Source organism: Gastrolobium bilobum, unplaced genomic scaffold (assembly GCF_033153095.1).
Source record: "Gastrolobium bilobum isolate Gb01-03AN ecotype WA unplaced genomic scaffold, APGP_CSIRO_Gbil_v1 utg7961, whole genome shotgun sequence".
Taxonomy (NCBI): domain Eukaryota; kingdom Viridiplantae; phylum Streptophyta; class Magnoliopsida; order Fabales; family Fabaceae; genus Gastrolobium; species Gastrolobium bilobum.
This window is the reverse complement of record NW_026899198.1, coordinates 463,422-535,510: the sequence shown is the minus strand read 5'-3', so window position 1 is coordinate 535,510 and position 72,089 is coordinate 463,422. Positions and strand designations below refer to the sequence as shown.

The 72,089-nt window shown below is 36.6% G+C and overlaps 3 protein-coding genes across 3 annotated transcripts; 2 read left to right on the top strand and 1 right to left on the bottom strand.

The window, feature by feature from the left end:
- The first annotated feature begins 13,934 nt into the window (after window positions 1-13,934).
- LOC133288175 (vacuolar-processing enzyme-like) lies at window positions 13,935-20,003 on the top strand. Its single transcript, XM_061485881.1, has 9 exons — window positions 13,935-14,000; window positions 14,046-14,297; window positions 15,048-15,204; window positions 16,081-16,166; window positions 17,264-17,463; window positions 18,234-18,282; window positions 18,394-18,630; window positions 19,480-19,686; window positions 19,869-20,003. Exons 1-9 carry the CDS (start codon window positions 13,935-13,937, stop codon window positions 20,001-20,003), a joined length of 1,389 nt encoding a protein of 462 aa, XP_061341865.1.
- Window positions 20,004-44,233: 24,230 nt separating this feature from the next.
- On the top strand, window positions 44,234-53,277 carry LOC133288172 (BAG family molecular chaperone regulator 2-like). The gene is made up of 3 exons (XM_061485873.1): window positions 44,234-44,480; window positions 44,708-44,874; window positions 51,462-53,277. Exons 1-3 carry the CDS (start codon window positions 44,234-44,236, stop codon window positions 51,486-51,488), a joined length of 441 nt encoding a protein of 146 aa, XP_061341857.1. The 3' UTR covers window positions 51,489-53,277.
- Window positions 50,784-55,535, bottom strand: LOC133288171 (uncharacterized). Its single transcript, XM_061485872.1, has 3 exons — window positions 54,631-55,535; window positions 53,297-53,521; window positions 50,784-51,208 (listed from the first exon to the last, which is right to left on the bottom strand). The coding sequence occupies exons 1-3, from the start codon at window positions 55,471-55,473 to the stop codon at window positions 51,185-51,187; spliced, it is 1,092 nt and encodes a 363-aa protein (XP_061341856.1). The 5' UTR covers window positions 55,474-55,535; the 3' UTR covers window positions 50,784-51,184.
- Between the last annotated feature and the right edge of the window lie 16,554 nt (window positions 55,536-72,089).

Below are 72,089 nucleotides of genomic sequence, written 5' to 3'. Positions count from 1 at the left end.
GCTCTTGGAGCTCTCTTTGCAGCTCCAAAGATCAAACTACCCAAGGCCACAAAAATGCACCCACAAGATTGATCTTTTCTCTCCAACGGTAGCTTCTTGGAGCATCAAATGGAAAGTAAAAGTAAATGGACATACCCCAAAGGCTCAAGTAGAATAAAGGGAGCTCTTGGAGCTCTCTTTGCAACTCTAAAGATCAGACTACCCAAGGCCACAAAAATGCACCCAAAAGATTGATCTTTTCTCTCCAAAGGTAGCTTCTTGGAGCATCAAATGGCAAGTAAAAGTAAATGGCCTCCTCCACAAGAACCCAAAACACATCCCCTAAACCCAACTCACAACAGCCAAAACACTCAGCAACAAGAGTCTCTCACTCCGATAAGGCCTAGCACTAAGTGTTTACAAGATTTAGGGAGAAGAACCAATGAGAAAGGTGATCACTTGGTGGTTTTCCAAGGAGAGGGAGGCAATGCAATGGTGAAGAGGCTGATCAGCAACCAAAGGAGTCTCACGTAGTATCACAAATATGGCCTAGGGTTATGTGCCAATCACTATTTATAGTCTCATTAAGTTTAATCCGTCGGTATTAGCGCTAATAGTTTCGCTAATTATTTTAATCTCAAACTTCATATTATGAACTTAGCCATTTGTCTAGGATTTGTCATATTTTTATTATAATTTTCGCAGCACTTTTCCGGTACGCATTTTCACGTAGCCGGTATCAGTCCTGACGTCAGTTCTCATTATTTTGACTCCAAACTTGATATACCATTCCTAAATATTATTCTAGAAATATTCATATACTTATTATAATTTTTTGGGATACTTCATCATCATAAAATTATGGTCCGAAAATTATGGTCAGAAAACCCTAAACTCAATCAATGGTAGGTACCAATCACATGCTGAGCCCTGCTCCAAGGTGCAAGCTCTCAACATGTACTCTAAAGTCTGGATGGTCCGCTCAGTCTGTCCATCAGTCTTAGGGTGATAGGTTGTACTCAATCTTAACTGAGTACCAAAAGCTCCCTGCAGCCTCCCAGAACCGCGATGTGAACTTCGGGTCCCTATCACTGATGATACTTTTGGGCACCCCGTAAAGCCTCGCGATCTCGCGAACATATAGTCTGGCCAACTGCTCTGTAGTGAAGCTCACCTTTACCGGAAGAAAATGGGCAAACTTAGTCAATCTGTCCATAATGACCCAAATAGAGTCACAACCAACCTGAGTCTTAGGCAGTACCACTACGAGGTCCATGGAAATGCTCTCCCATTTCCATTGCAGAATCTCAAGAGGTTGAAGGTTACCATACGGCTTCTGCTGCTCAATCTTCACCTTCTGACAAATCAAACACTTGGACACGTACACATCTATATCTTTCTTCCTGCTCGTACACCAGAAATTTCTCTTCAAGTCTTGGTACATCTTTGTAGCTCTAGGGTGGACAGTGAATTGGCCCTTATGAGCCTTTGTCATGACCTCCTCAGTCAATGGACCTCTAGGAATTACTATCCTCTTCTGGAACATCAACAAACCATCTTCATTCCAAGACACACCATCTTGGTTCTTCACATAATCAAGGCACTCTTTTTGCAGCTGTGCCTCTTTGATCTTTTCCATCAGCTCGTTTTCCACTCTAACAGTTTCCATCTCGAGAAGTGCACCCCCAAATAAAGAGGTCACTGTCAAATCCCGAAACTTCTTAATTACATCATAGTCACCCATCGTCAAACTAGATAGACTAACAGATTTTCAACTCAAAGCATCAACTACCACATTGGCCTTGTCCGGGTGGTACTTCAACTCAAAGTCGTAGTCTTTCAGGAACTTCATCCATCTTCTCTGTCTCATGTTCAGCTCTTTTTGGTTAAACAGATACTTCAAACTCTTGTGGTCACTGAACACGGTAAACATCATGCCATAAAGGTAATGCCTCCAAATCTTAAAGGCAAAGACTATCGCGACCAACTCCAAATCATAAGTCGGATAGTTCTCTTCATGAGACTTCAACTGCCTCGAAGCATAAGCAATCTCTCTGCTCGTCTGCATCAGCACACAACCCAGCCCTTTTCCAGAGGCGTCACAATAAAGCTCAATCTGCTTCGCAGGATCAGGAAGGACTAACACTGGTGCAGTGGTCAGTCTCTCCTTCAACTCCTGGAAGCATTCCTCACACTCGTGAGTCCACACAAATGGAGTCTGCTTCCGGATAAGGTGAGTCAATGGTAGAACCATCTTGGAGAATCCCTCAATGAACCTCTTATAGTACCCAACCAAACCCAAGAAACTTTTCACTTCAGTAACAATTTTGGGTCTCTCCCAATCCAAGACTGCCTCAATCTTATTGGGATCTACTGCAACTCCTTCTGCAAAAATCACATGCCCAAGGAATTTCACCGACTTGAGCGAAAACTCACACTTTGAAGGCTTAGCATAAAAATTTTTCTTCTTCAACACCTGCAACACAATCCTCAAGTGCTCCTCATGCTCCTCCTCACTCTTGGAGTAAATCAGGATATCGTCAATGAAGAAGATCACAAAAAGATCCAAGTACGACTGGAAAATACGATTCATGTAATCCATGAACACTGCGGGTGCATTGGTGAGTCCAAACGGGATCACCAAATACTTATAATGACCGTATCTCGAACGAAACGCGGTCTAGGGGACATCCTCTGGATTAACAAGAATCTGATGGTATCCGGACCGGAGATCAATCTTCGAGCACACGCAAGCACCTCTAAGTTGATCCAACTAATCATCAATACGAGGAAGAGGATACTTGTTCTTGATTGTCACCTTGTTCAACTGTCTGTAGTCGGTGCATAATCGCATGGTCCCATCTTTCTTTTTAACAAAGATAACTGATGCTCCCCATGGAGACACACTCAGTCGAATGAAATTCTTCGTGGAAAGCTCCTCAATATGCTTTTTTAACTCTGTTAATTCAGGTGGAGACATCCAGTATAAGGCTAATGAAATAGGCCCCACACCAGGCAACAAATCAATAGAGAACTCTATCTCCCGCTGTGGCGGAAACTCAACCTCAAGAAATTCTCTCACCACAGGAATGCCGATAATGTCCTCCTGTGTCCCACTCACCAAACCTCCTATCATGACATAACCATATGCCCTTGCTCTCAAGGCCCTCCTAGCCTGCAGCACTGGAATAAAAGGAGAAGAACTGGCTATGGAATCACACAGAGACATCACCACTTTCTTAGCACAACAATCAATTATCACACAATTCTTGGACAACCGTCCATGCCAAGGATGATCACCAAATTAGCCATCGGCAATCCTATCAGATCTACTAAGTAGTCACGGCCATCCCACTGAAACATGACATCTTGATGTACAGAGAAAGTATCACACTTTTCTCCGGTAGCGGTAGTAACCCGCAATGGTTGAGAAAGCACAGAAATAGGCAACTTAAGCCCCATAGCAATCGGGGTCGCGATGAAAGAATGCGTAGCCTCGGAATCAAACAATACATCAATAGCAGAACCACTAATGGAAATAGTACCCCTCACAAGGTTCGGAGCTCTGTCCGACTGCTGACGATCCAAGGTACACACACGACCAGTGACTGGTGGCACAACAGGTGCCGCTGTAGGTGTAGTAGGAATTATCTGCAATGGAATCGCCTGAACCGCTGCAGCTCTAGCAGCTGAAGAAGGACAATTTCTGGCATAGTGGCCCTTCTTGCCACACTGAAAACAAATGACCTGACCAGTGGCACACGGCCCAACATGGAATCTCCCACATCTAGTACACCTAGGAATAGGATGTTTAGTCGCACTCCCCTGAGCCGAAGTCTTCTTGAACTGATTTGGCGCTTGCCTAGCAGCCATCTGCTTCCCTTTTCCTTTTCCTCCAAACTTCTTATCTCTCCAAGAAGTGGAACTACCAGTTCCATTTACATCAGATATCTTGGCCTTTTTGGACTTGCTCACCACACAAACATCCTCAATATCACGGCACTTCTGAATTAAGGTGCCAAAGTCTCGGGATGCCGCTCCCGCTATCTGGTCTGCTATATTCTCATTAAGTCCTCTACGGAACTTAGAAGCCAAGAATGCCGGTGTAGGCATAGCAATCCTGAAGTGTGCAAATTTGGCCAGTTCATTGAACTTAGCCAAGAACTCGTCAACTGTCATCGAGCCCTACACCAACCGCTCGAACTCCCCCTGTTTCCTCTCCTGCGCATCATACGAAAAATACCTCCCCAGAAAACACTCCTCAAAGAATGGCCACGTGATCACATGACCCTGCATCTCATAAATCTGAGAGGTGTTCATCCACCACTCGTGAGCGTCTCCCTCCAGCATATACATGGCAAACATAAGCTTCTGGGGGTCTATGCACTGCATCACCCTGAATATCTTGTCCAGGGCCTAGAGCCATCTAGCAGCAACAATGGGGTCATAGGATCCGTCAAAAGAAGGTGGCTTATGCTTACGGAAAGCATTCAACCGACGGTCAATGGTCTCTCTATCCTCAACGGGCTCAAAATAGGTCTGCATCATCCCTGTGAGGTGACTAACACCCTCCATACGACTCTGAGTATTGTCCTCAAGAGCATGTGCCCCACCTCCTCCATGCCCATCCTGATGACTGGGTGGAGGCGTGGTGGGGGTGGTGGCAGTGGAGGTTTTAGTGATTCTGACTTAGTTCAATTATTACAGAGGTTTACATTAACCAATCATGGGGTCCTTAACCAACCCACGCTTCTGTTTGGACAGAAAATGCCCAACCACGAAATTTCCCAAAATATCCAAATATTTCATGGGGCCATATCCGGATATCAATATCCGAATATTTCGTGACAGAATGCAATTCTGCATTTTCGCGAAGATATCCATCCAATGTTCCATTTTTAAGGGTTCCATACGTGCAATCATGCGCTTTTAAGTGTATTATACCTTACCAACCCTTAAGTTATCAAGTTTCACTTGTTACATGCATCAAGAATTAACCTTTAACATAGAAAATTCATGAGCAAGGTTCAAGGACATACCCCAAAGGCTCAAACAGAATAAAGGGTGTTCTTGGAGCTCTCTTTGCAGCTCCAAAGATCAGACTACACAAGGCCACGAAAATGCACCCACAAGATTGATCCTTTCTCTCCAAAGGTAGCTTTTTGGAGCATCAAATGCCAAGTAAATGGCCTCCTCCACAAGAACCCAGAACACATCCCCTTAACCCAACTCACAACAGCCAAAACACTCAACAACAAGAGTCTCTCACTCCCACAAGGCCTAGTACTAAGTGTTTACAAGATTTAGGGAAAAGAACCAATGAGAAAGGTGATCACTTGGTGGTTTTCCAAGGAGAGGGAGGTAATGCAATGGTGAAGAGGCTGATCAGCAACCAAAGGAGTCTCACGTAGTATCAGAAATATGGCCTAGGGTTATGTGCCAATCGCTATTTATAGTCTCATTAAGTTTAATCCGTCGGTATTAGCGCTAATAGTTTCACTAATCATTTTAATCTCAAACTTCATATTCTGAACCTAGTCATTTTTTTAGGATTTGTCATATTTTTATTATAATTTTCGCAGCACTTTGCCGGTACGCATTTTAACGTAGCCGATATCAGTCCTGACGTCAGTTCTCATTATTTTGACTCCAAACTTGATGTACCAGTCCTAAATATTATTCTAGGAATATTGATACACTTATTATAATTTTCTGGGATACTTCATCGGTACACACTTATACCGTGAGACAGAACCGGTATCTGCACTTTTCGTCAGAAAAGCTACTTTCAACGTTATTAAGCCCTTATATTAATTATTTAAGCTCTCTCATAATTATTCAAGGTCAATTATGGAATTTATCTCTTAATTCATAATTAAATTAATTTAATTCCTAATTTAACGGTGCAGGTTCTTACATTGACACATCACGACACAATATGAATAACAAGTAAGAATATCAACGCATGTCTATTTTGTATTTGCGGGTTGGCACACAAAATGACACAAATTATTTTGTCAAATTTTGCCAACATGAATACTATATGAATTTGAAAATTGTTTTGAACACGAATTTCTCGTGTTTTGTTAGCGGATTATGTTGAAAATTGTCACCCCTAATTATGATATTTCAAATTATTTTTAAATAATACAATAGTGGCATTAAGGTTTGAATCTATAACATCTTGCAAATATTTAAGCCCCTCACTATTAGCCTACTCTTAGTGGCTTAACATTCAAATTATTCTCATACATTAACTGATCTTAAATGAAAATATTGAAAAATAACAATTACTGCTTCAATAGTTTTCTAAATTAACAAACCAAAAGAAACAATTAATTAATTCAATTTTTTTTTTGTAAAAGAGACAAATAAAAATGAACTATGATGTGGTGAATATAAGAAAAAATAATTTGGATTAAAATGAAAAATATAACTTAACCAATTGTCAGTCTATATCAATATTAATTACATGAATTAGGGCAAAAAAAAATTAAAATGCTATTGTTTTAAAAAATAATTACAAAAATATAGTTATTTTGAATCAATTTAGGGATCTATTGCACTCATTCACGCTCAATTTGAGCGTGACCATTCACGTCTAAGTTAGGCAAGACCCACGAGACATTCAAGCCTAACTTAGGCATGACTCATCTAGTGTTGACATGTGGTGCAAAAAAGTCAACAGTTTAACCTTAAAACCTCGGAAGGCCATAACTTTTGACTCGGGAGTCCGAATCAGGTAATTTTTTTATTTCGCATAACTTTTCGATATATACACAATGACACCTCATTTGACATATTTTATCTCTCACAAACAAAGTTCAAATTCGCAACAATGATACTATAAGAGAATTTAAACCCAGAAGCCTCCGAGTTCTTTCCGAATCAACACCAAATACAGTCTTCTACCTACTAGTAAAATATATACTTTCTACCAAGTGTTTGAAAAAAAATAATTATAATATTGTGAGAAAAAAGAGTGCTGCAATATAAAAGTGTGAGAAAGATTGGTGAGAATATAATGTGTGAGGGAGATTGTGAGAATTCTATATTTTTTTTATACATGAATTCTATGTTCTTTAAGTTGCATTAAAAAATGCAAAACTTTTGATATACTGCCTTAAAAATATATAAAAGTTTCTCTGCATATTCTGTTTCTCTTAATTTCTAACATTCTGTAACTTCATGACTACAACTGTGGCATCCAATTGCAGGCTTTTCATGAGACTCTTAGATTCTTCTGGTGGACTTTATGCTCTGAAATATGCTTTGATAAGAGTGTTTGAGGTGAATTATACTATTATAGATGTCAAAGAATGCATTATTACAAACATATATAGTTGTGTGATTTAGTAGTTTATAACACCTCGCAATTATAAATCAAATATTAAAATATTAAATGAGAATTAAATGGAAGGATTAGTGAAAATCCTGAAGATTAGGCCAAAATACAAAGAAATGGCAAAACGGTAATTAGCCAACACGCAACCTTAGGAAGACAAAAGTTGAGTTGAAGGTATCAGATGATAAAAATAACCCTAGAAATGGATTCAGAACGAAAAATTGAGTGGTTAGGCAAGTTTCAAAAAATTCAGTGAATAGTGTTTTTACCGGGTAAAAATACCGCGGTACAGTTGCACCGTAAAGCGTTCCACCGATTCTTGTCTTGAAATTTGATGGAAACGACCACCCGAACTTGTTCCACCGATTAGTTTCCCTTGAAACCCTCTCTATTGTGAGAAAACTGACCTGGACAGCCACGAATTTTGGGAGAAAGTTGGAGTTTTGTGGTTGTTTGCTCAAGCTATTCTTTGAGGATCAATTGGAGGAGTTTTGTGACTTGATTGTGGGGTAAGATTCAACACCTTTTGTTGGTTAATTTGGTATATCATAATTCATGAACCCTAGAATTGGATTTGATGATTTGTGTTGTTAGAGAGCTCAAATGAAAAATGTGTATTAGATGATAAATGTCTTAGAATGATGTGTTAGAGCTATAAATGCAATGAAAATTATTGATGAAAAATGTGATTTAACTTAGGAAAATTTGGAGAAATGTCATGACTTTGTGTCTTTGGATTGTTGTTAGAAGTGTGTTGGGAGTTGTTGTGTAGTTGTATGATGATATAATATGATTGTATGAGATGTAGAATAATGAAATTGGATTGAAAACCTCTTGGGAATTGCCTTGGTGCAATTCGGCCATTTAGGGAAAAGTGAGGGATTTATGTTGAAAAATTATTTGGGTGATGTGTTGTGTAATTAAATGGTAATTGGATGGGTTGTGTGGTGGTTGGAAGGTTGGAAAACCAATGGAAAAATAATTGGTAGTGTTGAGTGGTTAATTGGACCTAGAGAAAAATATTAGGCAAAACGACGTTCTAATGACGAAAAATAAAAGTGGCACTTGATATAGCCTTTTGGTAACCTAATGATGCCTAAGAAAATGAGAAAGAAAATTTAGAAAAATAAATTGTAAAATAAGCCTACCTTGGCCGAACCTACATGGTGTATGGGAGATTTTTGACGTTTTTGGTATTATGATAGAATTTCCGTGTATTGATGATTCGTACATGGTTGTTGTAGGTTGCCGTACGTTGATCTGAACCCCGAACCGTGAGTTCGGTGGATTGCCCTTGATCCTGGACCAAGTGGGATTGAGGTAAGTAAGTGGAACCATGCTTGTGTAATTGATAACTTGCATGAGTTGTATGAATTTTAAGTAATTGGGAATGTCCTCTGTGTAGGCATTTCTGTTGTATAAAGAGCTCGAAGAATATATTACTGGGAGCTAAGTGAAGAGGACTATACAGGTAACCTCTTGGTACTGGGGCTTGATCCCCTTGTGTGTTCCACCATGCCCGTTGAGGGTGATGGTAGGAAGTGTATGTAAGTAATGTAGAATAACATGATCATGCATTTATTATGTATGTTAGTGGGTACACTAGATGTACCGAATCTCTGGCCAGTAGACAGTTTTGCCTTCGGGCGTTTCGGACTTCCACTGGATAGGTCTTCGAGAGGGAGTTCCAGTTGACCTAGGGTCGTGGTGTGTGATCCGAATAGGAGCACACTAGGAAGTCTCGGGTGTATGCGGATGGGAGGGGTACCTTGTTTGGATGTTCTTGGAACACGCCTTGGATGAGACCCGTAGGCTTATACGCTGAGCCATTAGGCAGGACATTGTGTGGTATCGGTAGCTACCATTCCAGCTTCGTCGTATTTTGTATCCCTATATTCCCCAGTTTCTCTAAATCCCTTACTATATCCCATTTTTCAAGATGTTATTGTATATTATTTATATGCATCGAAGTGAGCCATTGGACGGAGTTTTCTCCAGAACCTCTGGGTTACTGAGATATATTCGTATATCTCACCCCGTCTTGGGGGCTTTATTTCAGGAGGTAGCAGTGGCATAGGAGCGGCGGGCAAGAGGCCCGTAGGATGAGTGTTGGAGGACATTTTTATATTTTGCATTTTGATGGCCATTGGGTCTAGGCTAGACTTAGGGCATGAACATTCCATATGTATGTAGGAGGAGATTCATAGTCATATTTGTTCATGTCATTTTTCCTAAGTCTAGTTGTATATGTCATTTAAGCTTTATGTTTCAAGTTGTAATTTAAAGTTATGAATTTATAAGTTGTAATATGTAATTGAGATGTTGTAATTGTACAATGAATACTTGATGTAATACGAGAGAAGGGCTTTAGGCCTATTTTAGGATTATGATTATGCGTATGTTTAGATAATGCATGTAAATGGACATTGGTGATTGAAATAAGTCAAGGATTAATAAAGTGAGCAATATGGTATGAATTGTGTAATAACTATAAACTTAGTTGGGTTGTAAGTGCTCCAAGGTGTTGTTGGTCCTTGTGTGTGCCACCCATTGGTTATTAGGTACAGTTGAGGTATTAGAAAGCATTTGCAAATTTGGGGATTTTGTAAAAACAAAAGAAACTCTGGCGAAATTTCTAGAAATTGGCATATTTTAGATGAACTTCGGGAGAGCATATCTCCCTCCACAGAAGCCCGATAGGGACGTGCCATACGCCATTTTGAAGGTTGAGATGTCCTTTCCTTGTGGTAAAATTTGGTAAAATTCTGGGTTGAGCGCCGTCCTGTACGAGACTGTAAACGCAGACTGCCCATTTGCTTACTGCACATGTGGTAGTTCTGGTCTGGTTTTGGGAAATTAATTCCCGCTTCGTTTCTTAGTCAAATTAAGTGTATGATATATCAAATTGAAGCTTGAGGTGTCTAGTTTGTTTTATAAAATTTGAGAGCAATTGGTTTAGTGTATTTCCTGAAGTAATTCGTTGAATGAGGGATGTTTGGTGCTATTTTGGGGTTGGTTGGCAGTTTTGCTTGTCCAACTTCGAACGACGATATCTGGAGCAAACGAGATCAAAATACCTCATGTGATGGCTCATTAGAAAGGTAATTAAGTCCCGTAAACGATACTAAAAGATGAGACAAACACGAAGAAAAATGAGAGGATATAAATAAATATACCGAACCACGTTCGGATAGGTAGAAAACGTAAGATTGAGAAATTGGCTAAGTGGGTTTATGGGAACCCCTTAGTGACTTGTTGTAACTAAAATAAGTTATAAAAGTAGTCTAAATAAGTATTCCGCAAAGAGTTTACAGTTACGGTCACAGCTTTTAATTATTACGCTTTTTTTTGTTTTAAATGCTCGCGTAATAAACGAAAAAAGTTTACTCTCATTTTTATAAATGAATTGTTGTGATTGTAACTGCGCTTAATATCATAATCAATGTTAACAATACCAGTGTACAACGGGCTGTTACATAGTTGCTGTTGTATGTATTCCTTAGATGAATTGACTAGTCCGATATGATTTTAATAGCAATGTAAAAACTATTTTAGTATTTTTTTCGAGTTTGTTTTTCCTAAATATATGCGATTTTTTGGAAAGGTAAGTAAAATGCATTTGCTTTGATGATTATTATTGGGCTTGTATTAATCCACATATCACATTTGCATAAGGACTCATTTTTGGGTCAGTCTATATTTAAAACACATGATAACAGGAAAAGTTTCTGATCTTAAGTTTAACTTGACATATTGACTACACAACATAAAAACATATAATTTTCTCCAAAGTGAAGTACTTTGATTTCTTTAAAATGGCCTCACAAAATGTGAAAACAAAATTTAAAGCGTAATTTCCTTTGATTTTAGATCATTAAATAAAGAATTCTATGACTTATTTTGGTTCGAAAAAAACTTGGAGGCTTCTGGTTTTAAACGCTCTTATAGTATCATTGTTGCATATTCAAACTGTGTTTGTGAGAGATAAAATATGTCAAATGACGTGTCATTGCGTAGATCTCGAAAAGTTATATGGAATCAAAAATAAATTACCTAATTCGGACACCCGAGTCAAAAGTTATGGCCTTTCGAAGTTTTACGGATAAACTATTGAATTTTTTGTGCCACGTATCAATGCCATATGAGTCATGTCTAACTTAAGCGTGAATGCCTCGTGGGTCATGCCTAACTTAGGTATTAATGGTTATGCCCAAGTTGAGCGTGAATGAGTGTAATAGATCCATAAATTGATTCAAAATAGCTATATTTTCGTAATTATTTATTAAAACAACAATATTTTAATTTTTCCACCATGAACTCAAAATTAATGTTAAATTATTTTTTTCATACTTTTTAATTCTTCTTAGTCGAAGGTACTACTACTATTCAGTGTTTAAAAACTCGACCTGGCGATTGACCCGACCGAGGTCAAGGGTCACGGGTTCAATCGGGGGGTCACAAGGTCACTTCGCTTACCCGATTTTATACGTTCAAAAATATAAATATATATCCTATATGAAAAATTCAAAAAAATCAAACCACCAATCATCATAAATTCAAAATATACTTAACATAATTCAACAAATTACATCCACAAGTCAATATTACACAAGCTAATTAAAGTATTAAACTATCAAAGTATAAAACATATATTTCAATAGAGTTAATGAAAAGTTATATCATCAAACTCAGGTCCTCCTTGTCCTTTTCACGCACTTACAACAGCATGTGAAAGGAGATCCCTTACCCAAGAAAAAATTTCGAAGGAAATGCGGCAACACGTCAAATCAACTGTAGGGAGAGAAGAACCAGCACAACAAAGGGGAGGGAGAGAGAAGACAGAAAAGGATATGAGGAACCACCACCACGTCATAGGAGATTACCAAATCAGGGAGACTGAGTCTAAGTTTGGGAGAGAAGAAGAAAAACGATTCAATTTTCAGATCTAGTTCTAGATATAGGCAACAACGAGTTTTTTTTTTATTTTCACACACCAAGCGACGTCTTTTCGTGTGTATATATTTTTTTTAAAAAATGCAATGAGTGACCCCCTCTGACCCAGTAGTCACGAGTTCAACTTAAGGGTTTCAGAGGTGAGATAAGTCAATATGTATGCAGGATCTAACTGCTGACCCCAACCTTTAGAGAGAGGATCAGTGATGTGGCAGGTCAATCCCAAGACAGAATGGGATTTTAAAATACTACTACTGTGCTGAAACGTCTTGGATTTGACTACTTGAAATAGTATTTTAATAGTATATTTAAAGAAATCTGTCTGACTGTGTTAATATTCATTGCATTGTTAAAATAATTTAAATTTCATTTAAAATCGAGCTTAAAAGTCAACCTGCGTTGATATTGATTACAGAAAAAGTGTTTATATAAAATTATATAATTTTAAATGAGAAAAAGAGATAGATTATAGAAGAGAGAGTGGACAAAAAAAATATAGGTATGATCTCACTTTTTTATGAGAGTGAAATGATTAAAGTTGTGTCATTTAAAAGTACAAATATTTTTTTCTATTAATTATATTATTTTGTTATTTCTAATTCTATTGGTTTTTTTTTTTTTTTTTTTGTAATGATTATATTGGGTTTTTAAGGTTAGTGAATTAACAATTAATATTAGGATCTGATTAATGAGTGTGCTTTATGTTAAAGAATATTTAATGTTTTTATTGAATATTTTAAATTATTAAAAAATAATAATAATAAATGGTCTTTATGTTTGTAATTAATGTAGCAAATCTTTTTTTTTCCATTAAAGTGAACTTCTTAATATTAAGTATTCAATTCGACGAAGGCGTAAGACCAAACCAACGGTACAAATATAAAATGAATAAAAAAAAGCATTTAATAGTTCTGGAGTTAAAAAATATTTAATTTTTTATTAGTTTAGTCAATGTGTAACGCTAGAAAATTATTAAACAATAATAAAATTAACTTTTTATTTTTTATTTTTGAGTTTCCAAATTAAACAATTCAACCTCCTTACTAAACTATTAAATGCTAGTGAACGCATTTTGAATTTTCAACTTATTCAACTCGTTTATGTTTTATTTAATAACTTTATTTTAAATTTTTTTCTCAAAAGGCAACAAAATCTATACCTTTTTATTATTTTTTATTCTTTTTCTATTTATAAAGATTACGAATCTCATTAATTAGAAAGATTTTAATTATACATTAATGTGATAATCACATTAAATGAATAGACATAAATATTTATGTACAGAGAATTTAATGTTCTTAATGGATTCAAGAGGGTTTTTTTACCATTTTATCCTTTATTAAATCTTCAAGTCAATCATTTTTGTCAGTTTTGACTATTTAATCGATTAAATCTTCAAGGTAATCGATTAAAGAGGGACAGATTGGTAGATAGTTTCGAATAAAGGACAAAATAATTATTAATTAATTAATAAAGGGTAAAAGAGTCAAAAAAAACCGATGCAAGAGTCCTATATGTGACTGGGACTGATTCAGCTGTTATATATACATGTTGAATTATAGTGAGATGCATCACTCTTAATATTAGCATAGTTCTGTTCCTATTTCTTACAAATTGTTCTTTTCTTTCACATACACAGACAAATTATAGATACAGGATGAATCATATAATCAGCTATTGGCTTTTTATGATAGCCTCAGCGTGGATGAGTTTGACAGTGACTGTGTTGGAGGGTGTGCGTCCTATACCTAATCAACAGTCACTAGAGGTCCATGGATATGGTAACGCTACAACAGGAAAGAAATGGGCCATATTAGTTGCTGGTTCAAATGAATACGAGAATTATAGGCACCAAGCTGATGTTTGCCATGCCTACCAGATACTAAAGGAAGGTGGCCTTAGAGATGAAAACATCATTGTTTTCATGTACGATGATATTGCCTTCAATCCACAAAATCCAAGGCCTGGCATTATAATCAACAAACCAAATGGGCCAAACGTTTATGATGCAGTTCCCAAGGTATGTATGTATCCATATCTAGCTGGGATTAATTTTAGCAGTTTTTTTTTTTTTTTTTTTAAATACTTATATTCATGATATTGCAATAATTTTAACAATTCACCATGAATATTCTATGAGAAAATAATTTATCATGTTTTAGGAGAATTATTTTCTCCTACCAGTGATCCTTTAATTTTCGTACAATAATTTTTTTGGTTTTCTTTATTTTTTATTAGATGTAGGCCCCTCACAAGATGTATCTATTACATGAGAAAATTTTTTTCTATCGCATAAGAATATTGAAACCCATATTTTATTTATAAAAATATATGGATCTTCTCCTCCATTCCTTAATTGAAATATATTTTATGTCTACTTTTCTTCATATATATATATATATATATATATATATATATATATATATTGATTGATTGACCCTACTTATTTAATTCTTGTGAAGAGAAAGGAATAGATCCAAAATTTACATAAGAGATCATTCATTTTCTTCATTGGCAAGGTCAAAACTTTAACAAAAGACCTTATAAAATAAAATAAAAATGGTCATTTTAATTAATTGTTGATGGTTGATCAGTTAATGCATGAGTTAGATTTCTTACATGATGTAATTATGTTCGGATGAGACATGAGAACATACATTTTTCATAAAAAATATGGCATTGATTCTTTGTGATACTTTAGTCTTTATAAATGATATAACTAATAAATTATCATTTTAACGCAAAGAAATGTAATAAACTTTTTTTTTAGGATTATACTGGAGAGGACGTACACGCAGACAACTTTTTTGCCGTACTTAGTGGCAACCGGAGTGCTGTGACCGGAGGTAGTGGTAAAGTGTTGGAGAGTGGTCCAAATGACATCATTTTCATTTACTATGTGGACCATGGCAGTGCAGGCGTAGTCGGTTAGTAACTCATTTTTTTTAAAGGGGTGTTTGTTACAGAAAAAAAAAAATTTACTAAGGAAATATAATTGAGAAAATGAGTTTAGTGGAACAGTTTAAAAATAATTATTTTGTTGGCCAAAATATTACTTGAAAAATTGGTTTTAGTTTATAAAGTCTATGTTTGATTGAAGGTAAAATATAGGTAAGAAAATATGGTTAAATTACCACAACAATCCTTGAGTAAAATATGATTTTAGTTTACTAAATAATTTTCTCCAACATCAGGGTTATTTTGGTCTTCTTGCTTGAAGTTTTTTTTTTTTTTTATAACAGTTTTTTTTTTTTTTTTAATTTCCCCAGCTATCAACAAATACAACCTTGTAGATGGTTTTATTCAATAGTGTTTTTTACACACACACAAAAAATATACAGGGCAAATAATTTTTCTAATAATTTTTTTATAAAACCTGATACCAAACATGGACATATAAAAATACCACTTCCATTTACCAAGATATTTTTAACAAAAACTTGTATCAAATACATCCTGAAAGTTTCCTTATAGCATACATTGTTGATAGTTTTTTCCCCTTAAAACACAAATAATTTATGGGTAAAGGATTTTTTTGGTAAACGGAGATAAGTTATCTTCGGTGAGTCTAAAACAACGTTATTTTGGGACAGAAATAAAAGTGTTTTTGTAATTATAATATATTGTAGAGTTATATTAGTTTTTATTATTCTGAGTTTTTTAATCTTATATAACCTCGAAACAGCGTCATTGAAGATATTATTATATCCAGTAAAAAAAATTTCCGATAATTTATCCACAAAATATGTTGATAGATTTTTCAATATTCCAATTATTTAATTGGGCAAATGCTATTTGATCAGGCATGCCAAATCCTCCAGCCATTGTGGCCAAAGATCTAGTAGATGCGTTGAAGAAGAAATATGCCTCTAAATCCTACAAAAAGATGGTGAGTTTCCTTGAACCTTGTGTTATGAACAAAATTAATAGATTAATTTGTTAGAGGGTTTGAACCTTGTGTCCATCTCTCTTTTAAAATGATATAACTTTGTGTCATTTAGAATGATAAATATTTTGTTATCAAAAAAAAAAAAAATGATAAACATTTTTTCCTTTTGTTAAAATGATATTATACCATTACCTTAAATAAATAAGGATCTTAACTTTACTATTATAATTAAATAAGGACCTTAACTTTAATTAAAAATAATTTGACACGGTTTGTCAATTGGAAAGAAAAATGTCATATATACGTGTGTTTTGTTCATTTATAAAATATTCAAAGTCAAGTTGATTTTAGTTTTTCCTTTTATTTTTTAACAAAATTAAGATACCTAATTAATAATCCCTTAATTAGTTTTCATAAAAATAACTTTAGAGCTGGAATAATAATTTAGGAACATTAATATTATCACAATCATAAATGCAGCACATTAATTTTTTCAAAGTAACATTCATAAAAAATATTAGTTTTACATCTCTATGTGACACATAACTTCACGGTGGCATATATATGTGGCAGAATTAGTGAGAAAATGTCTAAGAATTTCGTTGAGACCAATCATAATCTTTATAAAACTGTGTCAATATAAATAATATGACGTGTGCCTAAGTGTGTAGAGATATATACTCAATGTTCATTAGGTACCTCAACTTTATTATGATAATCAATAAAGATTTTAACTTTAAACTCAATAAAAAAGAACTTCAACTTTACTTTCATAATAGGACCTCCGCTTTAATATAAGTATTTAGCCATGGGTTGAAGAGAAAATTATAAATCAAATATATATGCAGATGTTTTGCTTATGTTGTAAATTATTCATAAGTTGATTTCCTTCTTTCTACTTTTCAACATAATCGAATATTTTTTTTTTTAAATAAAGTTCACAGTACCCTTAATTAATCATAATAAATGTTCAGTCCTTTAATTAATTTTTCATAAGAAAAATCAAGTGCTCAGATGATAATTCAGCTTAACTTTTTCAGGATATTTAAATTGAAGCATTATTTAATTTTTTTTAATTTTTTTTTTTTTAAAAAAAGGTTATATACATGGAAGCTTGTGAAGCTGGGAGCATGTTTGAAGGGCTTCTTCCAGATGATATAAACATATATGTAACCACGGCTTCCAATGCACGTGAGAATAGCTTTGCATTTTACTGTCCTGGAACCAACCATGCTCCAGCCCCGGAGTATGATACTTGTTTGGGAGACCTTTATAGCATTTCATGGTTGGAAGACAGGTATCATTTAATCGTCAACTAATCTTCATCATTGGCATATATATATTCATCTTTGTTGGCTTTCTTAGTTCTTTTTTTTTTCTTTTTTTTTTTTGGTAAACGGCTTTCTTAGTTCTTTAATAGGAGGGATGTTGAGTGGCAGTGGCCTTTTTAAATCTTTGATTTATTATTATTATTATAGATATAAAACATTATTTTTATAATAATAATAAATTATTAGTCCTAATTATAAACATCTTCCTCAAAAATACTTGTAATAGTTAATATATTAGTCTTAATATTTTTAAATTTGTAATTTTATTTTCACTTCTTATCATAAAAAATCATAATTCATCCACTGTTTATACATGAATTGTTGTTTATCAATAAATCATGTACATTAAATAAGTAAGAGTAAATACTTTTTTTGGTCCTCAGCAAATTTTATGATACCTGCTTTAGTCCCTAGCAAATAAAAAGGCTATCGTGGTCTTTAAGAAATTCAAAGTGGACCCATTTAAGTCCTTTTGAGGGACTAATATGAGTCTTTTTTATATTTCTTGAATAGCACGAATAACTTTTTTATTTGCTAGTGACTAAAGCGATCATTGTGAAATTTGCTCAGAGTAACAAGGGGTATTTACTCACTAAGTGACTTGCATATGATCAGTGACAAAAGCGATCAATGCAAACTATTAGTTTTAAGGGGGAAAAAAGTTCGAGAGTTGCATCTTTATCCATTATTCGCATGTTACTTGTCTATATTGATTGAGTTTTTGGTTATGGTACAGTGACAAAAACGACATGACGAAAGAAACTTTGCAACAACAATATGAAACTGTAAGCCATTAATTCAACTGTATCCTTCCCTCACTATATGAATGTATTTGGTACACACACATATATATATAATGCTTATCAAATATAAATATTCTTGCGAGTAATGTATAGGTTCGCCGGAGAACGTTAACTGGTGGTGGAGAAAGTGACAGTTCTCATGTGATGCAATATGGAGATACAAAGTTCAAGAACGATTTTCTTGTTACCTATATTGGTGCAGACCTCGCCAATGTTCATAAAACCTACAACTTCACAAGCATGGCAAATTCATATATATCTGAACCGTCCACTACTCCAACAAGATTCGTCAACCAACAAGATGCTCATTTACTCCATCTTAGCCTCAAGGTAAAAAAATGAGTAAATACCTTCTTGATCCTCAACAAATTTTACAATACCCGTTTTAGTCCCTAACAAATAAAAAGACTATTCGTGGTCCCTAAGAAATTTAAAGTGGACCCATTTTAGTCCTTTTGAGGGACTAATATAGGTCTTTTTTAAATTTGTGAGGGATCACGATTTCAACTAAATGGGTTCATTTTGAATTTCTTAAGACCATGAATAGCTTTTTTATTTGCTAGGGACTAAAACGGGTATCGTGAAATTTGCTGAGTAACAAAAAAGATATTTACTCTAATTTTTTTTTTTATTCAAGCCAATTTAGGCTGCGTTTGTATTGACTTTTGAATAAAGTCCTTTTTATCACTTCCTTATTTTAAAAGTGCTTTCTATTACAGCTATTTAGATTTTTAAAAAAATATTTGATTTTTGAAAAAATTATTTGACTTTTGACTTCTGCTTTTTTTAAAAGTTAAAATTTTTAGCTTCCGAGAAAAAAGTAAGTTTTTAGCTTTTTTTTATGGCTGCTGCCTTTTTTAAAAGCAGGCGTTCAAACAAACTTTTTTCGATAAGGACTTTTTTTTCTTAAAAAAATGTAGCTTTTGAAGAAGAAAAAAATCCATCCAAACGGGCTTTTAATTTGGTTCGAGTTCGGTTAAGAAAAATAAGTTACTTAATTGTTACTTCAATCAATGATTGTTATAAATTTTTTATTTGGTATCTTGTATAGATACATAAGTTCAAATTAAAAAGAAACACGAAGATTTTAATTTTTTCTTTTCTGTTTTTGTCAGAGCTTGAACATAAAAATTACAAATTTAAGAAGACAATTCTTATTTATATTTTTAATTGATTCAGTTGGAAAAGGCTCTGGATGATTCTGATGAGAAACTAGAAGCTCAAAAAGCGTTAGAAGTTGAACTTGCTCACAGAGACCATGTAGATAACAGTGTCCATCTCATAGGGGATCTCTTGTTTGGTAAAGAGAGTAGCTCCACCAAGATGTTCCATGTTCGTCCAGCAGGGCAACCTCTTGTGGATGATTGGGATTGTTTTAAGACACTTGTAAGTATAATAGCATATATTATTTTTTCCATTTTTATTTTTTTTGGTTATAAGGTGAAATTCTTGGACATATTATGTAACTTAGGTAATTCATTTACAAATGACATGCATAAACGTATTCTTTTGTAAGATGATACATATCATATATTTAAGTAATTATGTTTGCACAAAATTTCACGCAGATGAAAACTTATGAGAACCATTGCGGGAACTTAACAACCTATGGAAGGAAATACACAAGAGCCTTTGCTAACATGTGCAACGCTGGAATTTCTACGGAGCAAATGGTTGCAGCAGCATCGCAAGCTTGTTCATAGGAGAACCGTGCTTCTTAAATTCATCCTCAAGTTAAAAATGTTCTAAGTAATACATTAATGAATAAATTGTGCTTCCATTCTACAAGATGCATTATCCTCCTTCGTTTTAGTTTATCATCCTTGGGAATATAAGATAAATTGAATTATACTAAGCTATGTTACTGGATCAAAGATGAAATCTCTGCGGACCCAAATGACCAACATATTCTAGACTTACTTTTTTTTTTTTTTTTGTAATATATTCTAGACTTACTTTAATTGAACCTGAGCTCCACAATCTCTAGTACTTAATTTCAATCTTGCAAGGTGATGTAACCCGCTTGAGAGTTTCAAAGAGTTCCACAAATGGTCATTTCTTCTCTCTTTCAGCGAGTTTCGTTTTATATCGTTATGACTATTGATGTGGTCGAATTCAGTAACTACTGTGGAAAGAAATCAGGGATCAATTAATGAGTTCATTAGTACAACTACACACATCAACTAATAAAGTGGAATATTAGGTCCCAAGTATCATACGTACCCACATCGAAAGTGTATAAATTAGACAACTAAAGCTTGTGTATGGAATTGGTATCGTAAAAGCATCAAGTGCAAAATGTGTACAAGAATAAGGAACAGTTATTAACGAGTAACAAAGAGTGATTCTAATAAAAGAGATTTGTTTTTAGGCTTTCCTTTTTACTTAATTGCTAAAACAACTACTTCAGTCACAAATACGGTGAAATGACATCAAAGAAAGGCTGATTACAATGTATGTTCCCATATTGATATTCCTACTCCATTGCTTAATTTGAATACGTCGAGACAGTTACAAGTCGTGACTCAACTTCAGTGCTCAATGCATAGATTCCTCTCGTACATTAAGACCCTGGAAAGGAAGCTCGATGACCAGATCCCAGTGGATTTGTTGGCGACGCAACATGTTGTGGTAGGTCTGATAACCCTACAAAGTTTTCGTATAATCTCTCTTTGTCTCCACTTAATGTACGTGTCTTGGCTTTAAGCACTTATTTTTTGACTTTTTTTCTTTCTTTTTTTTCACTTTTTTATAGTAGTTGGTTTGGTAACGAGTGTTCCTATTAGTTTCTTCAATTTATTGACCATTTTACATAAAAATCGAATAAACAAAAATAATGATCTACATTGAGGTGGAAATTTTTTTCCTATCTCTGTCCTCCCTTCACCTTTGACTTTTGCATTAAAAAAAAATTGTATTTGATCATGTTACATGACACAAGTAACATCATGTTGTAGAAACAAAGTTGGTGGGGTCTAGTGTTTAAATAAAAAATAAATTAAACAATGGACCCCACTAATTTTATCTCTACAACATGACGTAACTTGTGTCATGTAATATGATGATTATATTTCCCTTATAAAAAAGCATTAGATTGTGTCATGTAACACCTCATAGTACTTCGGTTGTTAACATATATGATATTTAGCATACACAGCGAAAGATTTTATTTTAAAAGAATAATAAAACGTCTTATAAAAATACGAGTAAACTTTTTTCAAAATATTTTCTAAAACATTTTCAAAGCGTTCATCTGATATATTGCATTCGCGTAACCTAAACATCTAAGTTTTCCAATTAAAACCATTGGCCATCATTAGTGGCCGTTGACCATCCGGATATGACCTTAAGTGTCATTCCTGACGGAGTCTCATGAACAACATAACGACTGTATTTCGGATAACTAAGGACATGGGTCCCACACATACAATGCCCTGATAGATACAATAATTTAACAGATAGCTCGCAAGTCCCACACAGACTGCGATCCCCTCTCGGGTCAATACAAACAATAAGGCTCCATGCCCAAATAACGGAAACATACAACAAGTCTATATAAATTTCAAAACGTTTAAGCATCAGTAAATAATCCATGGCTCCAATACAACAGTCATGAGCCTAAATAAATTTGAATTTTGAATTTGAAATTTGAATTTGAATTTAGAATTTAAATGTTTGAACATTTGAATTTAAATGTTTGAACATTTGAATTTAAATGTTTGAATTCGAATTTGAATTGGCTATGAAAAGTTGTTTCATAACAAAAGGATAAGATGAGATCTTGTTGGAACAAATTCCTTGTATCAAGAGAAGATCTATGGAGATCTTCAAAGGCTGATTTGGGGCGCCACTTTGGTTGGAGATGAGTGTCATCTTTTTCAAACAAACAAGCTCTAATCAGATTTGGTTGTTGAGAGAATCAGTGAGCTAGTTGGTTCAAACTTGAATGCAACAGCTCAAAGTATCTGGACCCCTTTTGGGGCTGAAGGGGGCGCATGAATAGGATGGTCATATGATGACCATTAGTTCAGAATCTTGACTAGATAGAGACCTAGTCTCACGAGAATTCAAAGGTAGGTTGTTGGGAATTTTGAATTGCAACAACTCCACCTTTTTCTCCTCTCTTGTGCGCCACTTTCATTGGTTTTTAAGTGAAAATTTTGATTTGATTTCTTTCACTCTCTCACTCTCTTGTGCGCATACTAGGGGTAAGTTCTCCTTAAGGTTTTCAGAAAAAGACCTAGCCAACTCTACTCCAATCCATTCCCCATTCTTGTGAAGTTTTCATGCTGAAGACTTCACTCTTCTAAACACATTTACCTAGCCTCCTTCTTCACCTATTGAGCGCATAGCAAGCCTCTTTGTGGTGGTCAATTGGTGGCTTGACAAGAAGAGTTCTTGCATCTTGACGTGGGTGGTGTGGATCAACGTTAGAGGGTTTGAACCCTTCAAACGTAACACTGATCGTCTTGGAGTTTTGAACTCACAAACAAAGGTAACATCATACTGTCATAAAGCATGATTCTTGATTGCATGTGTGATTCCGCAGAAGAAAAATTTTGTTTTTCCCTCTCACATGCTACGGCCTTCAAGGCCAGTTACTTTCAAGAACCAACCTTTGATCACCATTTTCGAACCTTGGAGAAGTCAGAGCTTGAGGAGCTGTTTGGTGAGCTCCAAGAGCCATTGTACCTTTGTTTTGAGCTTGGGTAAGTTGTACAACCTTTGATCATGAGTTTTAATGGGTAAAAGTGGAGTCTTGCAATGTTTAATAAGATAAACAAGTAACCAACGTGATAACTGACCTAAATGGGCTTAAAGATGCATGTTTTAACGTTTAGGAGTGTTAAAAATGGAACCTTGGAAGTGATATCTCGCAAAATGCAGAAACTGCATTCTACCGCGAGATATCCGGATATTGATATCCGGATATGGGCTCTGTGATATCCGAATATTGATATCCGGATATGGGCTCTGTGATATCCGAATATTGATATTCGGATAGGGGCTCTATGATATCCGGATATGCATATCTGGATATGGTCCCCGACATATATCTGGACATTCTGGGTTTTCGAAGAACAGTAATTGTACTGTTCATACAGAAGGTTGTTTGGGGTTTGTGGACCCTAGATTGATGAAGTGAGACTTCTGTAATAATTGAACTAAGTCAGAATCAAGTGATTAAGGGCTTGTGGCTATGTGAGAAGCCTTAAGACATGAAACGTAAGTGAGAATCGTTGTCTTTATGTTTATGCTTTTGAGCTACGGTTGTTGATATGATTGCTGGTAGATTGTGATTCTGCTGTGTTTGGGCTTTAAGCTTGTGTGGACTCTTGGCTTGGATAGCTAGCTTGCAAGGTAAGCTTTTGTGTCCTCGGTTTAGCCATTGTTTGTTCCACCATGTCCCATGGGGGGATGGTTATATGCATGATGTGTTTTCATGTACTGTTTTATCGAAATGCTATTGAGCTGTTAAGTGCAATTGTTTTATGATATGTATGTGGTGTTTCGCATAGCCAGGAAGCCATGGGGTGGTCCTGGGGGCGGGTATAGCATGGGCGTGTACTGTGTGGATAATAGACATATTCCTGCATTTCTTTGATCAGTAGAATAGTTATAACACACATGACATGATTATCTGATGCATTGCACTGTTTTGGAACTTGTATTGTTTAACTGCTTTTGAAACTTATATTGCACATGTAAGTGAGCTTGGGGTGGAAGATCCTTGAGGACCCCTTGTCTTACTGTGATTTCTGTTTAGAGATCTCACCCCACGTTTGGGGCGCTTATTTCAGGTTCAGGTAATGCGGAGGTTGAGACCTCTAGCGGCAGGAGGCCGGAGCTTAGTTGATTGATATTTATCTGTTATGCTGATTGTGCTGAGATGCTGGATATGCCTGTTGCTATTATGTCTTTAGCTTTACTTTTATGTTGCTGTTGTTGAGACTTGATGTGCTTGTTGCTTTATTTTGCGAGCATGGGGATTGTCCATGCCACATTGATTGACTATGTCCTATCTTAGATTTGAGTTGTGTTAATGTATTAGGATTATGGTTCGGTCTACGTGTTGTAGTTCCGTGACTTAGATACTCACTTTTATTTATATATTGAGGTTATTTCAGTGTAAATAGTTGTTTATTTGCAATTACATACAGGCGATGTTTTATGAAAAGAATTAAGTAATTTACTTGGTAATATTAATGACGTCATATTTGAAAGTAAAAAGTTACTCCGCATTTTAAATTAAGCGTGGCTTAATACGATGACATGTTAACAAACCGGGTATACACTGGGTGTTACATTTTATGGTATCAGAGTAGGGCCTCTCTTTCAGTACGGTGTGGTTCAAAGAAGAACCAGGCGAAAGCTAGTGGGCATGTAACATCTCGGGCGTTGACGAGGGTGGGGAGTGATCGCCGGTGCAAAAGGGCATGGACAAGGAGCGGCTCTTGGCAGGCTTCCAATGACGAGGGTACATAAATGAATCGAATCAACACCGGAAATAGAGGGATTTCAGAGACTGTGCTGGTATGGGACGGTACAGTTGGGAATAGCTTATAAGAATTAATTTGTACTACCTATACTAACAAGATGCATCTACTTTTCGGTAGCCCGGAACGGAAGAACTCCACAGTTAAGCGTGCTTGACTTGGAGCAATTCTGGGATGGGTGACCACCTGGGAAGTTTTCCCAGGAAATGTGCGAGTGAGGAAAAAGCACACTGAAAAGTCTCGTGTTAGTATGTAGGGATATTCATTGATTCTTGAAGCGGCCGAGAGTTACAAGTGGTATCAGAGCACTTTCTAGGGAAAAGCCTGTATGTATTGCAATAACTTAGGATGTTTTGTTATGAGTTGTGTCTGTGTGTTCTCTCTATTGGGTTTTGCCATTATGATGCATATGTAACCACATTGTGTGGGCTTGATCAACTCATTCTTTGTGTAACTTGTGCAGAGTCATGGTGCAACCTCAAGGAACCGAGACACTAGCGAGGATCAACCTGATCCTGTCCTGGTTGTATTGGCTTATATGCAGGCGGCTCGACTAGCCAACCAGGAGGCCATGAGGATGGAAAACCAGGCAATGCTGGACGTCGTCAGAGAGGCAAACAAGAAAGCCACCAAGGATGTATTGTAGGCGAGCAGACTGGCGAACATGACCATGATGAGGGTCATATTGGAGGAGATGAGGGCTGGTCCTGCTGTTGGTCAGTTTCCTCCGCCACCACCTCCTCTGCCACCATCACCTCCACCTCCACCCAGTCTGCAGGACGAGAGCCAGAGCCATGTTGAGGGCACTGGTCACATTTCTGGGGTGATGGAACCCTATGTAGAGCTGCTGAGGATCGCGATGTGTTAGACCGCCGGCTTAATGCTTTCTGCAAGCATAAGCCACCTTCTTTTGATAGGTCTTATGATCCTATTGTTACGGCGAGATGGCTCCAGGCGTTGGTCTGGGTCATGCAGTATACTGATCCGCAAAAGCTGATGTTTGTGACGTATATGCTGGAGGGCGATGCACATGAGTGGTGGATGAACACCTCTCACGCTTTTAAGTTGCAAGGTCGTGTGATGACGTGGCCTTTCTTCGAGGATTATTTTCTGGGTCGGTACTTCCCTTATGATGCGCAGGAGAGGAAGCAGGGGGAGTTCGACAGATTGGTGCAAGGCTCGTTGTCTGTGGATGAGTACCTGGAAAAGTTTAATGAGCTAGTGAAGTTTGCACACTTTCGGATGGCTATGCCTACTCCGACCTTCTTGGCTGCTAAGTTCCGTAGAGGACTTAGCGAGGAGATAGATGTTCCCCTTGCTCGAGCGGCTTCAAGAGATTTTGGGATATTGGTGCAGCAGTGTCGAGACATCGAGGATGTCTGTTTGACGAGTAAGGCCAAGATTGCAGAGATGAAGGGAACGAGTAGCTCCACTTCCTGGAAGAACATGAAGTTTGCTGGTAAAGGAAAGGGAAAGCAGTTGGCGACTAGGCAAGCGCCAAATCAGATCAAGATGACTTCAGCTCAAGGGAGTGCAGCGAGATCTCCTACCCCCAGGTGCACGGGGTGTGGGAAGGTTCATTTGGAGCTGTGTGCTACCGGTCAGACTATTTGTTTCTAGTGTGGCAGGTAGGGCCACTATGCTAGAGAGTGTCTATCGTAGACAGCAAGAGCTGCGGCAGTTCTGGCAGTTCCACTACAAATGGTTCCCCTTCCACCTACTTCGGCACTTGCTGTGCCACCTGCCACAGGGCGAGTTTACACTTTGGATCGGAAGCAGTCGGACCGAGCTCCGAACCTTGTCAGAGGTACTATTTCTATTGGTGGATCTTTTGTTGATGTATTGTTTGACTCCGGGGCTACACATTCTTTTATTGCAACCCCGATTACTGTGGGACTTGAGTTACCGATGGCTGTGCTTTCTCCACCGTTGCAGGTGACTACCGCCACCAGAGAAAAATGTGATTCTACCACTGTTCATCGAGATGTCGTGTTTCAGTGGGATGTCCGTGACTTTTCGGTAGATCTGATAGGATTGCCAATGGCTAACTTGGAGATTATTCTGGGCATGGATTGGTTGTCCAGAAATTGTGTGATGATTGACAGTTGTGCCAAGCGTGTGGTAATGTCTCCGTGTGATTTCACAGCCAGTTCATCGCCATATATTTCATTGCTTCAGGCTAGGAGAGCCTTGAGAGCAGGGGCATTCGGTTATGTCATGTTGGGGGTTTGGTGAGTGGGACACAGGATGATATCAATGGATTCCTGTGGTGGGGAAATTCCTCGAGGTGTTTCCTGAGGAGATTCCTTAGTTTCTGCTACAGCGGGAGATAGAGTTCTCCATAGACTTGTTGCCTGGTGTAGGGCCTATTTCATTAGCTCTATATCGGATGTCGCCACCGGAGTTGGCGGAGCTGAAGAAGCACATTGAGGATCTTTCAGCGAAAAACTTCATTCGACCGAGTGTGTCTCCATGGGGAGCACCGGTCATCTTTGTGAAGAAGAAATATGGGACAGTGCGATTGTGCACCAACTACAGGCAGCTGAACAAGGTGACGATCAAGAACAAGTATCATCTTCCGTGTATTGATGGTTTGTTGGATCAGCTCATGGGTGCTTGTGTGTATTCGAAGATTGATCTTCGGTCCGGATACCATCAGATTCGGGTGAAGCTGGAGGATTTTCCTAAGACCGTGTTTCGTTCGAGATACGGTCACTTTGAGTATTTGGTGATTCCTTTTGGACTCACGAATGCACCCGCAGTGTTCATGGATTAGATGAACAAGATTTTCTAGCCGTACCTGGATAAGTTTTTTATCATCTTCATTGACTATATCTTGATCTACTCCAAGACGGAGGAGGAGCATGCTGAGCACTTGAGGATCGTGTTGCAAGTGTTGAAGGAGAAAAAGCTTTATGCCCTTCTAAATGTGAGCTTTGGCTCAAGTCTGTGAAGTTTCTCGAGCATGTGATGTTTGCTGAGGGAGTTGCAGTTGATCCTCACAAGATTGAAGTTGTGTTGGATTGGGAGAGGCCTAAGACGGTTACTGAGGTGATGAGTTTCTTGGGTTTGGCAGGTTACTAACGAAGGTTCATCAAAGGATTCTCCACGATGGTTCTTCCACTGACTCGCCTTACCCAGAAGGAGACTCCGTTTGTGTGGACTCACGAGTGTGAGGAATGCTTTCAGGAGTTGAAGGAGAGATTGACTACCGCACCTATGTTGATCCTTCATGATCCTGATGAGCAGTTTGAACTTTACTATGATTCTTCTGGAAAGGGGTTGGGCTGTGTTTTGATGCAGACCGGTAGAGTTGTCGCTTGTGCTTCGAGGCAGTTGAAGCCTCATGAGGAGAACTACCCGACTCATGATTTGGAGTTGGCTGCGATTGTGTTTGCCTTCAAGATTTGGAGGCATTATCTGTTTGGTATGCAGTTTGCTGTGTTCAGTGACCACAAGAGCTTGAAGTACTTATTTGATCAGAAGGAGCTGAACATGAGGCAAAGGAGATGGATGGAATTTATGAAGGACTACGACTTTGATTTGAAGTATCATCCTGGCAAGGCCAATGTAGTAGCTGATGCTTTGAGTCGGAAATTTGTGAGTCTATCTGTAAGAACCTGCACAGTTAATTAAGGAAATTAATTAATTAAATATGTGAAATTAGGAAATGATTCCATAATTGACCCTAATAATTATTATGATGCTTAAATAATTATAGAAAGTGGTTAAGAATGCGAAAAGTTGCTTTTCGGAAGAAAAGTGCAGATACCGGTTCTACTAGTCGATATAAATGCGTACCAAAAAAGTATCCCGGAAAATTATAATAAGTACATGATAATTACTAGAATAATATGTAGGACTTGTAAAACGAGTTTCAAATTAAAATAATGAGAACTGATGCCAAAAACTGATACTGGCTATGAAAAGCGCGTATCGGAAAGGTGCTCCGAAAAATATAAGAAAAATACGTTAATTCTTGTAAAATTGAGTAGGTTAAGAATCCTAAGTTTGGGATTAAAATGCTAAGTGTAGCAATTAAAGTTAATATTGTGTGTTAAATGCTTAAGTGACTATATATAGGCTTATTAAGGCACAAAACCCTAGACACTCAGATTTCCTACGTGACTTGTTGAGGGTGGCTGACCAGAATACTGTTCCATTGGCCTTCTTCACCAGTTCTTGAGCCAAGTTGTCACCTTTGCTCCATCTCTTCATCTCTAAACACCATTACCTTGGGTGGTTGGTCTTGTGAGGTTGTGAGTGACTCCCTTGCTGAGTTGTAGCCTCTGGTTGAGGGTAAGGAGGTGCTGACTTTGAGTGTTGGTTTGTGGGAGCTTGGAGTTGATATTTTGAGCTTCAAAGTGCCACCTTTGTGAAGAAAAGAGTCTTCTTGTTGTGCATTTTCGTGGCCCTTGGTTGCTGCACAGTGGAGTGGTGTAGGGAGTTCCTTTTCCTTGCCATTTTCTGTTTTGAGAAGCTTGGTATGCATACTCAACCTTTGATCATGAGTTTTTGGTTAAAAATGGAACCTTGATGCATGTAATGAGCTAAAGATGATAACCTAACGTTGGGTAATGCTTAACACACTTAGAAATGCATGTTTAAGCTTCTGTTATCGGTAAAAGTTGGACCTTTGGTTTGGATTTTCGCGAAATGCAGAATCTGGGTTCTGTCGCGAAATATTCGGATATTTTGTTGTGAATATCCGGATATTATATCTGGATATGGGTATCCGGATATTGATATCCGGATATTGGGATCTGGATATCCAGATATTTATATCCGGATATGCCCCTGACATATATCCGGATATTTTGGGATTTCGAAGAACAGTAGCTGCACTGTTCATACAGTAGGCTATTGGGGGTTTGTGGACCCTGGAGTGATGAAGTTGAACTTCTGTTTTAATTGAACTAAGTCAGAATCAAGTGGTTAAGGGCTTATGGCTTTGTGTGAAGCCTTAAGACATAAATGGTAAGAGGAAAACGTAGTCTTTATGTTTATGCTTATGAGCTATGAGTGTTGATATGCTTGCTGGTCCTAATCAGATTGTGATCTGCTGTGTGTTGGACTTGAGCTGTGTGGACTTTTGGCATTGGATAGTAAGCTTGCAAGGTAAGCTTTCGTGTCCTCGGTTTAGCCATGTTGTGGTTCAACCATGTCCCATGAGGGTATGTTATATGCATGCTGTGTTACATGTTTTTGATGTTTTGGAAATGCTGTTGAGCTGTTATATGCTAGTGCTTTTATGATATGCATGTGGTGTTTCACCTATACAGTAAGCCTGGGTATGTGGTACATACAATATGGTGAGGCTGTGGGTGAGGTACAAGAGGTGTTCCTTGTACTATCTGTAGGTAATAGACGTATTCCTGCATTTCTCTGGCCAGTAGAATAGTTTAAACACACATGGCATGAATATCTGTTGCACTGCATAGTTTTAGAACTTATATTGGAAATTACTACTTTTGAACTTATATTGCACATGTAAGTGAGCTTGGGCTGGAAGATCCTTGAGGACCCCTTGTCTTACTGAGATTTCTGGTTTAGAGATCTCACCCCACGTTTGAGGAATGCTTATTTTAGGTTCAGGTAATGCGGGGATTGAGACCTCTAGTGGCAGGAGGCCAGAGCTTAGCTGATAGATGTTACATGTTTATGCTGCTTTGCTGATATGCTGTTATGATTGGATGTTGAATCCTGTTTACTGTCTTATGCTTTTAGCTTCAGTTTATGGATTTATATGTTGAGACTTTGTTAGTTATGCTGTTGATTTGGTGAGCATGGGGATTGTCCATGCCACGTAGACTTATTTATTGTCTTGTTTAATATGGAGTTGTATTAATGTATCAGGATATTGTCCGGACTATGTGTAGTAGAACTGTGACATAGATACTCACTTTATCTATATATTGAGGTATTCCAGTTAGATGTCTTTTTGCAATTTACATACAGGCGATATTTTATGAAATTGATTAAGTAATCAACTTGGCTAAGTATAATGACGTCATAATTGAAAAGAAAAAGATATTCCGCATTTTTAATTAAGCGCAGCTTAATATGATGATATGTTAACAAACCGGGTATACACGGGGTGTTACACTATCTAGTTTGTCGATTGGCGACTTTGATGTTATTGAGAAGTTTCGAGACCTGTCGGTGACTTCCTTGTTTGGGGTGCACTTCTCGAGATGGAGACTGTGAGAGTCAAGAATGAACTTATGGAGAAGATCCAAGAGGCGCAAATGCAGAGAGAGTGCCTGGACTACGTGAAGAATCAGGACGGTGTGTCTTGGAATGAGGATGGACTTTTGTTGTTCCAGAAGAGGATTGTGGTTCCTCGAGGTCCTTTGACCGAAGAGGTCATGGCAGAGGCCCATAAGGGCCAGTTCACTGTACACCCTGGTGCTACGAAGATGTATCAGGACTTGAAAAGGAGTTTCTGGTGGCCGAGTATGAAGAAGGACATAGCGGTGTATGTCTCCAAGTGTTTGATTTTCCAGAAGGTAAAGATAGAACACCAGGAGCCATCTGGTAAACTTCAACCTCTAGAGATTCCAGAATGGAAATGGGAGAGCATTTCCATGGACTTCGTGGTGGGTTTGTCGAAGACTCAGGTTGACTGCGACTCTATTTGGGTCATTGTGGATAGACTGACGAAGTCTTCCCATTTCCTTCCAGTGAAGGTGAGCTTCACTAGTGAGCAGTTGGTCAAACTGTATGTTTGCGAGATTGTGAGGCTTCACGGGGTGCCCGAGAGTATCATCAGTGATAGGGACCCTAAGTTCACATCTCGATTCTGGGAGGTGCTGCATCAAGCTTTTGGTACACAGATGAGATTGAGTACCGCCTATCACCCTCAGACTGACGGACAGACTGAGCGGACCATCCAGACCTTGGAGGACATGTTGAGGGCTTGCGCATTGGAGCAGGGTTTAGCATGTGATAGGTACCTGCCATTGGTGGAGTTTTCGTATAACAACAGTTTTCATGCTAGCCTGGGCATGGCACCCTACGAGGCGTTGTATGGTAGGAGGTGTCGAACTCCTACCTGCTGGTTTGAGGTTGGAGATAAGGAGTTGTTTGGCTTGGACTTTGTCCAAGACACTACCCAGCAGATCCAGATGATCAGAGAAAAGCTTAAGCAGGCGCAGATTTTTCAGAAGAGCTACTACGATGTCAAACATCGTCCACTGGAGTTCAGTGAGGGTGAGCATGTGTTTGTGAGACTTTCACCTGTCACCGGTGTTGGTCGGGTCCTCGGAGTAAGGAAGCTGAGCTCGCGATTCATTGGGCCATACCAGATACTTGTAGAGTAGGATCTGTTGCCTTGCCTCCGAACTTGGCCAACATCCACGACGTGTTTCACGTGTCTCAGCTTCGGAAGTACATAGCAGATCCTTCGAACGTGGTGCAACCGGATGATGTGGAAGTTCGGGAGAACTTTAAAACTCCTATCGGACCACTCAAGATTCTCGATCGTGGCGAGAAGAAGTTGAGGAGCAAGATCATTTCGATGGTCAAAGTTCAGTGGACAGTAAGGACTCCTGAAGAGTGTACTTGGGAGCGAGAGGACGAGCTTCTCCGGCAGTATCCCGACTTCCGGGATAGGTATATTCTGATTTTGAGGGCAAAATCCTAAAAAGGTGGGGTGAATGTAAGAACCCACACCGTTAATTAGGGAAATTACTTATGAGAAATTAGGAAATAATTTCATAATTGACCCTAATAATTATTACGAGGCTTAAATAATATTGGTAAGTGAGTTATAATGTTGAAAGTCATTTTTCTGACGAAAAGTGCATATACCAGTTCCGCTACTCGGTATAAATGCGTACCCGATGAAGTATCCCGGAAAAGTATAATAAGTGCATGAATATTCCTAGAATATTATATAGGACTTGTAAAACGAGTTTCAGGTTAAAATAATGAGAACTGGTGCCAGAACTGATACTGGCTATGTAAAAGCGCGTACCGGAAAGGTGCTGCGAAAAATAAAATAAAAATATGCTAAATCTTAGAAAAATGAGGAGGTTCAGATTCCAAATTTTGAGATTAAAATGATAAGCGTAGCTATTAATTCTAATACTGTGTGTTTAAGACTTAAACCACTATAAATACTCATATTTGGAACTAAACCCTAGGCCATATCAGTTTTCTACGTGACTCCTTGGGTGGATGACCAGCTAAACATTGTTCCATTGCTTCCTCATCCATTTTGTGAGCATCGTGACCTCTTTTCTTCCATTCCTCTTCACTTTTTACCTTGTGTGAGTGAGAGGGATCATTGTGAGTGTGAAAGGGGGCTCTTTTCTGGTTGCTCAGCCATTGTTTTTGGTTGTTGTGGGGCTGAGTTCTTTGTTTGGGTGTTGGGGTCCATTTCCTTGGTTGTGGGAGCTCCAACGAGTGATCTTTGGTACAAAGAACCAACCTTTGATCACCATTTTCGTACCTTGGAGAAGTCAGAGCTTGGGGAGCTGTTTGGTGAGCTCCAAGAGCCATTGTACCTCTGTTTTGAGCTTGGGTAAGTTGTACAACATTTGATCATGAGTTAATGGGTAAAAGTGGAGTCTTGCCATGTTTAATAAGATAAACAAGTAACCAACGAGATAACAAACCTAAATGGGCTTAAAGATGCATGTTTTAACGTTTAGGAGTGTTAAAAATGGAACCTTGGAAGTGATATCTCGCGCAATGCAGAAACTGCATTCTGCCGCGAAATATTCGGTTATTGATATCCGGATATGAGCTCTATGATATCCGGATATTGATATCCGGATAGGGACTCTGTGATATCCGGATATGCATATCCGGATCCCGACATATATCCGGATATTCTGGGTTTTCGAAGAACAATAGCTGTACTGTTCATACAGAAGGCTGTTTGGGGTTTGTGGACCCTAGATTAATGAAGTGGGACTTCTGTAATAATTGAACCAAGTCAGAATCAAGTGATTAAGGGCTTGTGGCTTTGTGAGAAGCCTTAAGACATGAAACGTAAAAGAGAAGCGTTGTCGTTATGTTTATGCTTTTGAGCTATGGTTGTTGATATGATTGCTGGTCCGAAACAGATTGTGATTCTGCTGTGTTTGGGCTTTGAGCTTGTGTGGACTCTTGGCTTGGATAGCTAGCTTGCAAGGTAAGCTTTCGTGTCCTCAGTTTAGCCATTGTTTGTTCCACCATTACCCATGGGGGGATGGTTATATGCATGATGTGTTTTCATGTACTGTTTTATCGAAATGCTATTGAGTTGTTAAGTGTAATTGCTTTATGATATGTATGTGGTGTTTCGCCTAGCCAGGAAGCCATGGGGTGGTCCTGGGGGCGGGTACAGCATGGTCGTGTACTGTGTGGGTAATAGACGTATTCATGTACTTCTCTGATCAGTAGAATAGTTATAACACACATGACATGATTATCTAATGCATTGCACTATTTTGAAACTTATATTGCACATGTAAGTGAGCTTGGGGTGGAAGATCCTTGAGGATCCCTTGTCTTACTGAGATTTCTGTTTAGAGATCTTACCCCATGTTTGGGGCGCTTATTTCAGGTTCAGGTAATGCAGGGGTTGAGACCTCTAGCGGCAGGAGGCCGGATCTTACTTGACTGATATTTATCTGTTATGTTGATTGTGCTAAGATGCTGGATATGCTTGTTGCTATTATGACTTTAGCTTTACTTTTATGTTACTATTGTTGAGACTTGATGGGCTTGTTGCCTTATTTGGTGAGCATGGGGATTGTCCATGCCACATTGATTGACTATGTCCTATCTTGGATTTTAGTTATATTAATGTATCAGGATTATGGTCCGGTCTACGTGTTGTAGTTCTGTGACTTAGATACTCACTTTTATTTATATATTGAGGTTATTTCAGTGTAAATAGCTGTTTATTTACAATTACATACATGCGATGTTTTATGAAAAGAATTAAGTAATTAACTTGCTTATATTAATGACGTCATAATTGAAAGTAAAAAGTTATTCCGCATTTTAAATTAAGCGTGGCTTAATACGATGACATGTTAACAAATCGGGTATACTCGGGGTGTTACAACAAGCCCAACTCCAACAGTAAAACACGTATGCTCCAATAAATCCTCAAGTGCCAAGTCCTCTAGCCTAAAGTGTGTTTTAGCGCCCGGTAGCACTCTAAAACGCGCTCATGAATTAAAAATCCAAAAACTCTCTGCCTTAGCGCGTTTTAACGTGCTATAAGCGCGCTAAAACGCGCATTCACGGGCCAAAAATTTAAAAAGCCCTTTTCTCCCCTTCCTTTCTACATGCTCTCATATCTCACAGACCCTCCCTCATCCCCATTTTCATCTTATATCTCTGCAATCTCTCTCCTTCAAGCATGCAAAGAATCCAAGGTAATCTCTAAAACTACTTATAATTTATGCATTGTTTAGTTAACTTATCGATTTATATGAGTCAATTACTCCTTATTATCATCGGTATGTCAACCTTAGAATTCTTAGAGTAGAACTTAGGGTTTCAAGATGGATTTCTGAAATAATCATTGCAAGTGAGAAATTGTAGGACAAGTGATTAAATTAGAGACATATCTTCTGCATTAAGTTGATTAAGTCAGATTGAAGTGGTCTTCCATGATTAAGTAGCAAGTTTGTGATATATTTTGGAAGATGAATGCCAACTGTTTGATAGAATGTCACATAGGAATTGCAACTTATAAGTGATTTAGATTCCATGTTTTTAAGGTTCCGATGGATTGAGATATTTGTCTTCATTTGGTTTGGCAATTGGAGCATGAATTTTAGGGGAAATGTTATTGCCATGTTTAAATTTGTTATGGAATCATGAATTGCAAGAGGCATTGTTACATGTTCACATATGTTAGTTTTTATGCATCCAAATGAAGCACACCACTTGTTCGACCAAATGCACAAACCCCAAAGTGAAGAAAATAGGGAATGCAAGATGAGTAAGGTGATCAAAGGTTGTCTGTGACTGAACTTAGGGAAGTAACACTTTAAGTTTCCTAGGTAAATCATAGAGCTATGAAAACATTTCACAATGAATCATATAACCATAAATTCATATTGATAAGGATGTGATATGTACTGATAGGAGAATATGAAATTATATTCTCTACATGGTTGATTATCATTTAACTTACACTAATTCTTGGAGATGATATGCACTGCAACTTACACTCAAAGTTTACATTTGCAAAAGCTTTAAACTATTAGTGTAAGGCAACATTGCATTCTCTTAAACTATGAATTGTTGAAATACAACCATGCTTATTGAAGTTTTGGTTGTAAAATTTGTGCTATAAATTAAGTATTAAAGTGACAAATAACATACTTGAGACCACCAAAGAGGTAACATCTAGAAATTTGGTTCATAAATTGTTATTAACTTGGGAACACTTCTGTTTGCAGATATGTCTACCAGGAGCAAAAATACCAAAAGACAAAAGGTCAACCGAGGTGGATCCAATTCTAGACCAGCAGTTGCAGTTGGTTTTGATGAGCACAGATTCCGGTCCACAGTTCACGCTGACAGGTTCACGGAGATGATAAAGAAAAAACCCTTTGTGAGAGAAAGGGAATTCTACCTAAAAGAGGGTGAACACCCAGATTTCTACAACATGCTGGTCTCTAGAGGATGGAGGAAATTTGGTAGGCTCCCAATGGAAAGCTCAGAGGAGCTATGCAGAGAGTTCTACGCCAATGCCTACACAGTTGAGCAGGGAATAAACCGGGAATACATTAGCTATGTAAGAGGGAAGACAATCAGATACAATTCTGCTGCTCCAGACTTCTCACCATGACAAAACCACTCAACGGACTTGCAGGTTTCAAGCAAAACTTGCAACCATTGAGTATGAACAGAATGACCCATTTGGAGTAGCTGAACCTGTTCTTCAGGGTATCACACTTCCTGGAGAACAATGGGACCTAACAAAAGATAACAGCCAACCAAAAAGGATATAGTTGAAACAATTGAATACGTGGCCAAAGTATGATACCACTTCATTATCTGCAGTATCATGCCTACCACCAACCAGACTGAGGTGGTAGTAAAAAGAGCAGTGCTGATCTACACAATCATGAAGGGATTACAGATAGACCTGCCTCGGATCCTCACAGATAGCATATATGATATGGCCCATGATAGATCAAAGATAGCTGCCATTGGTTATATCTCTTTGATCCAGTGTCTGTGTGAGGAGGCGGGGGTAGAAATTCCCACTGATGGAGACAAAGTCCCTTTGCGTCCCAAGATAGACGCAAAGTATATTTCCACATCTGTAGGAGTTCCAAGTTCAAAGGGGGAGGTTGCCACAATACCACCACCTCAGGAGACACGTGGCAAATCGAGACGTATACCAGGACCTTCTGTGTAACAGCCCGTTGTACACCGGCATTTTTAACATTAATTATGATATTAAGCGCAGTTACAATCACAGCAATTCATTTCTAAAAATGCGAGTAAACTTTTTCTGTTTTATTATGCGAGCATTTAAAACAATAAAAAGCGTAATAAATAAAAATTGTGACCGTAACTGTAAACTCATTGCGGAAATAATTATTTAAACTCTCTATATATCATAAAATACTTCTCTTAAGTCATTAAGGGGTTCCCATAAACCCACTTAGTTAAAATATCAATTTTACGTTTTCTACCTATCCGAACATGGTTCGGTCTTTTAATTTCTGCGAACAAACCGCATGTCTTAAACCTCTCATATTTTAGTATTTTATTCTAGACTTAATTACCTTTCTAGGAAGCTATTACACGAGTCATAAAATTCTCGTTTGCTCCGGATATCGCCGTTTGAAGTTGGACAAGCAAATCTGCCAACCAACCTCAAACTGGCTCCAAACAGCCATCACTCAATCAATTATTCTGGAAAATAAACTCAACCAATTGCTCTCAAATATTTAAACAGTAAACTAGACATCTCGAGATTCAATTTGACATATCATACACCTAATTTGACTAAGAAACGAAGCGGGAATAAATTTTCCAAACTCGCACCAGAACAGCCACAAATGCAGTGGCTATAAGAGCAGTCCGTGCTATCTGCCTTCTACAGGCCGACGTCCAACCTTGAAAATTCTCAACTTTTAACACAAGATAGAGGACATCACAAGCTTTAAAATGGAGTATGGAATGTCCCAATCGGACCTCTGTGAAGGGAGATATACTCTCCCAAAGTTCACCTAAATTCTGCCAATTTCTATAAATTTTGCTAGAGTTTCCTTTGTTTTTCCGATAAATTCCAAATTTGCAAATGTGTTATCTAACCTCAAATTGGCACCTAATAATCATGGGTGGCACACAAGGACCAGCAATGTCTTGGTGCTCTTACAACCCTTCACAGTTTATATCCAATTACTCAATTTACATCACTTTACTTACATTTTCAAAACTTAACATATTTCAATCACCTTGATCCATTTGCATGCATTCTTTAAACATACACATAATCATAATCCTAAAATAGGCCTATTGCCCTTTCATTATATCACATACTTCATTGTTACACAAGATCCAAATATTACAATTACAATTCTCCAATGTAAATCATAAGGCCATAAATACTCCAAATACAACATAATGAAATAAACCTCAAAATGAAACATAATAAATATGCAACTAGACTTAGGCAAAAGATGGCATGAACAAATATGACAATATACATCATCCTAAATCCATATACAATGTTCATGCCCTAAGTCTAGCCTATGCCCACTGGCCACCAAAATGCAAAATAAATAGAAGTCCTCCAGCTCAACCTACGAGCTTCTTGCCCGCTGCCCCGACACCACTGCTACCTCCTGAAATAAAGTCCCCAAAGTGGGGTGAAATATACGAATATATCTCAGTAACCCAGAGGTTCTGGAGAATACTTCGCTCAATGGTTCACTTCGATGCATATAAATAATATAACATAACATTCGAAAACGGGATAATGCAAGGGATCTAGTGAAGTAGGGAAGCATAGGGAAACAAAATACGACGAAGCTGGAATGGTCAATGCCAAAACCACGCAACGTCCAGCCTATTGGCCTCGGCGTATAGCCTACGGGTTTCAAGCCAATGAGTGTTCCCAGAACATCAACCAAGGCACCCTCCATCCATAACCACCTGAGACTTCCTAGTGTGCTCCTCTACAGATCACACACCATGACCCCAGGTCAACTGGAACTCCCTCACGCAGACCTATCCAGTGGAAGTCTGTAACGCCCGAAGGCAACAGTCAACTGGCCAGAGACACGGTACATCCTATGTACCACAACACATACAATATGCATGAACTTGTTATCCTATATCATTTACATACATTTTCTACCATTACCCTCAACGGGCATGGTGGAACACACACGAGGATCAAACCCCAGTACCAAGGGATTACCTTAATAATCTCCTTCGCTTGATTGCTCCAATTCACAGTATCACCGAGCTTGGTTCACCAGAAATGCCTACACATAAGTCATTTCCATTTCAATATCAATCAACCAAGATATATGCAATTTCATCAATTATACATGCATAGGTTCTAGACCACTTACCAAAATTCCTTTGGTCCGGGATCAAAGGCAACCCACCAAGCTCACGGTTCCGAGTTCAATTCTGCGGGAGGCAACCTACAATGATCACACGAGGACCATCAATACAAGGTGCAATCAACAAGATTACAAGGCACCAAATTCTCACCCTCCCACATGCAAGGTTCGGCCATTATAGGCCATTTTTACAAAATATTTTTCTATATTTTATTTTAATTTTTCTTTAGCATACCAAGACTACCACCACACCATCTCAAGTCCCATTTTCCATCCTATACCATCACAACACTATTTTACCAATTATTCCATTCTAGGTTCAAATACACATCATACAAACTCCAAGCATTTTTCCTTTAATTTTCAATGCATTAACCCATCACACAACACCTCCAAACACCATTTAACACCAAAATACATCACTTACATAATTTTTTGCATCATCCAACCCATATAGCCCTCTCTTGGCCGAATTCTACATGGATTCATACTCAAAGGTTTTAAATTCAATTCAACACTTCCACACATCATATAATCCTATAATTAACTCATACAAATACCCCACAACTCAATTACACAATCCCACAACATATCCATTTCACAAAGTCATGGAATCACAACTCAAAATTTCCCTAGTTATAATCCAAATTTCATCAATAATTTTTATGACATCAATCACTCTAAAACATCATTCTAAGCCACATTTGTCTAATACACAATTTCAATTTGAGCTCTCTAACTACATCAATCAAACAACCCCTCTTAGGTTATCAATTTTAAAACTCATGATTCAACCAATAAAAAGTGTGGAAACTTACCCCCAATCAAGGCCTAAGACTCCTCCAAGTGATATCCAAGCAATGGCTTGATCAAACAACTCGAGAACACCAAATCTTCTCAAAATTTCGTGGCTGAAATTGTCACATTTCTCCCAATCTAGCGAGTTTCAAGGCTCAATAATACCATGGTTGTGTTTGGATGATGATTTCCAACAACTTTGCTCACAAACTTTTCTTGATTTGGGAAAGTATGGAGAGAGTTATGGTTGGTTGAAGTTTTTGAAGCCAAGCTTCCTCTCCAACAATGGAGGCCGCAGGTTGTGTGGGAGGGAGGAGAGAGAAAGACCAGAAATTTGTGTTGTCCAAGGTGGCAAGGTCCACTTAAGTGAGGTGGGCCCACCGCCACATCACGCGATTTCAAGCTAATTCGAATTTCCCTCCTACTCCGCTAAACGTTCATAATTTCCTAAACTAATTAAAAACTCTAATTTTTAACATTAACCATTGTCCTTTAATTACCCTTGATCAGATGAATTCGGAGTTTCCGGTCATTCAGAGAAATCGCAGTTTTAAGCTATTATGCGCGTCGTGGGCACGCTTCCCCAAAACACACTAATTTTTATCAATTTTCACCAGAAATCATATTTCCTAGTCCTATGTACCATTTATAACTTATATCCAAACCTAGAGCTCAAAATTTTATTTGGAACGCTTTACGGTGCAACTATACTGCAGTATTTTTACCTGGTAAAAACACTATTCGTCAAATTTTCATAAACTTACCTAACCACTCAATTTTTCGTTCTGAATCCATTTCCAGGGTTAGTTTTCTCATTTGAGACCTCCTACTCAATTTTACTTTCCTAGGGTTACGTGTTTGGCTAATTACTGTTTTACCCTTCCTTTGTATTTTGGCCTTAATTTCAGGATTTTCACTAATCCTACCCCTTTAATCCTTATTTTCATATTTAATTATATGTTTTAGAAATACGAGGTGTTATATTCTGCTCCAGCTAAGAGAGAGCAGGGTCAGAATGTGGAGAGCAAGAATATAAGCAAGCCTATGGTAGTGTTGATTCAGTGGAAGAAGAGTGAAACACCAACCCTTTAAACAGTTGAGTGTGAGTGAAGTGAATTTCTAGTGTTTCAGAAACTTTTCCTTATTCTTGATCTTAAGGAATTTCATCGAAATTTTTAACTGATGAATTATGAATCTTGCTAATTGATGCATCATTCTTTTAAGTCTGAATGCTCTGTAATCATGTCTCTGATTGAATCCTTCCTATCAAATTCCATACAATTGAAAATTCCTTCTTCAACCTCCCTTAGTCTATTCTGATTGATTGCTGAGGACATCAATATTCAAATCTGAGAATGTTTGATAAACCCTTGGTTTACCATAGTTTTAGGCTAAATTATACAAGAAATAGATCATGGATTGCATGGAAATTAGGATTTTACATCATAAAATCATAAAGATTGAATCTCTAGCTAACATCTTGTAATATTTCTTATTTGAAGGTATTTTGACATCAATAAATGCTTTATGGAGCAAAAGGAATGCAAGGAGATGATTGAATACCGAAGAAAGCCAAAAAGAAAGCAAGTTACAAGTATTTGCAAGCTGAAGGAGCGCGTTTTAGCGCCTAACAGCGCGCTAAAACGCGCTAACAACAACAAATTTCCCTTCGAAGAGGGCATTTTAGCGCCCAACAGAGCACTAAAATGCCCTAAGGTAGACAAAAATAGGCAAAGAGAGCGTTTTAGCCTTCCTAATAGGCACTAAAACGTGCTGATTCGATCAATTTTGGGCCCAAGGAATATTTTATATCTTAATCAAGATGTGAACCAAATTTTAGGAAGATTAGAAGAGAAATCAAAAAGATATATTCTCCTCTATAAATAGAGGGCCTTGGACCAATTGAGGATCATTCATTCAACAACGGAGAGGCGTCTGAAGAAGCACAAGGAGGAATCCTGTTACGGAGTATTGGAGCACTGAGGAACCAAGTCAACATCACACCAATGAAGGCTTAGGGAACTATTTTCTTTTCTATTACTTTTGAATTCAGTATGCTAGGCTAGTCTTTTATGTAGTTAGGGGTAGATGGAACTCAATAGAATCTTATATTTTGAAATAAATTGTCTCTGAATTCTTTTCTTTCAATATTTGAATAAATTTATCTGTCTTTAATGCTTTCTATAAGTTTGCTCCTTATATATTGATTTCGGGAAATTGTATGAAAATAGGGATGTTGGTGCATGAACTCTGACTTGGTAAATTTATCATAATCCTTGTAATCTAGAGATAGACATAGGGTAATTGTGCAATCGTGAATTCTTGATCTTAATGCATGTTTTCTTGGGGAATAATCAGGGAACTAGGGTTCTTCTAAGATCACATAGATTTAAGGTAACAAGGAATTGAGCCCTAATTAATTTAGAAAGAATTGATTGACAATAATTTATGAACAGATTCTTGACAATTTAATTCATTGCATAAAGAGGAGATTGGGGGAAGTTGAAACCCTAACTACGCTTGTTTTTAATCCTTAAATCAACTCATCTTCTTCATTGCTTTTTAATTAAATTCCTTTTTAATTAAATTTCTTTCATCTAAATATTAATTGTCCAACTAAACTGCAATTAGCGAACTAATGTTTGAAACTCAATCCTCGTGGGAACGATCTCGTACTCTGGTACACTTTATTACTTAACGACCGGTGCACTTGCCGAGTCGCAACATCTCACTTAGTGTTCTATCATACTCCTTGGAGTATTATTGGTTTTTTACAGTCATGGTGTAAATGCATTCATGTAAAAGTTGTTGCTCTTGGTATACGAACCATTGAACAAGCACTAGAGGCTAGATTGTATTATTAGTGTATGAACTAATATGCAATTGGGTGCTTAATATAATGTGCTTGTGTGTTTAGCCATTATACTTATGAATTGACTGAGTAGGTTCATTGGCTTATAGAATATTAATATGGACTTCCCATTGAGGATTCTTTCTAAGAGGTAATGCTCTTGAAAGTTCCATACGGACACTCACTTTGAGTTACGGTTCATCAATGTGGTCCTAATGTACCGGGTACACCGATTAAATAAATTCTGGTTTGCCTCTTGCTATTCTATGTGTATTCTAAATTTTCATGTACTGGGTACATCCATTATCTTAATTTAAGATTTGGGTTAGGTCTAAGCTTCTTTAAATATAACTTATTAGGTCATTTAACTTTTATAAATAGAGAAATCTCATGTACAATTATAATATACAATATTTATATTCCATATTCTTAAGTATCTCCTATAGAAACATTTAGAGAAAAGTTCACCAATGTCCATGTGGTTTGCTTCAGAATCACTTATGCCCCTGTGGTTTTTTTTCTATCACATATGTCCCTGTGGTTTGCAAAAGGGTATGTTTTTTTATCACATATGCCCTTGTGGTTTTTTTTTTTTTTACAAAACACAGGGGCATATGTGATAGAAAAAAAACACAGGGGCATAAGTAATTCTGAAGCAAACCACAAGGGTACTGGTGAACTTTTCCCAAACATTTATCCTTTTTTTTTTTTTGACACAACATTTATCCTTGGTAACAATACGCAGAATTAGTTATACAGACAGACATTTAAACATCAGCTATTTAAAAAAAAATTCCCCTTATTATTTTCCACCGCTGATTTTATTTTTATTTTTAGGTTTCATTATAGTAATAGTTTGTGTTGCTATCATTTACCATGATTAAAAAATTGCATTTAAACTTAGAAGAACAACCTAGCTATTGACATGCATCGAGTTTGGCCCGCCAATCAAGCAAGCGTGTTCTTAGGTACCCACTACCCATGTGCCATAGCCCACAAAATCAGCAGAAAAAACAACGCCTAAATTGTCTTCCATGTGTTCAGAACTTATTGGCTTTCTTGCTCTCGAGTCTTACTTTTTAGAACCACAAGGGAACCTTGTATTTTATTCATGGTTTTTTTATCCTTATGCACGCTTTCTAGTATTATATAACTGCCCCAACTGCATCATTTTCTCTTACTGCTTTCCTTCACTTTTTGGTTCTTCTAAGAAAGACAAGAGAAAGAAACAAAGAAAGATGAACAAGTTAAGGTCAATGAGGTTCAGCCGAAGCAGCTCCAAGCTTGGAAATGGGAATAAAGCTGCACAACTCACAGAAAATGGTTGCAGAAGCAATGGAGAAATCAAATGGGAACTTAGGCCTGGTGGAATGCTTGTTCAAAAAAGGGAAAACAACCAAAGTGCAGGGGAAAGAATGATCACAATTATGGTGTCAACCGTGTCACAATTGCATGACATTTCTATTGAAGCCACATCAACTTTTGGTAAGTCATCCTCATCCCTTTCTCATAATGACTCTGTAATTTTGGTTAGAAATTGAAATGACAAAAAAACAAAAAACAAAAAACAAAAAAACAAAATCTAAATTTTTTTAATTTTTGTGTAAGATGATATTAATGGTTATTTATAACCCAAAATTTTAATTTTCACATTATAGAGATAATCTAAAGTGGGTATTTGACAAGAGTTGTGAACTAATCATAACTTGCAGGAGAATTAAAAATGATTCTGTCACTGGTAACAACTTTGGAGCCCAGAGAGCAAAGGGTTCTCTTCAGGGGTAAAGAGAGAGATGACAATGAATATCTACACATGGTTGGGGTTAGAGACAAGGACAAAGTTCTTCTGTTTGAGGATCCAGCTACGAAGGAGAAGAAGCTTCTTGGATTAAGAGGCCAATCCTTGTCTCACTATAAGTGTATGACTAATTAATCAAACACATTGTTAGTTAGTCCTAACGTCCACCAAAAGAAAGGTTAGAGAAAGTTTAATTTAATGATGGATTTTTTATTTTTATTTTTTAAATGGTCTTAGATTTGGAACTTAATTATGTACTTATCTATTGGTTGAATCATTCGACCGACACTTCAAAAATTCTGACGTATCATGTTCGACATTTTTCAACACTCACCGACACTTCAACACTTTCCGATACTCCAATACTCGTTGCAAAGACTCAAAAAAGGTTCAAAGGTTACTTTGCGTTGCATTTTGAATTCCAAGTATTAGATTCGTTAGATTACGATTACAATTTTATTGAGTTTAAAATAAACATGTGAGATATATTATGTCTCTTTGCAAAATTAATGTGTATTATAAGTTTAGCTCTATTTTTTTGTTAAATTATTGAATATTAAATATAATATACACTACTACATAAATTAAAAATATTATATATTATCAAAATATGTCCTGACGTATCAAAATTTAACATTTTTGGAATTAACATGTCGAAGTGGCGTATCGTGTCGTATCCTGTGTCCCATGTCAGTGTCGGTGCAACATAGGTTGGCACAATTTCTTGAGAAAAGATGGTAGATTAAGGTTTTAAAGTTGAGCTTGTTTGGCCCAGAAGGTACAGTTCAATCAAGTTTTAATAATAATAATAATAATAATAATAATAATAATAATAAAAGCATTAGTTGAAATCCCAAGAAAAGTAAATTATAAGAAACACTAAATCATCCCTGCGCTTTTGTTGTGGAATGGAAGTTAATTTTGTTAGAAAATTATGTGTCTTGGAAAAATACTTCATATATCTATTTTTCAGAAATTGTATAAATTATAAAAAGTAATTAAGATTTGATTAAAATAAAAGTAGATCGATGTTGAATAGAAGATGATGCCAAAAAGACTGGATTTTCTTAATTGTTCTGAACGTGATTAGAGTAATCTTGTGTGATAAAAATCTGGTTCACAGTTTTAGTGGGTAAATTTGTAGTTTAAAAGTTGAATACTTAGAGTTCAAGAAACTAAGATAGAGTAGATAAAAGAAACTAGATTCACTGTTCCTGGTGGAACAATCTTCACCTTTGAATGCATATACTACCGTGGTGCTTGTTAGCACTAGATCAAAACATTTGAATTTCTGTAAAAATTGCATTCTAACAAAATGGCATTGTTACTGGGAGCGGTGTTTAATTTTGTTTCTTTTGAAATTTTAACAATTAGATTTATAAAGAACCAATTCAACGTAAAAGTTTAAATTGTTAATTAAAGACCTATTAATGGTTTATATACTTCTCTAACATGAACTTTGACTTGAAAAGCCTAGTATAATTCAGCTCCTACAATCCATAACTCAATACCATCGGCTGCCACATGAAGACCTTCATGAGCACATCACCAAATTCATGAATTTCTGATACTTTTTCTGTTCATGGTGTCTCCAAAGAAGCAATGAGGATGAAGCTCTTTCCTTATTCCTTGAGAGGGGCAAAAGAGGAGTGGATGGAAACTTTTCCATCTCAATCAATCTCCACTTGGAAGGAGTTAGAGGAGGCATTTCTCACGAGATTCTTTCCTCCAACCAAGGTGTGTTACTTAAGAGATAACATTACCGGTATAGGCAAGGTTGTTAAAATCGAGATCTTACTTAAAATTAAAAGGGGATAAAAAAATCGTAAATCGTAAAATTGGCACGGATCATAAGATCGACACTATTTAATATATATATATATATATATATATATATATATATATATATTTATCAAAACTGGACTGTTATAATAATAATAATAATAAAATCATAAATTTCATATTTTCATTATGAATTTTTTTAATAATACTAAGATTAAGATATATTTCTTGAACGTTATATATAAGTTTATTAGGGAAAAAAATTATATCATGTGTACGTAGATATATGTGTTTCTACACCGTGACAAAGAAAAGATGGAAGAAGACCTGCACGTTGTTCTATGTTCCTCCCTTGCCGTTGAGTGTATTGTTAGCATAGGAACTATAACGTCGTTTATTTTAGCTTGCTTCTTATTCTTCTTCTTCATTTACGATTAACGGTAAAGGACTTAACCGAGCCGAGCTTTTTCTTTATTTGCACTTTTAACTTTCCTCCAATTGAATAGTGGATGAAAGACTATATAACAAAGAATGACCGGTGAATGAAGGAGTATATGGTAAAAAATAACCAAGTGGTGCAAGGCCATGGTCAAATACTTCTAAACCAGGCAGCCATCCCCCAAAGTAAGGAGCCATGTTGAGAAGCATAGAAATTCAAATAGGGCAGCTAGCTTCAGCCCTAAGCAATAGACCCTTGTTGGGACCACTCCCAAGTGACACAGAGATACCAAGAATGGTACGAATGAAAGCATGCAAGGCCATCTAATTAAAGAATGGCAGAGAGAGTGGACCAGCCGTGTAACACCCCGTACGCCCCAACTTGTGCTCTCAATCTTCTCTTGGGTTCTATTTTATGTGAGATTCAAAATCCCCGTATGCCCCAACTTGTGCAATGGTATTATATCCCTTTACTTTTTCCCCTGCTATAGGGAGCTAATGATCCTAATCCTAATGAATAGATTACTTTTGTATTGTATGCAGAGACGGCGAAGGATTCAGGACATGAGATGGCTTGCTGACAGAAGATAGAGAGCACAGCTGAACATACCCAAAAGGCTTTGTGTGTGAGCAGTTTTGTGCTCTCTCTTCTTCTGTCAACATATCTAGTTTCTTTCTAGCTAGATAGTCACTGAAATATAACATGCATATTTCTCACTTCTCAGGATATAATTTCTCTTAGTTTATTTATTTTCCCATAACCTGCAGCTATATATATGTAAATATATTACCAGCTTGCCATATATATGTTGCAATCTAGTACACTGCCTTACAAATTATACACGGAAGACACATCACAGACAAACACTGTGTGCCATCTTCGTATTTATATTGTTTCCTTAAAACAATACACGCATGATTTGTTCTGTTCTTCTAGACACCTTGCTAACATAGAATTATTATACATCATACATAGGAAATTCGATATTTTACAAAGTCCTCTGATCATAGTATACTCTAGTGCTTACAGCTTTTAAGCAACAAAAAATAAAAAAATCTTGTTTAAGACTTGTCTGGATGCTTATTGCATCCATGCTTACTGGTTATCTCTTTGTTGTTGAAATCTTTATCCTTCTTTGCCACTTATTTATTAAATAAAAAAATATTAAAAAAGTTCCCAAGGTTGAATTTTGAAGGACTGATCCTCTTTTCTTCAAATTCTTTCTCATTAAAAGCAAGGACTGTTATTCATTTCATTAACCTAAGGGCAACATAAATTCTTTGGTAGGAACTTCCTGTCGCAAGTATGGTAATGGTACTATTTTCACTTTTGATACATTTTACTTCATAACAAAACTTGGATCACGGGGGTTTCAGCATATTAATTAGTGGATGGAGATTTTCATGTTTTTTATTTAGACAGGTGTTATCCCAAGTACAATTAACTATGCCCAAGTCTTTAAAATCTAAATACAATATCAATATTGATTATTGAAACATCTCCAAAAATTTTAGGAACAATAATAAGAAAATTACAAAAGATATAAATATCATTAGGAAAAATCCCATTGGATCATGAAGGAGAATCTGCTTAGAAAGAACGAAAGCCGTTAATAGGATTTAAAGGATTGAGGCCTAAAGGAGTGAAAATAGACCTAAGAAGAATTATGAGGAACCAAACTAAATAAGACCAACAAGCCAAAAGTGATTTTGGGCCAAATTACGGTTATTCGGCCAAAATTATGTTATTGGGCCTTAGATTGACCACCCTAAGCCCAATAGGAGGAAGAGGAATCAAGAAGGCATTTCCCAATATTTTGGAGGCCTGTGTAAAGCATGGAAGGCTTGGGTTAGAGTTTAGCTTGGGTTAGGTTATGATGACCATGGGTTAAGGGAAGGGACCATAATTTTAGTTTCAATAATGTGAAAGAGGATTTAAATAGCAATGAACACTAAAATCATTTCAATTTTTTAGTAAAAAAGTAAAAGTAAAGCGTATATACATATATATATATATATATATCACTGAAATTTTAAACATCTTGTCAGTTAAGATAAAAATTAAAAACAATTTAACAAAATTGTATTTTTTTACTATACAAACAGTTTTTTAAACAAGAAATTAGGACCTGTTTGATTATGTTGTATTTTATTTTGTTCTTAAAATTGTTTTATAAAATAGTTAATAAAATAGGTGTTTTCTATATTTTTTTATTTTGATTGTTAAAAATAAAAACACAAAATAAAAATAACTTAGATAACATTCTAAAAATTAAAAGATAGTTATAATTTTTAGAACAATTTTTATAAAACAGGCCTTATAAAACAATTTTATTTTATTTTTGAAAATCAGAAAACTAGTTTTAAAAACAGATTTCAAACAGCCTATTTTATTAATTTTAGATGCAAAAAACTAGGGCTGTTAACGGGCCGAGCCGAGCTGAGCTTCGGTCTTAAAATGTTAAGTCTATGTTTAAATGTCTCAGGCTAATCAAGCTTGTAACCTGTTATAAATATAATTATCGGCCTTTGACCTGACTTATTTACAAAATATTAAAGCCTTATTTAGCCTGTTTTAAAAAAATAAGACAACAAAAATTTATCTAAATAGAATGTGCAATCAACATCACAAGTAATTTCATAAATATTCATAAATTCAATGTATATCCAAACATCATAATATAGAACAAAATCATTCAATAAGTCTGTTCAACCAATAAATTGGGGTGAAATAAATTTAAGAGAGAGAGATAGCTATTACAAGTAGTATAAAAAATATAAAATAGAATTTAATATACTAGATCATCCTGAAAGGCTGTAGGCCGAGCTTTTGAATTGAAACCTGAAGCCTTTTTATTAAACGAGCTTTTATACAAGTTCAAGTCCGGTTCCAACAACTAATTTTACGCATATAAGTTCAAGCCTTCGAGCAGCCGTGATTTATTTATCACCCCTACTAAAAACTGTTTATTCACCATACTTTGTAATGCTCTTTTCGTTGAAACCTCGTTGGGAGTTTCGCTCTCTAATTAAAGTTAGCGCATTATATTCACAAAGAGACTCCAAGGCAAAAGAGCAGACTGATAATGATAACTTGATAAGATATCATCCCAGCTGAGACTAACCCTCTTGTCAAAATTATTATCATTTTAATCTTATTATTTTTAGTACTTGTTTGGTTATTTTTAAATTGAATCAATTTAAAATTAATGATAATTAATTATTATTTTTAACTATTAATTTCAAATTAATCCAACAACAACGTAATAAAAATAATAAAACTAAAAATGATAATAAAATATAACCGCCCTTATAAATTTATTCCAAATTTGCATGTGTTTTCCTTTTAATGGTCTAAGAGTATTACTCTAGAACAAATAAAGAATTTCCCCAAGCAAAGGTATCAAGGAAGGAAACAAATTTTGAGAAACGAATATCAGAGAAATTTGACTGATTAAAATGCCAAATTTCAAATTCAGTGTAATAATAACAACATAATAATAAATTATTAAGAGATTGTTTAATTGATTATAAAAAAGAATAATATCAGTGAGAATCAATAAATTAGTCTAGTTGCCTATTTTAGTTCGTTCCCCTTCTGCTCTCATATGCATAAACAAATATATTTCTAATGTTAACTAAGAAAAAATAGATTGAAAATTATCTTAATTTCCAACGGAACTAGAGAACAAATTCATTCATTCATTCATAGAGCTTAGTTCAATTTTATTTTAATTTAAGACAGCAATTATGAGAGATGTAGATAGGAACTTTGGACAAAGTTCCTATAAGCTGAGCTTGAAGTTCCAAAACTTTTTTATTGTGAGACTTCATTCTTGTACAGAGCAACCAATACATTTGATTGTACTTGTACAACATGTTCAACAGTTTCTAATCCCTTGGATTGGGATCAAACAGATGTAAAACATTGTCAATCTCATTCAATCTAAGGTTTAGAAACTGCCACTTACATGTCGCGCTAGTACAGAAGTTGAACATTGAATTTCCCAGGACTTCAAAGTAGTACCAATGAGACTTTAAATGGCACAATTATATCTACAACATTTCTACCAAGAAAGCACCCCAACTCTACCAAAAACAGAAAGGCACGAAAAATTCTATTATTGACAACATTCTTATTACGAACAATGCCTGCCACAGTCTACACTTCTCATTCCCTCTTCACAAATCGTCCCTGCAAAATGTAACAACAGAAAGAAATTCAATTTAAAACTGAGTTCTGGAACTACTGTACACCAAATTGTTCAGCATTTCCAGACTAGGAACGAAGGACAACAAAATTCAGATGTTTTAAACAGTTTTAATAGACAAACATGCAAAGAAGTATAGCACTACAGTTTAGTAGTCCGCTTTTACTTTTCAATATAGAAGATGATCCGGACCCATATAATGGAGAATATCTTTAGTGCCACGGATGTACCGAATTTTCGGTACATCTTCCACTTACAATATGACACGTATTTTACTTTTGTCAAATCATTAATAAATAATTTATTTTAAAATCAGGTGTGACAGAATGATTTGATAAAAGGTAAGACACGTGTCATATTATGAGTAGAAGATGCACCGAGATCCATAGCACTAAAAGAATTTCCCATATAATGTACCCTTCCAGCCTTGGAGAATGGGTTTTATCCATAGTGGCAAGTATAACCCTATAAATAGAGTGTTAAATCTCACGTGTTACCCTAATTTCTCTAGTTGTCACTATATGCACACACACTTGTTTGTGCATAGTGATATGCCACACCATATACGGCAGTCTTCTCCAAAGACACAGTTAGTTCACAGATTTTATATCAACCACGATCCACCAAGATCAAATAGAAGATGGTGTTTAAAATACATTCATGAATGTATCGAAAAATTAAATAAATAAAATTCATTCGTGACAGATTTAATGGAATCAAGCTAAGTGTGCTCATTAATTTCAGCTAGATCAAAATGCATTTTTTTTTCTTCAGAAAAATTTACTACACTACTGTATGAGATCTCTAATACAGTCAATGTAATTTCTTCCACTTATTCTTGAGAACAACTCTAATACTGCAGTTGAAGTGTCACGGGGTTGTAACAATGTCAACATGATACCATATAATTTGCTGGAATATGTAATGATATTCGAATTGTATTAAAATGCTTTGATGACAATGTAACCTATGATAAACTATCTTCAGAAGAACTCTTGGGAACTTATTGTAGAATCCATTTTTGTTGTGAAAGCGCCTAAAGTGTGAGGCAAGAAGGTCCGGTCACGGTTGGGCAGAGTAATAGTATGTTATGATGTGCACAGGCCAGAGGGTGTAATAGTCCGTTATTGATATGGACCTTCATGTAACTGCTTAAGCTTTTGGATTGAATAATTATTTATAAAAATATTCAGCCAAATGTTGTTATTTGACATGGTTTGTGAGATATTAATGATGGTGACCTCTTGCCTTGTTGAAGGGAGTGGACATTGGACATAAGAGAAGCCGAATGACCTACAAATATACGATCACTTGCTATAGACACTACAACAAGGAACATGATAGGTGAAGTAATTATTTATTGGTAGGTTGCAGGGAATAGAATAACAAGTAGATGAAAGCCAAGGGTGTTGGATATGGCTCATACTTCGCAGTTAGATGACGACACCTATTAGAAGGACGCAGAGAAAGCCAACGGGGTTCCATGAATAGCTGTTGTTGTTTAGGGATTGCAATCCTATTTATATTCATCTTGTAAACCGAATGACTTGTAACGAGTATCGTGAGAAGAATATAGTTCAGACATGCTGGACGTAGCCTACATTAAGTGAACCAGGGTAAACAGTTGTCTCTCTTCTTATTCCCTCTACCAATTGTGTGTGTGATTATGTCGATTCCAACAAAGGGAAGAGAGAAAAAGGAAGGAGAAGGAAATGTTTACCTAACACCTTTTTTACATTAATATTTTTGTTCTGAACTGGGATTTGGCATTGGGTGCTGGAACCGGTAGGCACACCACACACAGGCAGGGCAACTTGGTCCCAAACACAGGAGGGCAATGCATTCTCCAAACCATGACCGTTATGTCTGAACATTTCTTATGGCAAACATGAAAGGCATTACACCCCTGATTCAGACACAGATAGTGTCTTACCCAAGAGGAATACCTATTTTCTTCAATTTAAGCACAAACTAATGTGTAAATTGTGCACATTACCTGCGTGAAGCTATATAGCAACGGAATTGAAGCAATCAAATTGTTTTATACTAACAATGAAATTATGCAATGGTACCTTCATCCTGGGCCGTTTCTCAGCATTCAGTTTGCGAACTTCATAACGGATCCTCTTAGAGAAAAGCCTGTTTTGCCTCTTCTCCTTATATCTTAGAACACTTGCTTCTCTCTGCCCCAGTTTCCAACCCATTTGTTCCTTCATTTCCATCTTGTTAGCTCCACAATCTTCAGGAACTTTCCATGTGTTCCCAACAACGTCACTCCCCCAACTGTCCCATGCAACCTACCCAAAAAAGTAACTAAATTCATCAAACACTCTATTACAAAGTGAGAGTGGGTCCATTATACATTTACACAATGATGCATAATTCATGCCCCCACCTAAAAGTATTTCTCTACTTTCTAACTATTCAAATTTAAAGCTAGCAATTTGTGGTCAACCTCTACCCTGCCTATGCCTTTTTTATGGTTCATTATTATTCAGTAATGATGAATGATAAAAATCTTAACAATGTCCAACCCCTCCAACTAATTTGGGTCATGTTCTCAATGGCCCCAAACCAGGGTAAAAGAAAAACATAAAGCCTTATAATAATAGAGTTTGCATTCATCATGCAACATGAGACAAAAAAAAGTTTTCTACACACATAACATTTTGTGGGGTCTCCATTTTTTGAAGAAAAAAAAAAAAAAAACCTAAGACACGCAAAAAGAATCTCTATAACATTACACAATCAATTTTCTTACAACATAACTCTTATAAAACCATATAATAATATACCCCCAATGTTTTATGAATATCCTAGTCACCCCTACCAAAAAATATTATTGATATGAAATAGATGGGAATGGATACTTTTTATGTACTGTTTTAATATTATTATACTGATCAACGGTCATCATTAAAATAACCATTTTTTTCTTTTCAGTCATTATTAAAAGGGCAGGACCCTACCAGAAGAAGGGAAAGAAAGAGAAATGTGGGTTCTACCGACAAAGTTATTTTAACATTAAACCCTTATTTTAAAATTGTAAACATTGATCCATATATGAATAAATAAGATTTTAATCCAGTTTCATTATACAACATTCCTCATTCCTGAACACAAATAATTAAATAAACTCTCTCTCTCTCTCTCTCTGTCTCTCTTACACACACCCATATACACACGGACAGACACACAACCACAAAATCTTATGAACAAATCCATGATGCAATCTAATTATGACCCATTCACATAACTAATAAATTATTCATGTAAACGCAAAACAACCATTTAGTCAAGTGAAGGAGCTTGTAAGCTTTACCGATTTGGATATAAAAAATAAAATATTCATAAAAACAAAAAATTAAAAATTAAAAAAAAAAATAGAGAGTGAAGTGAAAATTACATTGGGAAGAAGGACACCATTGAGCAAATCAGGGACAGTTTGTGGGGCCTCCTCCTCTGCGACGTAAAGAGAACCTTTGTCCGACCAAGCATTCAATATCTCCTCGTGATCCAGCTTCAATGACAATAACCCAAACGACGTCGTCATCCCTTTCCCACCACCAACACAAAACAACGGGTCCTCCGTGGCGGTCACCATGGTGGCGCCGCCGCAATAACTGGTCACTTCCTCCATGAGCTCCTTTTTCTCCACCACCTCCGAGTAACACACCCACCTCTCTTCACTCCCCTCATTATCCCTCTCTATGCTCCTCCTCCTCATCGCCTTCCTCACCAGCCAGCTTCCATTGTCGCCGCCGTTCAACGACGGACACGTCAGCGGCGAGAAGGATCCCTCCTCCGACGTCGTGGTGGCCGTGGTTGTGGTGGTTGATTCATCTTCGAGCAAGCCGTTGAGGGTGGCGCCGCCGTCGGAGCTGAAGAGCAAAGCCACGTTGTTCTCTTCGTGCATGTCCTTGTCCTCAACCATGTTTTCAGGGTGAAGAGGGAAGAGGTTCAACTGTGGTTGTTGTTGTTGCTCTGTTTTGGGTTGTTGGTGTTGTTGATGAGTCATTTTCTTGGGTTTGTTCTCGTTTTGAGATAGTTGAAGACGAAGACTAAGGAACTTGGGTTTTCTCGTTTTTGTTCTGTTTCTGCGTCGATGTGGTTTAAGAGAAGATGATGTGGAAGAAGAAGAAGTTGAAGAAGAAGACTCTTTAGTCCTTTTTTGTGTCTTCTTATTCTTCTTCTTCATAATAGAGTTTGTTTTTGCAGTTGGAGGAGGACTATTCTTGTCGCACATCATGCACACACACACACTATGTTGTGTAATTTCAGATTTCTGCTTCTAAGTGTGTGTGTGTGAGAGTGAGAGAGAGAGAGAGAGAGAGAGGGGGGGGGGAGAAGAAAAGTGACCAAAGACTTTTTGTTTGAGAAGGGACACTGACCCATGAATGGATGATGTGACATGTTGGCTGTTTCGACAAGTGGGAGTTGGTGATTGGTTAATAGAGTGGATTCCATTGTTATCTGGATTTCCTTGTTTTTGGAAGAGATGAGATTATAGATTGCGTTTGGAGGGAATGTGTTTTGGCAAATCCCTTGTTGCCACGATAAATCCATATTCTCCTTTTAAATAAAGCTTGCCATTTTTTAATTGGGGAAATTTTTGTTTTTTTGTTTTTATAGACAAATTTTATCAGTCGCAGTTATATAAAAATCAATGAGTTTGATTAACAATTTTTTTTTTCTCTTTACAATGATATTCACTTATTTTTATGTGAAGATAATAAAGAAAAAAATTATAAAAAAAAAACAAAAACGTTAAACTTTTTTTAATTTTAATTATATATATAAAGAAAGTGATATTATAAATAGTCAATTCAACTCTGTTAAGTAAAGGTTCATTAATGGTTAATATATTTCTCTAACATGTCTTCTCACAAGAGAGCTCATTGAGTTTAAAAAGTTGATTATGTATCAAGTACAACCTATCTGTACTAAGAAATTCTCACACACAAAATGGACAGCAGCAGCAAGGATCGAACTCGTGGCCTTATGGTCAATGAAATTTTCATACCATGTAAAAAAATAATTTAATACAAAAGTTTAAGTTGTTAAGTGAAGGTTCATCAATGGTTAATATACTTCTCTAATAGATAAGTTATATGTACCACTATTTTTTTTTATTATTTTGTAACCGTTAATTTTATTTTAATCCAACGATAATAAAGTTAATAGTAAGAGATAATAAGAAAAAAGATAGTAAGCATAATCTCCCCGTAAGAAAAAATGGTCCATTGGTACAAATATATCATATGAATATAGAATTCAATTTTATATTAAAATAAAGATTTGACGTTTCTTAGTTTAGATTAATGTTTTTTATGTAGTAGGAGGTAATTTTATCTCCATATACACAAAAATGTGTGAGACCCATGTGAGAAGAAGCGAGAAATAAAAGAAAATACGAGTCCGACGTACTTTTATGTGTATATACTAGATAAAATTTATCTCCTGTAATATGAGAAATATTATTTCAACATTAATTTAGTTTTAGTCATTTATAGATACAGTAATATATAATTATTTATCTAATTATAATTATATTTTATTTAAGTTAGTATTAAGATTTATATATATATATATATATCAAAAGCACTTCAAAAAAAAATCCGATATCAAAAAGTGATAAAATATCTACTTCTTTTTTTGGTTACAGATAAAATATCTACTTTAAATATCAGATTTTCTTAGAAAATGATCATAAATTTAATATTCCTTTAATAATCACGTGATGTTTGTGTGTTTGACGCTCAATAATAATAACTAACTAAATATGTTTTTGCTGAAAGAAGTTGCATGCGTAATTAAATATTCACGGGACGTTTGTGTTATTGACACGACATGAGGATTACGTAATTAAATTATTCTCTATTACTTATATAATATCTTAACGGGTGAGATCATTGTTGTCAAAAACTAGTGTAAAAACGTAAAAATTTATGTTTTTACTAGAGTGATGAGTGTTAAAACGCAAGTAAAAATGGTCCTTGGTAAAAACTAGTAAAAACGCCGAGTAAAAGCGTAAAAACGATAAAAACTTACGTTTTGACCGTTTTTACTTAAAACGAAAAAAATTAAAAAAAAAAACGATTTACAAAAAATGAAATAAAAAAAAAAAAAAAACCAATGTTCGTTTTCCCCAAATCATATGTATAGTATCTTGATATCTTTTTGTTTGGATATAGGTCTTTTGTAATTATGTCTTATAAAGCTGCAATTCTATTATAAGTTATGCTATGAAAATTATTTTGTGTTTTTGGATCATTGTGTGCATTAAAAGAAGTGAAATTATATCCTAATGAGCGATGATCCAAAATCTACAGAATGTAAGAAGCAGTTAGAGCAGATTGGTTATCCATTATTTGTTAGTTATTGTAACACCCCGTATATATCCGGTAATATTATCATATCATCGTATTAAGCTACGCTTAATTAAAAATGCGGAATATCTTTTTCTTTCTAATTATAACTCATTAACATTACTCACTTGCTTAATTAATCAATTAAATAAAACTATGCCTGTATGTAAATTGCACAAGACAGCTAACTGAAATGCCTCATTAATTAAAATAACATATATAAGTCTCTAGTCACGGAACTACAACACGTAGACCGGACAACCTACTAAGTTATACAACTCAAGGTACTAACATAAAGTGGCATGGACAAACGCCATGCTCACCCAAATAAGGCATCAAGCCCAACATAAGTCTCAACATCAACAGCATAATAATAAGCAACTAAAAACATAACATCAGCAGAATATCCAGCATCCAACATGTCAGCATAATAAACAGCAATATCATCAACTAAGCTCTGGCCTCCTGCAGCCAGAGGCATCAGCCTCCATACTACCTGAACCTGAAATAAGCATTCCCCAAACGTGATGTGAGATCTCTAAACCAGAAATTTCAGTAAGACAAGGGGTCCTCAAAGATCTTCCACCCCAAGCTCACTTACATGTGCAATATAAGTTCAAAAGAAGTTCGACAATATCATTTTCCAAAATAGTGCAATGCAGCAGATAATCATGTCATGTGTGTTAATACAATAATCTACTGGCCAGAGAAATGTAGGAATACGTCTATTACCCACACAGTACGCGCCCTGCCGTACCTACCCTTGGGATACCATCCCATCGGGTGAACACCACATACATATCATAAGTCATTGCAAATATAAGCTCAAAAGCATTTCAATATATATCAAAGCATGTAACACAACATGCATAAAACCATATTCCCATGGGACATGGTGGAACCATAACATAGTTAAACCGAGGACACGAAAGCTTACCTTGCAAGCTAGCTATCCCAGCCAAGAGTCCACACAATCTCAAAGTCCAAACACAGCAGTATCACAATCTGTTATGGACCAATAATATATCAAAATCATACTCTACAAGCATTCAACAAAAGACAACGCCTTTTCTTTCACGTTTTACGTCTTAAGACTTCATACAAAGCCATAAGCCCTTAATCACTTGATTCTGACTTAGTTCAATTAAAACAGAAGTTCAACTTCAACAATCTAGGGTCCACAAACCCCAATAGCCCACTGCATGAGCAGTGCAGCTACTGTTCTTCGAAATCCCAGAATATCCGGATATTCGTCGGGGGCATATCCGGATATCAATATCCGGATATCTCTCTTCCAATATCTCCGGATATTCAGATCCCCATATCCGGATATTCACAACAAAATATCCGGATATTTTGCGACAGAACCCAGATTCTGCAAATCCAAACCAAAGGTCCAACTTTTACCGATTACAGAAGCTTAAACATGCATTTCAAGTGCGTTAAGCATTACCCAACGTTAGGTTATTACCTTAGCTTGTTACATGCATCAAGGTTCCATTTTTAACCACTTAAACTCAAGTTCAAAGGTTCAACCACTTACCCAAGCTGGAAAACAGAGGAAGGAATGCTCTTGGAGCTCACCAATGGCTCCTCACAGTTCTGACTCTGCCAAAAACGAAAATGACAACACAAGCTTGGACCTTTCTACCCAAAGGAAGTTTCTTGAAGCTTCACAAGCCAAGAACAAGATGGTTCTCAACCCAAACTTCAAACTCAGCACTCAAACTGACTTCAAACAGTGGCAAAAGACTCAGGAAATGCACCCTCACACCCTCACAATGATAGTTCTCAAGTGTTTATAAGAAGAAAAGAGAAGGATCAATGCAAAAGATGCCAACTTGCCCAAGAAAAGGTGAAGAAGGCCAATGGAACAGTATTCTGGTCAGCCACCCTCAACAAGTCACGTAGCATGAAAGAGATGCATAGGGTTTTGTGCTAACATGCGTATATATAGCCACTTAAGCCTTTAAACACACAGTATTAACATTAATTGCTACACTTAGTATTTTAATCTCAAACTTAGGATTCTTAACCTACTCAATTTTACAAGAATTATCATATTTTTCTTATATTTTTCGCAGCACCTTTTCCGGTACGCGCTTTTCATAGCTAGTATCAGTTTCTGGCAACAGTTCTCATTATTTTAACTTGAAACTCGTTTTACAAGTCCTATATATTATTCTAGGAATTATCATGCACTTATTATAATTTTCCGGGATACTTTTTTGGTACGCATTTATACCGACTAGCAGAACCGGTATCTGCGCTTTTCGTCCGAAAAGCGACTTTCAGCATTATTAACCACTTTCTATAATTATTTAAGCCTCATAATAATTATTAGGGTCAATTATGGAATTATTTCCTAATTTCACATAATTAATTAATTAACTTCCTTAATTAACGGTGCGGGTTCTTACAGTTATCACTGTTTATAATTTTGATATTTGGTTATCAAAAATAATTTTCCTTTTTAGATAGATAAGTGGCTCAACACACATGTTCATTATGTAATATTTTTTTTACATGCATATATATAATTTTGTATCTGAACCTTAAGTAGTAGAAAGTACAAACTTTACGTTTCGTGTCGTTTCTACGTTTTACGTTTCTATTATCCCTTTCTGTTTCTGCGTAGAAACTCGAGTTTGACAACATTGGGTGAGATAATATTATGTCAATTTATCAAGAGAAAAGTGTGTATCATTTTAAATGATGTAAAGTTGTGTCATTTTAAGTGAGAGAAAGAGATGGATAAAGGAGAAGAGAGAGGGGACAAAAAAATAAAGGTGTGAATCCCACCTCTTTGTGAGAGTGAAATGACACAAGTTGTGTCATTTAAAATGACAAACACTTTTTCCATTTATCAATGTTGAAAAACTCGGCTAGGCCATCGACTCGGAAGGTAAAGGGTCACGGGATCATGGGTTCAACTAGGGGTCATAGGGTTATTTCGTTAATCTGATTTTATATATTAAAAAATATAAAAATATATCATATATGAAAAATTTTAAAAAATAAAATCACCAATTATCAAAGATTTAAAATATATTGAACATAATTCAATCAATTGCATCCACAAATTAATCAAATTATCAAAGTATAAACCACATACTCCAATGGAATTAATGAAAAGTTATATTATCAAACAAAGGTATTTATTGTCCTTTTCACACACTTACAACAACATGTGAAATGATATCCCTTCCCTAAGAGAGAATGGTGGCGACGCGACGAATCAATAGTGGGTAGAGAAAAACCAGCACGGCGAAGGAGATTACCAGATCAGGAAGGTGGGTCTGGGTCTAGGAGAGAAGATAGGAAGAGAAGAAGAAGAAGAACGATTCAAATTTCAGATCTAATTCTAGATCTAGGTAGCAGTGAGTTTCTGTTTTATTTTTTCACACCAAACGACGTCTTTTGGTATATAAATTTAATAAAAAAAAATACAATAACCCCCTCTAACCCCTTTGATCCGCGAGTCATGAGTTCAACGAGAGAATTTCGAGGATCATAGATGTCAACGTACATGTAAGGTTTAATTACTGACTCTATCCCTCAGAGGATGAGGTCAATGACCCGGAAGGGTTGACCCAGAGTAGGACGAGATTTTAAAATACTGCAATTTATATTTAAATGTGTACTTAATCAGAAATTTATTAAAAAAAATAAAGAATTGCTGTATACTTGATATAAGCTACAGATTTTATATTTACATAATGAGACTATTTTTTAATACTTAGGCGTTATTATGTGAACGTAAATTTAAATGTTAACTACAGCTATCCCTACTTAAAAGTTAAATTATTATTATTATTATTATTTAAAATTGGAAAGCTATGTAGAGCAATGAGTGGATAGAATTTGCACGAGAAAGCGCTATATCTCCATCTTCCACTTTTTCCTTATCTTTTTGGTACAAACAACACACCAGCCATGTGTTGTAAATATCTTTCATTCTTTTTTTTTTTTAAATATTTTAATTGATTCATCATTTTGCGAGTAGTTTGATTCGGGACGGATTCGAAATTAAGATTTTAAATTCCTTCAAAGATAATATCAAAGAGGATCTAACACATGCTTTCACTTTCACTTGCTCAATTTTCTGATACCAACTGAGTTACCATTATTTGATATATCTTCCGTTCTTTTCATATAATTTGAAAAATTAAACCACAAGTATACAACATTTTGCATGCATAAATATTTGTGTTTAGTTTAAAAATATTTAAATTATTGAGACAAAACATGAATATTAAATTTTTTAAAGAAAAAAAATTTATATATATATATATATATACACACACATAGGATTTTAATTTTTTCATGCAGTAAGAGAAAATTTTCTTATATTATAGACACATGTTGTATAGAGCCCACATCTATTAAAAAAAAAATTAAAAAAATATTGTACAAAAATCAAAAAAGTCACTGGTATATTTTTTCTTACAACAAGAGAAATTTTTTCATATATATATGAATATTGGAATTTAAACATAAATAAAAAAAAGATATCACATCTCTTTATAAAAAATAGAGTAAAAACTATTTTGGGTCCTCAACAAAAAAATACAGAACCCATTTTAATCCTTAGAAAAAAAATTGATTCGTGATCTCTCAGAAATTCAAAGAATATCCACATTAATCTCTCAAAAAATTAATATAAATTTTTTTCTCTAAAAAATTAAAATAAATTCCATATTTTTTGTTGAAAATCCAAAAAAAATATTTACTCTACAAAATACTATAGTTGCCTAAAATGATTGAATGTCAAAACACTAAAAAACAAAATAGACCCGCTTCCAATTGTTACATCAATCATTATTATGGGCATCCTTATTTTTTAATGAACGCGATTATTCATGACATGAAATTTATCATGTTTTATATGGCTTCTTCATACATGGTCACTATAACTGTTAATAGCTGAATTGTATAAGAATGATTTATTTATTTTTTTGAAAATATAGAATGACTTTTTATAAATCGGTAAAATAACATAGTCCGAGAAACTTATATGTGAAGACAATTTTTTTTTTAAACTTTTAGATACCGGCCAAAAAAAATTGTGCATAGACTTGGTTCATAATTAGTTACGCAAAAGACACATAATTAGTTTATGCAGCAAGTACGTGAGCAACCAAGTTGATGTGATTTCATTAAGTCGTCAATTGCACCCTGTTACATCAGCCCAACCATCTATTGGTAATACAAGGCCCAAATGCAAGACTTAGAAGCCCAATCACTTGCGCGACTATATCTGGGGGAGAGGGGGGACCAATATAATAGGGGAATAGGAATCTATATAAAAAATTCGGTTTACGCACTTTAAATTATGTTTCTGCATTAGCGCATATTTCAGACGTATTTTCATTTCGGTTGTAACAGAATGCTTGTTAAATATGATAGTAAGGAAGGAATGAAGTCAAGAGAATAATTTCAGAACTTCTTTCTTAGCCGTTCTTCTCCAATCTCTATTCTCTATTTCTTTCCCTAAAATATCTGTTACAAATTGGTGCTCTCGTTGACGAACTTTTCTCCCATGGCTGATAATACTCGTATTCAGGATATTCAAAATCAATTTTCTGACCTCCACCAACAGTTGTCCTCCCTTACCCAGACTCAAACTCAACAAACCTCCACTTTTAATGCACAGCTCCAAGATGCCATCAACACCATTGACCAACAAATTGCTGCACTGGACATTGCGCAGGATCATCGTAATGCAGCTGCTAAACTAGCCTACACCCAACAATTGGATCATCACCGCCAGGAGATCAACCAATTGTTTACAGATATTCGTGACCAGCTCAACCGCCATCAAGGGATATTGGGTCGCGACCTTGGCACTGAAAACACTCGCAACAGACCCCTCAAGCTGGACCTCCCCAGATTTTCAGATGGTCACCCTTCTGATTGGCTTTTTGCCGCTGAATGCTATTTCCGTTACTACCAAATACAAGAATAGGAGCGTTTACTTCTTGCCTCGTTCCATTTAGATTCCCCAGCTGCCAAATGGTATCAGGGACTATCGTAAGACAACCTCATACCAGATTGGGCTATATTTACAACTGCCTTGATTCGCCGTTTTGGTCTACCGAGTTCGACGATCCTGCAGGTGCCTTTTCCAAGCTCATCCAAACCGGTTCAGTAAATGAATACCATACCTCCTTTGAAGCTCTTTCCAGTAAAACCCTTGGATTCTCACAGGCCTTGATACACAACATTTTCATTTCAGGCCTGACACCTCGAATACATAGAGCCGTTTTACCTCATCGACCACAAACCATTCATGATGCTTTTGCCTTAGCCAGAGTTGTGGAGGACCAACTCGCTGAGGAAAAGTATTTCCGTCCCGGAAATCAGAAATCTAGCTCTTCATCTCATCAGTATACACCAAAATCAGATACTCAACCCACTCTAACCATAACCACCAACACCAAACCCACCCAAAATTCCTCACCCTTTCCTATCAAAAGGCTTAGCCCATTAGAACAAAAGGATCGCAGGGAGAAAGGCTTATGCTTTAACTGTGATGACAAATACACCTTCGGCCACAAATGCAAGAATAAACCTGCGTTGCTTTACCTGGAGGGATCTGATACCGATGATGAGTCTTCTATTCCAGATATAACACCTGAAATTTCTCCCACATCAGAAATAAGCCTTCACGCCTTGTTTGGTCACCATTCTGCCAAATCCTTTTGCCTCCAAGGATCTATACAGGGGAGCTTGGTCCAAGTGCTTGTTGATGGTGGAAGAACTCATAACTTCATATCTGACCGCATGGAAACTCATCTACATCTCACCCAAACTGTCATTTCTCCTTTTCATGTTCAAGTGGGCAATGGAGAGTCCCTTACTTGCTCTGTCGTTTCCCAAGCCACCCCCTTGTATTTGCAATCTACGTTGTTCCACTTGGACCTATTTGTACTGGATCTTCGGGGTGCTGATGTTGTCCTAGGTGTGCAGTGGCTTTCTACCCTTGGACCCATTCTCACTGATTATGCTGCTATGACCATGTCATTTACACATAACAACTTCCCTGTGACATTGCGTGGGGATACATCTCTCACCATTGACCTTATTTCCCCTTCTCAATTACACAAGCTGGTTGCCTCAGATTTCGTGTCCTCCTGTCTTATGTGCTTGCAAACGGACCCACCGTGACTTCTGACACCCACCATAACCCTGTTTTGCTACAACAACTTTTAGAGCATTTTGCTCACATTTTTGCTGAACCCTCTCACCTACCACCCTCCCGTACATACAAACACCAAATCACCTTGCTTCCAAATGCCAAACCGGTGCAAGTTCTCCCTTACCGATTTCCACATTTCCAGAAAAACGAGATTGAGATATTGGTTTCAGAAATGCTTCGCAAAGGTTATATCTGACACAACCACTCTGTGTTTAGCTCCCCTGTCCTCTTAGTCAAGAAGAAGGACGGCACATGGCGATTTTGCGTTGACTACCGTGCTTTGAATGCTGTCACCGTTCGGGATCAGTTCCCTATTCCCACTATTGATGATCTAATGGATGAGCTTCATGGCACCCTTCTCTAAACTGGATCTTCAATCTGGTTTCCATCAGATTTTAATGCACCCACCTGACATCCCGAAGACTGCCTTCCGTACCCACCATGAACACTTCGAATTCACAGTGATGCCCTTTGGGTTGACGAATGCACCTTCTACTTTTCAGTCAACCATGAATGTTATTTTTGCTGCCTTTTTGCGCAAATTTGTTGTTATTTTTTTTTATGATATTTTAGTTTATAGTCTATCCTTCTCTGACCATTTATAACATCTCACCTTGGTATTGGAAACCTTAAACTCTAACTCTTTATTTTCTAAAATGAGCAAGTGTAGTTTTGCAGTTCCAACGATCCAATTTCTTGGACATTTGATCTCTGCCCAAGGTGTATCACCGGACCCATCCAAGCTGCAGTTTTGCAGCACCGTCATCTACAACAGAGGTTCGTGCTTTTCTGGGCATTTCGAGCTATTACCGGAGATTCATCCATCATTATGCTTCAGTCGCAGCCCCCCTCACGGACTTACTGGTCAAAGATGGTTTCAACTGGAATGATCGTTCTATGGAGGCCTTTCAGCAACTCAAGACCTTGCTCACCTCTGCTCCTATCCTAGCACTGCCTGACTTCTCAGTCCCTTTTGTCATAGAGACCGATGCTTTAGGGGTTGGCATTGGAGTTGTGCTTCTTCAAAAGGACTGTCCTGTATCCTTCTACAGTCGCAAACTATCCCCTAACATGCGATCAAAATCTACCTATTTTCGCGAGCTATTTGCTGTCACCTCCGCGGTAACCAAATGTCGCCCTTATTTGCTGGGTAATCTGTTTATCATCCACACTGATCATCAGAGCTTACACCATTTGATGACCCAGGTAGTCCATACCCCTGACCAGCAACACTTTCTTACCAATCTTCTGGGTTTCCACTTCACCATTTCGTATAAGCCGGGATCCGCCAACAAGGTCGCCGATGGACTATCAAGGTCATTCCCTACTGTTGAAGCTTCGTTCTCTGCACAGCTTATGGCTCTTTCTACTCTCTTGAGTTCGGATACTTCCACCATCACTCAGGAGTTGTTAGCTGATCCGTACACTAGTAAGATCATCGAAGAACTTAGCTCGTGCCCAAGTAAATGGCCCCATTGGTGCTTCAATGGCAGAATTTTGTTGCATCATAATCGCATTTTCCTGCTAGCTGCATCATCCCTGATTCCCATTTTGTTGACTGAATTTCATACTTCCAAAATAGGTGGCCATGCCGGTGTTGACCGCACTATCCACCGATTGGGCTCTTATTTCTCTTGGAAGAACTTACGCAAAGATGTCAAAGAGTTGGTCCAATCCCGCGACACCTGCCAGAAGATAAAACCCACAAACCACCGTCCTTTTGGTTTTCTTCAACCTATTCCACCACCAGATACCTTGTGATCTGATTTATCAATGACTTTGTTACCCATTTACCACCTTCTGCTGGCTACTCAGTCATTTTTGTGGTGGTTGATTACTTTTCTAAGGCTGTTCATTTTTCCCCTTTACCCCACCATTATACTGCTAGCAAGGTTGCTAAGGTCTTATGGGAATCTGTCAAAAAATTGCATGGTATGCCTCGTACTATAATTAGTGACCGCGATCCGATTTTCCTGAGTGCTTTTTGGCGTCACCTGTTTGAGCTCCAAGGTATCAAACTGCATTTCAGTTCTGCCTACCACCCACAGAGTGATGGCCAAACCAAACGCATGAACCGCTGCTTGGAACAATACTTACGTGCCTTCGTCCATGACCACCCTGCTGCTTGGAACAAATTTCTCTCTTGGGCTGAATTCCATTTCAATACTGCTTTTAATGATTCCATTGGCATGACCCTATTTCAGGCTATGTTCAGAAGAATCCCACCAGATCTTCTCGCCTACAGTTTGGGCAGCTCCTCTCTCGCGGCTGTCGACCACGATCTCAGCTCGTGTGACTCAATTTTGGCTACTCTCAAACTCAATCTCCAGAAAGGTCAAATACACATGAAGCACCAAGCTGACAAGCATTGTTTAAACTTTTCTTTTGAGGTTGGGGATCAAGTTCTCTTGAAGCTTCAGCCACATCGTCAGCAATCGGTCCAACGAAGAGCCTCTGCCAAATTGTCATTAAGTTTCTATGGGCCTTTCACTGTACTAGAACGAATTGGAAAGGTGGCATATCGCTTACAGCTTCCCCCTCACTCCAAAATCCATAATGTCTTTCATGTATCCCTTTTGAAACCATATCACCCTGGATCCACGACTACAATTCATACACTGCCACCGATTTCCACACCAACTCGCCCCCTGCTTCACCCACTTTGTTACCTGGACACATGAGCAATTTGGCGCAATAATGAACAAATCCCTCAAGTGCTGGTCCTTTGGGATGGGTTACCACCAGAGGAAGCCTCTTGGGAGGATGCAAACTCGGTTTCTCTTGCTTCTTCCTACCCTAACCCGTCCTTGGGCTCCCCAAATTCGGGTTCTGTCAATGATGACCTTGCAGACAAGGTGGTTCTACAAGGGATAGGGAATGTTACATCAGCCCAACCATCTATTGGTAATACAAGGCCCAAACGCAAGACTCAGAAGCCCAACCACTTGCACGACTATATCTAAAAAGGGGGACCAATATAACAGGGGAATAGGAATCTATATAAAAAATTTAGTTTATGCACTTTAAATTCTGTTTCTGCATTAGCGCATATTTGGGACGTATTTTCATTTCGGTTGTAACATAATGCTTGTTAAATATGATAGTAAAGAAGGAATGAAGGCAAGAGAATAATTTCAGAACTTCTTTCTTAGCCGTTCTTCTCCAATCTCTATCTTCTATCTCTTTCCCTAAAATATCTGTTACACACCCACTATGCAGTTGCACATCAAATACATGTGCAACTAGCTAGATACTATATCACGTGGCGCAACCTAGAGTGTCATTCCTAATTACCTCATCCTCTTTTCTCTATATGATGAACTTTTCACCCCTCATTCTCTAAATATTCAACTCAATTTCTTTGTCCTCCTCTTACTATCTTATGATTCTCTAAAATGTCATAATGTTTTTAATGTATTCATATCAAAATGAGTTCAATTTACAATTTGTTTCTGTGGTTCTCTACAATAATTATAAAAAACATGGCGGTGGTCGAAGGATAATATTCGAAGGTGAGAAAAAATCATTGTGTATTAAATGTAATACAACCATTGGTGAACTACATAAGAAAATTCATTAGAAATTAGGGCTCCAAGGTAATTAATTGCTCTCAAACTCGTGACTGGTCTGTGGGTTTCTGATGATGAGGATTTGTAGCCAATGTAATACTCTTAGTTTATTGAGATGATTATCTCACCCTATGTGGGGACATATATCAGGTACAGAGACTGATGGTGCCGAGGCAGCGCATGGCAGGAGGCCAAGGTAGAGACATGATATGACATGTGAGCTTAGACTAGTATTTTGATATATACATGACATGATTTATGATTTTTATTATCTTTTGAGATGTATATGTCATGTTATTCTTTTGGAGAGCATATGGGATGTCTATGTCGTGTTGATAGTCTATGCACACTGTTAGTGATGTATGTATAGGTCTATATTACTTACCTAATTACATCTCTTTTAGTTGGTTGATGTAATCATGCAAGTAACACTATAAACATTATTTTGATTTCTAGTGTGGTTATACCTGAAGTGAACTTAGGGGTGGAGGAGCCCTCCAAGTACCCCTAGTTTAAGATGGTTATCTCACCCCGTGTGGGGATATATTTCAGGTACAGAGACTGGTGGTGCCGAGGCATTACATGACATGAGGTCAGGGTAGAGACATGATATGACATATGAGCTTAGACTAGTATTTTGATATGTACATGACATGATTTATGATTTTTATTATCTTTTGAGATGTATATGTCATGTTATTCTTTTGGAAAGCATATGAGATGTCTATGTCATGTTGATTATAATAACCCTAATTTGGATAATTCAAAATTAGAGAGTTATTATGAGGACCTAAGGGTCAGTAATGAGATGAGGAAAAAATTATATGAATTTTGATATCCATATTACTGGTATTTTAAACAGGTGAATTTCTGCCTGTTAATTTTGACTGCTGATGCAGCAATAGACAGTAGAATCAACCTAATCAGGTGAATTTGCGTTAGAGAGTTATTCTAATAATACCAGTATCATAGATTAGTTTAGAATTCAATCTTGAAAAATTTGACACCCATATTATGGGTATTCTGAGAAAGTGAGTTTTGACTTGATGGTTTATACTGCTACGGCAGTAACAAGTATCTGATAAACCCTAATCAGTGAATCTAAGTTAGAGGAGTATTCTAAGGATATAATTATCATAAATGATAAGAGAATTTGATTCTGTGAATTCTGATACCCATATTTGGATATTTTGATAAAGTCACTATTATCGGGTATTTTGTACTGCTGTGACAGCTACCGGTATAGTTCTGAAATGAGAAAAAGATGATAAAAGAGAAAATAAGTCCAATATATGTCAAACAAGTCATAATTAGACCAACAATGTAAAATTAAGAAAGTTATGAAGTTCGGGTACAGTTAAGGATACCCGTAAGGACTACATTGTAGTTAAACAACAGTAAACGTATCTGTGAGTTACTAATTAGATTTTCGAGTTAGAAACATGTTAATTAAATAAACTTAATATTAATTACTTAAAATTGGGATCTTGGGGATTTCTGGATTAAAAATTTGATAACAGTTCAAAGAAAAATTACACCGGTGTCACTAAATGACAGAAAGCCACTTAATGACATGGCAAAAACCCTAAAAACATAAGGAGGATTCTCATCATCCGCCCAACCCCTCCCTCTCTCTCTCTTTAAGTTTGAGTTTTCAAATTTTCTCCACCTTCTCTCTAAGATTCCACCACCTAAATTTCATCAAAATCCAAAATACTCTTCACCAATCTTGTTACTTGGCTCTTGAACTTGTGAAAGCTTGTATTTTTGAACCTTGGAACCTCATTTTCGTGGCTGCACCCTCTCCATACAACATCTGCACATTCCTTCCTTTTATGAAAAAAAATGATGGTTGGAGCTCCTTGTTGAAGAACAATCCTCCTTTGGCCATTCTTTGAGTTCCTAGTGTAAGCTCCGTGCATTTTCTTCTTGAAAAACCCTGCCTTTACTCTTCTAAACTTATGTTCTTAGTTCTAAATCCTTGAATATTTGATGAAAGTGTGTTCTTGGAGAAAAAGAAGCATTCTTGGTGCGTAAAGTCTTGAACTTGAGCTAAAGGAGCCATCTTGGAGAAGTAATACTTGAATCTATGGAAAAGATTACCAAAAACCCTCATTTCCTTCACTTTTGATTTCGGCCATCATGATTTTATGGTGTTAATGATGTTGTATTTTTTTTAAAAAATGGAGTCTTGGTGTTTAAAAGTGTTGGTGGAAGTCTTAAATTCAAGAAGATGAAGACTTGTAAGAAAAAGTGTCACCTTTGACTTGTGTGTGAGTTGTTTCTTAAAATGGATGAACTAAGAACCCTAAAACCAACCTTGATGATTATTACCTATTCATTTAAATTAGGGTTTGATGGTTAAAATTAATAAAGATGACACCTTTGTGGACTAATAGCTTGGGGTACTTGATTAAACTAAGAAAGAGTGTAAAAAGACAATAAAAACCCTAACTTTATGCACTATGCAATTTGGACACATGGTGTAACCTAGAGTTTGGAATTTTAAAATATGTTCTAAGACTTAATTAGGATACTAATGAAAGGATTGAGTGAGGCGGATTAAGCATAATTGATTAATTAACTCTTAAACCCTAAAATTTGACCTAATTAGGGTTTAGGACCACTAATCATGTAATTAGTGAAGTAAAATAACTAATGCATAATTGAGGATATGAACTTACATAAGGAATATAAATAAATGGAAAACCTTAAATTTATGTTCACTTAAGGTTTCCAACTAAACCTAATTAGGATTTGCTAATTAAACACATTTTGGTTAAATTACCAATTTTTAGGCTAACTTTGGGAGAGCATATCTCCCTCCCTAGATGTCCAATAATAATGTGAAATATATCATTTTAAATCTTGAGATGTCAGCTATATTGTATCAAAATTTGGTATCATTTAAAGAGGTGTATCATTCTGTAGGTCTAATTGAGTGGAGACTGCCCAGAGAGGCCATGTGCAGGGGCTGTACGGGTCTGCATCTTCCACGAATTTGTTTCCCTCAGTTCTTACTCAAATTAGGCTCATGATATATCAAATTAAATCTCAAAGTGTCTAGTTTTCGGTATAAAAATTTGAGATATATTGGTTTATTATATTTTCCAGAATCGCAGAAATGGTGAGGGATGTTTGGGGCTCTGTTTGGGGTTGGCATACAGTTTTTCTTGTCTAACTTGAAACGGTAATAACCGGAGCTAGAGAACTCCAAATAAGGCGTGTGATACCTTTTTGGAAAGGTAATTGAGTCTATATTAACATACTAAAATATGAGAATGTTATAGCAAGTGGGTTGCACACAGTGACTAGAAAACAGAAGTGTGTACAGTTATAGGAAAACCGTAAAAGTGAGATTTAGGCTAAGTGAGTTTATGGGAATCCCTTAGTAACTTATAATAATTAATGTATGATATTTTGGCATATTATTGGCTTATGAGTATGTAAAAAGGAAATGGAATCAATAAATGGCCAAGTCTCTTATATTTACTTGACTAATTAATATGTCATTAATGTATATGTATGATTCCTTCTCTAGGTGTGCCTAGAGATACTTGCTTGTGAGGACATTGAGTTGGAGCATACATACTTGCCTAGGAAAGTGGGCTTGAGTATAGCTCTCTTAGGTAAGCTCTTTGTTTAGGATGTTCCTCTTCTCTTGTGACTTCACCATGATGGTGCGCATTATGGTTGCAATTGTATGAAAGTACAAGATATGTTGTAT

Coding starts and splice junctions, on each gene's coding strand:
- LOC133288175 (XM_061485881.1), top strand. CDS start 13,935: ATGAATCATATAATCAGCTATTGGCTTTTTATGATAGCCTCAGCGTGG. Junction 14,298..15,047: donor TTTATGATGCAGTTCCCAAG/GTATGTATGTAT, acceptor CTTTTTTTTTAG/GATTATACTGGAGAGGACGT. Junction 18,631..19,479: donor TACTCCATCTTAGCCTCAAG/GTAAAAAAATGA, acceptor TAATTGATTCAG/TTGGAAAAGGCTCTGGATGA.
- LOC133288172 (XM_061485873.1), top strand. CDS start 44,234: ATGAACAAGTTAAGGTCAATGAGGTTCAGCCGAAGCAGCTCCAAGCTT. Junction 44,481..44,707: donor TGAAGCCACATCAACTTTTG/GTAAGTCATCCT, acceptor CATAACTTGCAG/GAGAATTAAAAATGATTCTG. Junction 44,875..51,461: donor CAGCTACGAAGGAGAAGAAG/CTTCTTGGATTA, acceptor TGTACCGAATTT/TCGGTACATCTTCCACTTAC.
- LOC133288171 (XM_061485872.1), bottom strand. CDS start 55,473: ATGATGTGCGACAAGAATAGTCCTCCTCCAACTGCAAAAACAAACTCT. Junction 53,522..54,630: donor ATGGTGTCCTTCTTCCCAAT/GTAATTTTCACT, acceptor TTTTTTGGGTAG/GTTGCATGGGACAGTTGGGG. Junction 51,209..53,296: donor AGAAACGGCCCAGGATGAAG/GTACCATTGCAT, acceptor TACATTTTGCAG/GGACGATTTGTGAAGAGGGA.